At 55.2% G+C, this 69,114-nt stretch overlaps 3 protein-coding genes across 3 annotated transcripts; all 3 read left to right on the top strand.

Moving 5' to 3' along the window:
* Nucleotides 1–9,857: 9,857 nt before the first annotated feature.
* MYADM (myeloid associated differentiation marker) lies at nt 9,858–14,683 on the top strand. The gene is made up of 3 exons (XM_056135797.1): nt 9,858–9,881; nt 11,110–11,169; nt 12,262–14,683. Exon 3 carries the CDS (start codon nt 12,264–12,266, stop codon nt 13,230–13,232), a length of 969 nt encoding a protein of 322 aa, XP_055991772.1. The 5' UTR covers nt 9,858–9,881; nt 11,110–11,169; nt 12,262–12,263; the 3' UTR covers nt 13,233–14,683.
* A 2,332-nt stretch (nt 14,684–17,015) lies between these two features.
* PRKCG (protein kinase C gamma) lies at nt 17,016–37,982 on the top strand. The gene is made up of 18 exons (XM_056135772.1): nt 17,016–17,513; nt 17,971–18,002; nt 19,013–19,095; nt 22,729–22,840; nt 22,975–23,106; nt 24,296–24,452; nt 25,481–25,615; nt 25,761–25,848; nt 26,108–26,137; nt 30,808–30,957; nt 31,215–31,403; nt 32,799–32,890; nt 32,972–33,034; nt 33,176–33,314; nt 34,459–34,539; nt 35,927–36,034; nt 37,152–37,292; nt 37,415–37,982. Exons 1-18 carry the CDS (start codon nt 17,344–17,346, stop codon nt 37,601–37,603), a joined length of 2,091 nt encoding a protein of 696 aa, XP_055991747.1. The 5' UTR covers nt 17,016–17,343; the 3' UTR covers nt 37,604–37,982.
* A 1,659-nt stretch (nt 37,983–39,641) lies between these two features.
* Nucleotides 39,642–59,286, top strand: CACNG7 (calcium voltage-gated channel auxiliary subunit gamma 7). Its single transcript, XM_056135801.1, has 6 exons — nt 39,642–39,787; nt 42,901–43,125; nt 43,901–43,987; nt 44,337–44,477; nt 58,454–58,599; nt 58,834–59,286. The coding sequence occupies exons 2-6, from the start codon at nt 42,930–42,932 to the stop codon at nt 59,089–59,091; spliced, it is 828 nt and encodes a 275-aa protein (XP_055991776.1). The 5' UTR covers nt 39,642–39,787; nt 42,901–42,929; the 3' UTR covers nt 59,092–59,286.
* The last annotated feature ends 9,828 nt before the right edge of the window (nt 59,287–69,114 follow it).

The following is a 69,114-nucleotide window of genomic DNA, read 5'->3' as shown; positions in this document are numbered from 1 at the left end:
CCAGAGCCCACAACTTATAAACGGAGCGTGATCTGACTTGTTAATGCATTTGCCTGAGTAGAGGATTCAGAAATAAACACTTTTAAAGAGGGATGAAAAACAAGTGTGCACGACCCCCCATCCCCTCACTTTTCTTTGTTTTTTGGGCTACACCCAGTGATGCTCAGGGGTTGCTCCTGGCGCTGCACTCAGGGGTCACTCCTGGGGTTGCTGGGGGCTATATAGGATGCCAGGGATCCAACCCGGGTCAACTGCATGCAAAGCAAACTCCCTTCTTGTTGTTCTACCTCTTCACCCCAGACCCACTTCTTACTGCTGCCTTCTCTTCCCCGCCAGTCTGGACCCAGTGACCCAGTTCTTCTGTATCTTTCCAGAACTTTTTTTTTTTTTTTTTTTTTTTTTTACTTTTTGGGTCACACCCAGTGATGCTCAGGGTTACTTCTGGCTCCCTGCACTCAGGAATTACACCTGGCAGTGCACAGTGGACCTTATGGGATGCCAAGGATTGAACCCAGGCTGACTGTGTGCAAGGCAAACACCTTACCCATTGTGCTATCATGCCGCCTCTCTTTCCAGAACTTTCCATGGCATATCTTATAGTATATATGTATTTTATATATATATATAAATATAATTGACAATGTGGAGGAGGTATTGTTCTGAGTCCCTGACGTGCCCTGAGTCATTCTGCCTATGTATAGATACAATTTTCTATAAGGAGCACTTTCATGTGCTTACATTAAGAGAAACAGCATACCTAGACTTCAGGAAATCACATTCACAACAATCACATTCCACTGTTTGCCCTCTGGGAAAGGTCACCCCTGTTATGGATTCTGGGGTGCCTTTTCCAGTTGTTTAAGCAAAGCAAGTGAAGTTTCTATTGAACAAAAGTTATTTTGAAAGAGGTGAGCGGAGAGAAAGAGAGGAAGTATGTGTTCAAGAGAGAATGGGCTGGAGCAACAGTACAACAGGGAGGGTGCTTGCTCATACAGCCCTGGAGTCCACCAGGAGTGATCACTGAGCACCACCAAGTGACCCCCCTCCCCCCCCCAAAAAAATAAGAGAACAGAGGCTCCTCCGAAAGGAAAAAGCAAAAGACTATAGACAAGCAAGCCATGTGTGTTCAAGGGAAAACACCGGCTTGAAGAGCAAGTGTGCGTGCAGTTTTTGAGTCAATAAAATGTAAATAAAATTTCCTCTGCCTTCCATTCCAGATAGTTTCTGCATCTTGTTTAACTTAAGACCGTACTTGAAACATTTCAGTAAAACTTTTCCCATGTCAGTCAATAGCTTTCCTGATCTTTATTGTTATTATTATTAAAGTCTTGGTCCACACCTGGCGGTGCTCAGGACTAATTCCTGGCACTGTGCTTGGGAATCACTCCTGGTGGGGCTCAGGGCTCTAAAGGAGTGCCCGGGCAGAACCAAGGTGAGCTGCATGCAAGGCAAACCCCTGTCCCTCTGTCTCTTTCTCCTGCCCGCTATAATTCTTTCAAGGATGTTCACATTATTTAGAGGTACCATTGTTTACTTAATCAGGATCATTGTTTACTTAATCATTGTTTACTGATAATGGAGACCCCCCTCTTTCTTCTTCAATCTGCTAAGCACATTACAGATGCAATAGATTTCCTTCCTCACCCCCATCCCCCCAGATACAGCCCACGTCTTCCAATTCAGTCTATTTTACTTAAGGGTGATGAAAGTCACCATCTGTGAATTCAATCTGCATTAAAAGGAAAAGGAAGCGCTTCTGGGCGAGCGTCAAAGCTCCTCTCGGTGGAGCGGGCTGCGGGGGCGGCGGGGGGATCCCGGGGGCCCGGCTCGCTGCGGGGGTTGGGCAGCCTCCCTTCCACCGCACGGCTTATCTGGGAGGGAGCTGAGGGGACGGACCCTGAGTGCATCACACAAGGCTGGACAAGCGGGCTGCGAACCACCAATAGAAGCAGAAAGAATGACCCTGACGTGGTGCCGCCAGGGCGCACCGAGCGCTCACTGCGGAGTCCCAGCCCCGGGCCTCACCCGCCCACTCCCTCGCCTCTTTCCTGCTGCGTCCAAATCCTAGGGAGCGGCACTGCATCACAGAACACAGCCTTGCAGACCGTGAGGAGGAAGACGGATCTGTCCGCATCCCCCACGCGCGCGCGCTCACAAACACACACGCTCACGCACGCACACGCATACGCGCGCACAAATGTGTATGCACACACACACCATGCACGGACACATAAATGTACGTGCACAGATACACACGCGCATGTGCGCACCAGGCCCAGCTCCTGCACCGCTGCCAGACCGCCGGGCCCCCTGGCCCCGCCCAGTTCTGTTGTGGGTTCAGGGACTGGGAACGCCCCTCGAATACCATTATATTTGAATACGCTGACTTCCAGCAAAAAGCCTTGGGGCTCTGGGTGGAACCGTACCTGTGTTCCTAGAGCTTAGGCGGGATCCCTCGATTCCTACTTTTCAAAAAATGTTCTTAGGCCAGGGGCTGGAGCCATAGTCTAGCTTGCCTTGCACAAAGCTGACCTGGGTCCCATCCTGGCACCCCAGATGACTCAGGGAATCCACCAGAAGTGATCATGCAGAACCAGGAGAAAACCCTGAGCACCTTCAGGTGTGGCCCCCAAACAAAACCAAAACCCCAAAACAAGAGCTGGAGCGGGGAGGGCGTTTGTCTTGCACGGGCTGACCCGGGTTTAATTTTCGGCATCCCATAGGTACCCCGAGCACTGCCAGGAGTAATTCCTGAGCGCAGAGTCAGAAGTAAGCACTGAGCATTGCTGGGTGTGACCCCAAAAAGCCAACAAACTAAAAACAAAACAAAACCCCAAAAACTCAGATAAGAGCCATAGTAAAATACAGCAGATGTGCTGACCCAGGAAAGTTTCAACACTGCATAGGGTCAAGTCCCCTAAGGCCTGCCGGGAGTGATCCCTGAGCACAGAGCCTGAAGGGAGCCCTAAGCACTGCTAGGTGTGGCCCTCAAACCAAAAATAAATAAAAGTAAAGACAGGCCAAGTCCTCATCTCTGGAACCTACAATGTACCTTATATGAAGAACAACCGAAAAAGCAGCCTTTCCCAATCTGAGCATGTTTTATTGGGAAGAGGAGGTCCCTAAAACAGAAAAACACCCAGAAAGGGAGAGAGGCGGTTTTGAGTCCAGCCTGTGAGGGACCAAGATGAGGGACAAACCAGTTGGAGGATGCTGAAGGAGGCAGGAACTCCTTGCCCCAAGCACTTGGACAGGGGCCACCCTGCTTTCTTCATGTTCAGCCTTGGCTGTCAGTGCATGAAGTGGAGCTTAGCTGATACAGAGGGGACGCACCAGGAAATGAATCAGAACCTGACCTTACTTATGAGTTTCATGAATTCACTTCCCCAAACTGGTTCTGCAGGAAACAGAATCTTTCCAGATCCCAGGAATCCATCTGGACAATTATTAATTCTGTCAGGCTGTCTGGGGCTGGAGGAGTACCTGGGAGACAGCTTAGCGGGCTAGAGCATAGGCCTTGCATGTGTGCAGGACGCCCAGGTTCCATCCCCAGCACCGGATGGTCCAACCTCCCCACCTTGGCACAGAGCCAGGAGCCATTCAAATAAAAGAGCAGGGGCCCAGAGCAATAACAGTGGAAGGGGCCTCATGTTTGCCTGCACAAAGCTGACCCAGTTTCAATCCCCGTCACCCCACAGGGTCCCCCAACAGCCAGAAATAATCCCTGGACACAGCCAGGTGTGGCCCTAAGAACCAAAAAACAAAACAAAACAAAAAGCCCACCAAAAAACAAAAACAGCAAAAAGCTTAGAGATCACATTGTTTTTTGGGGTCACACTTGGCAGTGCTCAGGTGTGTAAATACAAAAGGGGGCAGCAGTGCTCTATCTCTCCCGCAGCCCACTTTAGAGTATTCTCAGGTCCTCTTCCCCCACCCCGAGGAGGTCAATGGCGTTGGGCAGATGATGGAAGGAATGGAACGAGGGCTAGGCTGGTTTGTCTCAATTGCCATTTATTCCAATCTCCTTCTCATTTGCTTCTCTCTGTCTCCTCCTGCTTCATTCCCCCCCCCCCCCCACACACACACCTTCCCACTTGGTTAAATCCCCCTCATGAGGATTTGAGGTAACAATTACACATAGGTATCAACATACAATCAGCAGATATAGGTCCTTCTCTCAGGGGAAGCTACTTCTAGGACAGATTCTTATCCAGCAAGACTACTGGTCTAAAGGCAAATATGGGTGTGTTTCTCCTCTTTTTAGTCCAACAAACATATAAACATTCATAATATTAATCATTTTGTATGGACACAATAAAAGATACATTAAGCTTATAGAATCGCTCTCCTGGGGTCATCCTGATCTCAGACTATAGTGCTCAGGCCAGATTAGTCTTTTCTATCCCTAGCAGGGTCCTAATCTCGTCGTTACTTTTGGATCATGACAGCATTTGTCCATGATCAAGCTCTTAATTTATAGTGCTTTGGCCTGGCCCATTTCGATGCCAGGGTAGCTCACAGCTTGCCCTGGGTCCATTCAGTCCCTAGTGGGAACCCTGCTTTTGGGGTGCTAGGAACTAAGGGCAACTGAGGCCTAAGTCGAGAAAGCAAATGCCCAGGAGTGAATAATATTTGAAGCCAATTAAATCCTAAGTTACAAAAGCATAATATTAACTGTCTTCCTGTGTTTATACAAAAAGGGCATTGTTTTTTACCCCCCCAGCGCCATCTTACAGCTCACAGCAACAAAGAAGAAAACCGGCTGGAGGGCCCCACAGCTCCCGGAGAATGCTCCAGGCCCCAAACAGAGCTGATATCACTGGGAGGTACCAGATGGGGTAGGTGCTGTCTCCCCGCCTTCTCCAGATGGAATCCTCATGACCATGAGCTTCTACAAGCATGGCTCTGGCATGTGGGTACCAGGACATTTTTCCCAAATCACGTGGCCACATAAGCAGCCACGCGACATTTCCTTATATGCAAAGTGATCAATGGAAATTAAATCATCCAGCATTTCTCCCTGAAAATCAGGCTTGAAAGGTAGTGGGAAAATCTGAGCAAAAGATAATGCCCAACCAAAACGCATCTGGACTGTATTTAACTATGGTGCTATGCCACCCTGGGAGGGGAAGGGTGTCTGTCCCTCCGCCTGTCCCCCTTTGCTGTGGCGACATGGTGGCCTGCATCTTTTAGAGCCTAATGAACAGCCAGGTATGAGACTGCATTGACGAGGCATGTGGGGCTTCATGGGACGGGGGATGGAATCGGCCCTGCTCCTCACCATGACAATGCTCTGGGTTGGTTGCCACCCTCAAATGCCTCCTCCAGCTTCTGACTGACCATGAACCCAGCGGCGGCACACATACTAATCTCGAAACCCAGGGGCTTAATCCCTCTAGGTTTATTACCAAAATATTAGAATTCCAAATTCGCGTGGCCCCTATTGTGTGCACACAACATCATATGCTCTTCATAATCGACATTAGAAAACAAAATTTTCTAATGATGTCTTTGTGGCAGGTCTGAATGTTGGGGAAAATTCCAAATAACAATGATGGGTCTTTTGTCGTAATATTGAATGTGATCAATGGAGAGAGAGAGAGAGAGAGAGAGAGAGAGTAAAGTGGAAATCTGCCACACGGGTGGGAGGTGGGGGGGTATACTGGGGTTCTTGGTGGTAGAAAATGTGCACTGCACTGGTGAAGGGACAGGTGTTTGATCATTGTATGACCGACCGAGACTTGAACTGAAAGGCTTTGTTACTGTTCTCACAGTGATTCAACAAATAAATACAAAATATATTAGAAAAAAAAGGGCATTGTTTTAAAGTAAACTATTCAAACGACATAAGGAGAAGAGAAAGGCAATATTTTACTCATACATATAAAATCATAGATTTCTGAGGAATCTGACTTTACAAGTTAACAGAGTCTGATTAGGGGAAAAAGCTGATTAACTGGTTGGGGAAGAGAGCATACGGAAGAGTTTACAGATAAACACAATGGGATGGAAGTGCCTCAGGAGCACTGTGATAAACCTGAGTTCCTTGTGGCAAGGGAAACAGGACATACCAATAAAAGGTAAAAAAGGTAAAGGCCCTCCCGTCGATCATCGATTTTCTTGAGCGGGCCCAGTAACGTCTCCATTGGAGACTTTGTTGTTACTGTGTCTGGCATATCGAATACGTCACGGGGAGCTTGCCAGGCTCTGCCGTGCGGGCGAGATCCTTTCGGTAGCTTGCCGGACTCTCCGAGAGGGGCGGAGGAATCGAACTCGGGTCGGCCATGTTGGCTGCGTGCAAGGCAAACGCCCTACCACTGTGCTATCGCTCCAGCCAATATCATCCTAAAATGTTTAGAGCCACATTCCAATAAACACAGAGGAATGGAGGTGCTTCAGGAGCACTGTGATGGGTATCACCCAAAAAACCTAAGCTCTCTGTAGCAAGGGAGAAAGGACAACCACTGAACACTTATGGTAGGGCTCAGGGGACCTAATGCAGAGCTGGAACCATTGGAAATGTTGGACCATATGCAAGACAAGCACCTTCCCTGCTGTACTCTCTTTCTGGCCCTGACTTACAATACTCTTGATGATAGTTGCCTGAACATACTTTTACAACTGTGCTTCTAGGGGTTGGAGGTATAATACAGTGGGTAGGGCACTTGCCTTGCACATGGCTGACCCAGATTCAATTCCCATATGGTCTCGAGACCAAGCAGAACCAGGAGTAACCCCTGAGCATCACCAGATGTGGTCCAAAAAATGAAAAATCTAAACCAACACTGCATCTAGCTGCAGAGTGCCTGCTGCCCTCCACCAATATCTCAAAACCCTCTCCAATAAATACCACCCCCCCCCGAAAAAAAACAAACACCCAGCTCAGCTCTGTGGACCAACTCTGTCACCTCTGTCCATTTGTTGCTCCCTTACTGTGTATCTTTATAGCCCACATGGACAGAGTCAATTCTCCCTCTCCTTTTAGTTTTTTTATTTTTTATTTTATTTATTTATTTTTTTTTTGCGGACTACATCTGGCTGTGCTCAGGGATTACTCCTGGTAGGATTACTCCTGGGACTTTATGGGATCATACCCTAGTTGGAAGGAAGCGTCCTGCCCACTGTACTCTCACTCCAGCCGGGCCCTCTCCTGATTGACTTCACTCAGATGATAGACTCTAGTGTCCTGCACAGAGCTAATGTCCTGCTTCCATCTTTTTTTTTTTTATGGCTGTATGGTATTCCATGGCACTGCTACACTATAAACCTCTAGATCCATTTGTGGACAGCAGCTCTTTTTTGTGGCTGTTCCTGAATCTCATCCTTTACCTGAAATCGGTCAGGCTAGGTAAACCCCTTTCCAGCGTCTATGAGCCACTTCGGTTAATCCCAGAAGCTCAGGGAGGAGGGGATCCTTGATTTGCTGCCAATGGCTCAGTGGTGTGACAGGCAGCTGAAGTGAGTGTGTGGGGGTGGTGAGCCTGTGGGGTTTAGCTCTGAATCTGGAGAGATCACTCTACACACTCAGAAACAACTCAGGGTCAGACAGGTTAGACACTTGCTTTGTATATGCCTCCCCCCACCCCAGCATGAGCCCAGATACCACATATGGTTCCTGCAGGCACTGGGGATGTAGCCCAACCCCTTCCTCAAAAAAAAAAAAAAAAGAAAAGAAAAAAAAAACAACCCCACAGTCATCTTTGGGGGCTGGGGAAGAATTGGCTGCTGATGTGAAAGAAGAGGGCCTGGTCTGGAGAGCATGCCTAATGCATCAGGCTCAGAGTCCATCCCCCCCATAAAATACCCTTGCATTGGTTGTCAGAAATTCAGAGGCAAATGCCAGGAGAAATCTCCCTCCCCCAAACCTCTCCAACAAAATGGCAGGACAAATTCCTGGGAACACTCTGGACCCTTTCTCCCCCTTTTCCAGGCTTATTCATGCTTGTCACCCCCTAGAGTCCCCAGCGTGGGTGGATCCAAAGCTGCTCAGGGAGGCCAGCTCAAGGGTCACTCAGGTTCCACTACCTGGAATAAAGGCTGGGCTCTGTCTTCCTCTGCAGGGCCTCTGGCAAGATATTGAATGGCCCATTCACCTGGGCGCCCCAGCCACATCCCAATTGCTTCTGATCTAGTAACTGGGTTTCTGAGGGCCTCAGTAGGGGTGGAGGACAGCCTTAGCCCCAAAGCCAGGAGGAACAGAGTGGGCTTGTTCTCAGGGTGGGGGCACAGACGGGGTAAGCACCACCCTGGTGCAGCAGGCATGGTGCCCGAGGCCTGGGCCAGCAGCCCTGAGGGCACTTGCCAGCTGCGGGGGCGGGGGTGTGTGTGTCCTGACTCACTCAGTAAATTCAGGCTTCCGGTAGCCGCTCTCTGACCTGCGGTGCCACCGGTAGCTGCTCTCTGACCCGCGGTGCCACCACAGAATTCAGCAAAGGGAGAGTTGTGGGGCCCACACACGGTGGGCAGTCCAGGACAGACAGTAGGGTGGGGTGTTAGGTGCCTTGCTTCCTACCAAGCTCGGTTACATCCCTGCCACCACAAGGTCCCTGGTGGGGAGACCCCATGACCGCGGGGTGTGGCCTAACACCCCAAAAAATTAGAGAAAGGAAAAACAGAATGTTTCCAATAATAGTCAGGGCAAGAGGGGGAGGGGAGAGGCGCGAAGGGGTCCTCGCGACCCGCCCCCCGTGCCCTGGCAAGGCGGAATGTGGGGTCCTGGGGTATGCACGGCACGAGCCCCCGCTCCAGGCCGGGCGCTAACGGGGACACGAAAGCCACATCCCAGATGTCCTAGCCTTTCCCATCCCCCACTTCTGCAGAGCGCAGGCGCCAGGTGCCCCCCCAGTCCTGCCCTGCCACTTCCTAGGAACGCGGGCGGTGGACGGAGCCCGGGACCCCAGGCCCTGCCGCCGCTGCCCCGGGACCCCGCAACGAGCGCGCCGGCCCGGGTGGCCGCAGGTCCAGGCTCTGTCTCGCGACTCGGGCGGCACCAGACCCACAGCGTAGCGGTGAGTGAGCGCAGCTGGGGAGGAACCCGGGCGTCCCCGCGCCCCGCCCCGCGGCCCTCCCCGCGGGGCCCGAACGCCCAAGCAAGGGCCCCTCTTCCCGGGAGCGGGTAGGGCGCGGACCGGAAAGCACCGCCAGACCGCGGAGCGCGTCTGCACCGGGCGCCGGTCTAAAGCCCTGGGCTTCGCGCGCCAAGGCCCCAGGCAGCCCGGGAACCTGCGACCCAGCCAGGGCGGGGCGCGGGGGACGCGGGGAACCCGGGAATACTTCGCGTTACCCCGCCCCAGCCCCTACACCCGGGGGCCTCGGGGACGCTCTGTGGGGCCTCCGTGCACCCCTCTGATCCTTTAAACACGGCCTGTTGTTGGAGGGGGCTCGGGCACTGCCCCCTGTCCGGCACCCTCGAGGCCCCTGCGGGTCCCCTTAACCCGCTGCGATCCAGATGTTCCGATTTCATCCACCGGAAGGGAGCAGGGCTGCAGGCGACGCGCAGGGAGGCGGCTCGGGTGGGGGGACCCCAGGCTGGGGGCTGCGTCCCAAACAAATTCTAAACAGTCGGTTGCCGTGGCAACGGCCCGGGGCGGCCTCTGCAGATGGGGCCGGGTCTGGGAGCGCAGCCTCCTGGAGCTCCCACCGGTCGACTGTTGTGTCTTCCTGTTTAGTCGCCGTGGTAACGGCGACCACAGCCCCGGGGGTAAGGGGCGTGGCATCACCTGGGCTCCGCCCACGGGGCGGGGCGGGTCCCGGGCCGGGGGTGTCCCTTGGAGTAGGATTTTCGGGCCCCGCCCTGTCCCTCCGGCCCCACCCAGGCTGCAGACCCTTGCAGTTCGCAGCTGTTTCCCTCACCTCTGCCGCAGACGCCCCGAGCTCGTGAGGTGAGGCTGTGGGGACCACGAGGGTGGGAGCAGCGGTTTGCAAGTCCTGGGTTCATGCGGGAGTCCTGGCAGGGGAACCAGGGCGTCCCTAGAAAGACGAGGGCTGGGCCAGCAGTCTGGACAGGAGAGGGATGGAGACGTGGACTCGAAAGGATCATACATCGGATGGTGGAGGCCTGGTGCCACAGGGTCTGAGGGAAGAGGGGCTGGGGTCTGGACCCTGGATCAGAGGGAGGAGGGGCCGAGGGACACTCCCAGGTCTGAGAGAGGGCTGCGGTCTGGGTCCCTGGGTCTTGAGGGAGGAGCCTGGGACTCTGTCTGGAGGTTGTGAGGTTGGGGTTCCCCGGGTGTCTGCGGGAGAATGGGGTTCAGAACCACTGAACCTCCTTCCCATCCTGGAGATAGAATTCATTCTCGCACGCTGAGGCGGGAGGTGCTGGCCCGGGTTCAAGGAGAGCGGGCGCGAGTAGGCAGAGGCGATGGGTGTGCCCAGCACGGCGGGGCGGGGTGGGGGGGAAGGGGGCCTCCACTTCCGGAGCCAGGCGCGTGCATTCCTGCGCTCTGACCTCAGGGCTAGCCGGGCCAGGGCAGAGGTGGACCCTCCGCGGGAGTGGGACAGCGGTTCCAGGTGTCCCCCGAGCCGCAGCCCTGGCGGGGACACCGACCTTTTGGGAGGTAGAGGGCGCTGGATCTGGGGTCCCCTGCACAGCGTCCGGCGTGCCAGGCGGGGAGTATCAAGCCTCGGGGATCGTGGCCACTCCGTCCTGTGAGACCCGGGCACGCGACTGTCCGGGCTCCCAGCGCATTCTCAGAGGCACCCCGAGCCCACATGGTTCAGTCGTAGAAGTCGGGCGCAGGGCCTCCCCGTCCGAGGAGCCGCGTTCCGGGATGTCCTCGCACCTCCTCCTTAGGAATCCCCGGTAGGGCGGGGGTCCAGGCGCCGCCTACGGGCCCCCCCCCCACCACATTCCACATGGCTCGGCAACTTCAGTCCTTATAAGGCCGTTGAGTCTCCGGCCGTCGCCCCGCGCCAGCCCCGCCCCTAGACCTCGCCAACCCCGCCCCTAGACCGCGCGGGGCCCCGCGCCCCGCGGGAAGGGGCGGGGACGCCCGTCACCGCCCAGTACCCGGGGGCGCAGCCAAGTCCAGGCTGTGGGAGGCCGCCGCTGGGCAGAGCCTCGGCTCCGCCGGACGCTGACGTTTCCTCGCCGCCCCGCGGCCTTTCCAGGTGTGCGACTCTTCTACGCCGGCCGGTTCCTCGTCTGTTGGTTCTAGACCCTCCCCGCAGGTATGTCTGGAGCCCGGGTCTGAGGGAGGAGGCTGGGGGCTGGGAGGAGGGGCTGGATCCTTGGTCTGGGGGAGGAGGGGCACCGGTTTTCTTTCTTGCGATGGAGGCGGGACCCAGGCCATCTTGTCGTGCACTCTGAGGACCAGGACCTGGTGCCCGGGTCGTCAGAGACCCCAGGTCCCCGCTCTTTGCCCTCTATGCCCGCACCCCTAGGAGTAAATTTGATTTGCTGTGGCTGCTCTGGGAGGCCTTCTGAGCTTTCTCTGGGAGTCAGGGAGGCTTGGAGGACAAGAAGGCCCCAGGGCGCAGCCTGGGCCCAGGTAGCTGAGATAGTGGGAGGAAGGCTGGATGGGGGTTTGGGGACTCAGCCCCCGAGGGTGGGGCGCAGATGCCCAGAGGGAGGAGGAAGCTGGGCTTTGGGGCCTAATTTCCTGTCTGAGTAAGCCTCATCTCTGAGGAGGGGGTACAGCTGCCAGGAAGCCCTGATGTAGACACTCCAGAAGTGAGGGGCAGCACTGAGTCGCTGGTCACATGTGGCGCCCAGCACATCCCAGCCACAGGGACAGCAGACTCGGGACCCTGTGGGACTTCAGGTGACCAGAATCCTTTTGGAGTCCCAAAAGGAACTGGGGTGCAGGGTCCGGCCTGCAGAGCCCAGGACACACGGGGGGGGAGGGGTTTCTGTTGGAATTGGAGGGAGGGGGACTGGAGAGGGGAAATAATTTGGGCCAGAGTTTGGAACGACAGGTGAGCTGAGTATTTTGGGGTTTGCTTTCTTTCTTGCGGCATCGGAGCTGACTCCTGGCTCTATGCCCAGGGATCCCTCTGGAGGGCTTGGGGAACCCTGTGTGGAACTGGGGATGGGACCCAGGACAGCTGCATGCAAAGGTCAGGGACTTTCCCACGGTCTGGTCCCTCAGGGCCTGGCTGAGTGCCTTAGGGGGCACAGAGAAGGGAAGAGGACTGACTATTCACGGAAGACAGGAGAGAGGTGGTCCTGCCCCCTCCTGAAGTTGTCACAGGTGGGAGTTTGGGGGTGCCAGGGGTGCTGCCCAGGCTCTCCTCTGAGGACACCCTCTTCCTCCCACCCAGCCATGCCGGTGACTGTGACACGCACCACCATCACGACCACCACGTCGTCGTCCTCTGGCCTGGGCTCCCCGACCATTGTGGGGTCCCCGAGGGCGCTGACCCAGCCCCTGGGCCTGCTGCGCCTGCTGCAGCTGCTGTCCACATGTGTGGCTTTCTCGCTGGTGGCCAGTGTGGGCGCCTGGACGGGGCACATGGGTAACTGGTGCATGTTCACCTGGTGCTTCTGCTTCGCCGTGACCCTCATCATCCTCTTCGTGGAACTGGCAGGGCTGCAGGCCCGCTTCCCACTGTCCTGGAACAACTTCCCCATCACCTACGCCTGCTACGCCGCCCTCTTCTGCCTCTCGGCCGCCATCATCTACCCCACGACCTACGTGCAGTTCATGTCCCATGGCCGCTCGCGCGACCACGCCATTGCCGCCACTGCCTTCTCCTGCATCGCCTGCGTGGCCTACGCCACGGAAGTGGCCTGGACCCGGGCGCGGCCCGGTGAGATCACAGGCTACATGGCCACCGTCCCAGGGCTGCTGAAGGTGCTGGAGACCTTCGTGGCCTGCATCATCTTCGCCTTCCTCAGTGATCCGTCCGTGTACCAGCAGCGCCCGGCGCTCGAGTGGTGCGTGGCCGTGTACGCCATCTGCTTCATCTTGGCGGCCGTGGCCATCCTGCTGAACCTGGGCGAGTGCACCAACGCGCTGCCTGTCCCCTTCCCCACCTTCCTCTCAGGGTTGGCCCTGCTCTCCGTGCTCTTGTATGCCACGGCACTGGTGCTCTGGCCCCTCTACCAGTTTGACGACAAGTATGGTGGCAAGCCGAGGCGCTCCTTGGACCCCTACTGTGCCCGGAGGCACAGTGACCATGTGTGCGACTGGGACCGCCGCCTTGCCGTGGCCATCCTCACAGCCATCAACTTGCTGGCATATGTGGCTGACCTGGTGCACTCTAGCCGCCTGGTCTTTGTGAGGGTCTGAGCCAGCCTCTTCCTCCTCCCGAGGGTGCTGCCTTCCCCTGCCCCCACTTGAGCCCCTCGTCACTCTCTTCTGCACCCAAGTCTCTGCTGGACCCTTCCCACTCTCTTCTCTCACCCTTTCACCCTTTTCTGACTTTCTCTGGAACCCTGCCACTTCCTCCTCCTCTCCCCTCCCCCCTGCCTGTTCCCCAGCTCCAAAGGTGCTGAACTCTACCCCCACATCCCTCTTCTTCGCCCAGTTCCATGCCCTCAGCCCCCCATGGGGGGCCTCATTGCCAAAGCATGCCTGCCCCACCCTGGCCGTGCCTTAGTCTGTGTATGTGAGTTTGGGGGTGGGGTGGGGTCTGTAGCTAGGGATTGGGCCCCATTTTTTTTCCAGAGGAGAAAGGACATACAGTATACTTTCCATTTAAAAAAAAAACGGGGGAGGGCAGAACAACAGTACAACAGAGCATTTGCCTTCCATGCGGCCAACCTGGATTTGATCCTCGGCATCCAATAGGGTCCTCCACGCACCGCCAGGAGTGATTCGTGAGTGCAGAGCCAGGAGTCAACCCTGAGCATCACCAGGTGTGAACCGGAAAGCCAAAAAAAAAAATTGGGGGGCGGGGAAGCAGCTGGATTCGACCCCCAGCAATGCAGGGATACCCCCGAGCACTGACCTGGGTGATTCCTGAAAGCACCGCCCCTGCAAACAGCTCTGAAGGTGCATCATTTCCAGGAGGTGGGAGACACCCAGCACAGACCAGGGCCCTGTCCACCACCCAGTGCACTGATCATCTGCAGGGGTTTTCATTCAACTTAAGGAACACCCTCCTCCCTGCGGCCCCCCCCCCCCCCCCCAGACTCTGGACCTCTGTGCTGGGCTCTCTTAGTAGTACCCAGAGTCATGGAAGGAGCTGGCCAGGAACCCGTTACCTTCCAGACAACTGCCGGAATATGAAGTATTTATGAGGGGTTACTAGGTGCCCCACCACCTCCTCAGTGTCCAAAATAGCAACAATAGCACTACCAGCTCCTCAAGAAGGAGAGGGAAGTGGCCACTGCCCGCCTTAAAGGCCATGTAGGCAGAGTCAGGAAAGGAGATTGACAAGGTGGCCCCCCCTCCCTTAAAGGGGAAGTCATTTTCTTTGCTTTTCCCTCCCTCTGGGATGGCTTGGGGTGGGAGGAATTGCCATAGAGGGAGGGTCGCATTGCTTGGCTGTGTTGCACATGCGTGTCTGTGAGAGCTGCTTCCTGCTGCTGCTTCTGCTTCCCCAGGACTCATGTATCATGTGATATATATAAATGTATAAATATATATTTTATTTTTTTTTAAGTTCCCAAGGCTTTCTGGCAGCTAGGGCTGTCAATCAGAGATGGAAACCAAGTTGTGTCCCTTCTCCCACGCCCACATCTAAAATGTTCAAAACATTTTTTTAAATCTCAATATAAAGTTGAAAGAAAGGCTAAGAGCTGGCTTTATTGTTTGGGGAGACGGCGTGACTCAGGGTTCAGGGGTTTGGGGCCACAGTAGAGGATGAGCACAGATACTCCCTGTTCTCTCAGACCCGGAGGGCAGGAATGAACACAGTACCACCCTCTGCGTGTGTGGGGAGGGGCAGGAGCACAGGGGATGTCTGGTGCCTCCCTCAAGCCAGTTTCTCTACCTTCCCACCGTGGTAGCAGCCTCTAACTCCAGTGGTCAGCCCCTGGTGGACTGGGCCTCCCTTTCCCGGTGCCCACCCCTCAGCTTTCACTGGATTTTGCCCCCCTCCCTCCCTCCCTTACTAGCCTCAGGCTCACAGCCTGTCTCCCGAAGCCCAAATTTTTCCCATCTCCCCTCCACATAATCTCAAACCCCTTCCCCCCCTACGGAGCCCGTAGGTACCCCTCTGCCCCCATCAGCTTTGTCATTTGTGGTTACACTGGACAGTATTCAGGGCTTACTCCTAGATTTGTGCTCAGGGGTTAGTCACTGCTGTGGTGCCTGGGGGACCATATGGGCTGACCATATGGGTTCATCCTGGCGCTACCTCCAGTCCCATTGGCTCGCTTACCTTTGGTTCTAAGCTCAGGTAGTGTCTTGATAAAGATGTTAAGATGAAATGAATTTCTCTCACCAGCCCATCACCCTAACTTGAGAACCACAAATACATTAATTTTGTGTCCGGGAAAATTCCAGAAACATGCAACACACGTCCCTATATTTTTGTGTGTGGGGGGGTGGGCCTGGAGGGCTACAACCGGCGGTGCTCAGGACTTAATTCCTGCTCTCAGGGCTCACCTCTGGAGGTGCTCAGAAGCCCCTCTGCGGTGGCCGGGGAGGCCCTTTGCAGGGTTTAATCCCCACACTGTCTCTAGCCGCATGCAACTCATTTCCTTGTATCAGCTTGCCAAAGCAGGAGTCCTGCAGAAGCCGGGTGAGTGCTAATCAGAACCCGGACACTTTTGAGAGGTCTTGGGACTTCTTTTGAACTCTCAGGGTCCTTTAAAAGAGCACCTCCCTCTTGCGCCATCTACACTCCCTCCTTCTGGAGGACCCAGAGGAGGGAAGCTCTGGAACCTGGCTGACATGCTGGCGTGGACAAAAGGCCACAGAACGCGGAATCGGAAGAAGGGCATCCCCCGCCTTCCTCTTCCCAGGGGACCTCAGTATGGGGGGGGGGGGGATTAGAAGAGGACTCGGATTCTCTCACCTCTCAAGACCTCGGAAAGCCAGACCCCACCTCCGAAAGTCCCAGGGAAGAAGTGGGCGGTGGCCGAGGTGCCCAGGCCCCGCCGCAGCGCCCCGCCCTGCCGTGCGGAGCACGCTGGGAAAAGAGGTTCTCGCCGGCCTCCCAGCCACGGGCGGTCCGCGGGCTCCGACTACATGTACCAGGATGCGTCGCGCTGGCGGTGGGCGGGCCTGGCTGCGTTGCCCTTGGCAACAGCCAGGGTCGGCCGGGAGCGGAGACCCGGAGAGAGAGCGCTGGAGCTCGAGGAGAGACGGCGACGCGGGCGGGGCAGGCGGCGGGTCCTGACAGGGGGGGGGGGCCAGTCCTCCCCGACAGACCCCACGGCGACGTCCAGAAATGTCGCAACCCACGGACGGAGGCTGACCTCTGAGATGTGGAGGGAGGAGAGATGCTCCGTGACAGAGAGCCGGGGGCCCGAGCGATAGCACAGCGGGAAAGGTGCTGGCCCTGCACCCAGCTGACTCGGGTTCGACCCTGGCATCCCCTAGGGTCCCCCCAGCACCACCAGAAGTCAGCCCTGAGCACTGCCGGGCGTGGTCCGAAAACCAAATAAATAAATGAAATAGAGAGCTGGGGAGAGGGAGACACACACGGGGGAAACGGGGAGACACGGATCAAATCGGACATTCAGACACCGCCCCCTCCCCGCCCCCAGGACGCAGGGATCGATAAGCAGAGAGCGTGGGTCCGAGAGAGAAGAGACAGAGGCAGCGTTCTGAGAAGCAGCGGGAGAGACACAAGGGGAGACTCAGAGACAAAGTAAAGTATTTGCAGAGGATGAGCACTGCAGAGATGGAGCACTGAGAGAAAGAGCACTGTGAGAGCAGGGCGATAGCTAGAGGAAAGGACAGGAGAGCAGAGACAGAGACAGAGACGGCTGGAGAGACAGCGGGGGGCGGGGAGAGAACGCCCTCGCCCCCACCCCGCGCCGGGCTGCCGGAAGACCCCGAGGGGGAGCCCAGAGACCGGGAAGAAGCCCCGGGCTGGCGGGGGCGGGGCGCGGGGCAGACCCGGCACAGGTGGCATCGCCCCAGGGGGGCGCGCCCGCTCCCCAGCCCCGCGCCCCGCGAGTCGCGTGAGCCGCGGCCTGGGGTGCGGGGCCGCCGGCCCGCGCTGTCCCCTCCCTCCAGCCAGCCCCCGGAGCGGGGTGCGCACGTGTGTTGGGGGGCGGCCATTGGTCCCGCGCCTGCCGCCGGAACCGCCCCCCCCGTCGTCCTGGCAACGCTCCCCCCGCCCGGCTCCCACTTTCCAGCAGGTGCCCCAGCCCGAGCGGGTGCGGCGGCTCGCGGCGCCCCCCGCGCGCTCCCTGCGCCCGAGCACCCCGCGCCCGCCGCGCACCCCGGCCGGCTCGGCTCCGCGCCGGCGCGCCCCTTTCTCCGCTCCGCTCCCGAGGCCATGGCGGGCCTGGGCCCCGGCGGGGGCGACTGCGAAGGGGGGCCCCGGCCCCTGTTTTGCAGAAAAGGGGCGCTGAGGCAGAAGGTGGTCCACGAAGTCAAGAGCCACAAGTTCACGGCCCGCTTCTTCAAGCAGCCCACCTTCTGCAGCCACTGCACCGACTTCATCTGGTGAGCACGGGACGCCTGAGTCCCAGCTGGGAGGCTTGGGGGGTCGAGATCCTGGATCTGAGGGAGGAGGTGGGTCTGGACCCAAAGGGCTGAGGGAGGAGGGCCTGAGGAGCTGCACTCCAGGTCTGAGGGAGGAGGTGGGGTGGGGGAGTCAGGATTGGAGGGCTGGGGGCGGTCTGAGGGAGGAGGGGAGGAATGTCTGGACCCTAGAGTCTGAGGGAGGAGGGGTTGGGAGTCTGGGTTTCTGGTCTGCTGGAGGAGACTGTGGCCTGGTCTGGGGGAGGAGGGAGTTGGACCTCAGGGTCCGAGGGAGGAGGGGGCTGGACCCCAGCTGGGGTCTGAGGGAGGAGGACCTGGGCTGAGTGTTAGGACTGTGGAGAGAAGGGGAGAGTGGGGCTAAGACCCGGGTGGCTTGGGATGCAGGGGAGGAGAGGTGAGAGGTCACTGACTCTTGCAGGGGCATCGGGAAGCAGGGTCTGCAGTGCCAAGGTAAGCGCTCGGGGGAGGGTGGAGGCTGGCACACGTGTCCCTGGTCCCCAGAGAGGCGTGGGGGAGCCCTGGGCGGGGGGTGTGGCAGAGACAGTGCGGCAGTTGGGGGCGCTCTGACGGAGGGGCCACCGCGGAGGTGGTGCCGGCCCCTCCCTCGGCCGGCTCCAGGTGGGGACAGATATTTGGAGAATCTGTTGCCATGGGAACAGGGAGATTTGGAAAAGGGGAGCTTGAAGGGGGGGGGGGCTGGAGATGCCAAGTCAGACCCCCCCACCCGCCAGCACCATGACAACAGGAGCTGTCCTGGCAGGGACAGGCGGGGTGGGGTCACCCATGGGCGGGGTGGGGGCCGGGTGGGGCCAGCAGTTATGGGGGGCGGGAGAGGGGGGTGAGTCCTCAGGCACCAGCTGCCACTGCTAAGAACAGAGTGAGTCAGGGAGGGGGGCGGGCCGGGCGGTTGTGGTGCCCCCAGACTCACTCCTGCCCCAGTGGCTGCTGGGCTGTGAGCTACTAGAGCTGGTTAGGCTCATCCCATCCGCCTCGCCTGAGTTTTTCCCTTCTGACCATCATTCCAGCCTCCCCTCCTGTCCCCTTCTCCCATCTCTGTCTCTCCCTGTCTCTCTCCAGGCTGTGCCCACACTCTGCTCTGCGTGTCTCTGTCTGCCTTTGACTCCGTCTCTTGCTGGAGTCATCTCTGATTCTGTCTGTCTGCTGAGAGCTCTCTTGGCATCCTCTTTCCCGTGCACACACCAGTGGGGCCTCTCTGTCTCTCTGATTCTGTCTCTCTGTCTCTGTCTCTGTGTTTCGCTCTCTCTCTGTCTCTCTCTTTGTACCTCCCTATGTCTCTCTTTCTCCCTCCTTTATGCTGGGGGCTTTCTCCCACTGATCTCTGGCCCTTGGGGTCTCTGTCTGTGTGTGTGTGTGTGTGTCTCCCTTCTGCTGGGGCTCCTCTCCCTCTGATTCCTGGCCCTCGGGGTCCCTCTCTGTCTGTCTGTGATTCTCACCCTCAGTCTGCAGTTTTGTGGTTCACCGACGATGCCACGAATTTGTGACCTTCGAGTGTCCAGGCGCCGGGAAGGGCCCCCAGACGGACGTGAGTGCCCGGACACCTGGTTCTTCCTCCCTGGGCCTCGCCCCGCCCTCACCCCCTCGGCGTCCGTCCCAATTTCTCCTGCTATTTTTATGGCTGGGCTGGGAGGGGGCCTGGAGAGAGGGGGGAGCTTGTCTGGCCCAGATTCCCTGCCCTTGGCCTGGAAAGGGGGGATGAGAGGGGATGGAAGACAGGCTGGGGACACAGGTGGGGACAGAGAGTGAGTGGGGTGTGGAGACCAAGAATTGACTAAGGTGCATGTCGGGGGAGGCTGAGATCCAGGGAAGAGAGAGAGAGAGAGAGAGAGAGAGAGAGAGAGAGAGAGAGAGAGAGAGAGAGAGAGAGATAGAGAGATTTGAGACTTTGAGACCCCAGGGTAAGACAGAGAGGATATTAGAGACACAGTAAGTGGGAGAGACCAGCGGAGAGATTGAGGGAAGAGAGAGATAGGAGAGAATGGGAGAGAGAAGAAACACAGGAGGGGTGGGGGGTGCGGAGACAGAAACATTCGGAAAGACACGTGGAGAGCAGGAGCAGCCCTGGACAGGGCTTAGGGGTGCTGGGACAGTGCCTGGAGCCATTAGGTAGCACATACATGTGCACATACAGAGTATGCAGGCATGCACACACATAAACATGAACACGGATATGCATGCATGTGAAAACATGTGAACACACAAATGTGCACACACACAATATAAGTATATGTGCATACACATGAAAAAAGTGGACATGCAAGAATGTGGGCAGTACGTACACATGCAAGTACATGAACACCCACGCACACACATCTCTCTGTCCCCATCAAAGACTTGCCACCAGGTCAGCCCTGCATCTGCTCCTGTTCCCTCCCTCCGAAAGCCCAGTGTCCATGGCTGGGGTGCTCACCACTGCAGCTACCACTCAGGGACAGGAACTGACCGGGACTGACATCTTCCAAGCCTGGACAGGCTCCAAGTAACTCCTTGCCCCAATCTAAAGACTGGTATTGTTGGGGCCCCAAGTGAGATCTGACACAGGCTGGGGGATGGTCTTCGGGGAGGGAGAGGCCCAGCAGAATGAGGGGAGGGGAGTGATGTTCCCAGAGAGCAGATACTCTGAGCCCGTGTCCCTGCCTCCTGCACCCCCAATTCTGTTTGCAGTGCTAGTTGCATGCACTTCCTGGCCTGTTTGCGTCGACCTTGATAGCACGGTTCCATTACGCTTTCTTACCAGCTCCCCAAACTAATGACTGGCTCAGTTACACCCCCAAATTCACTGACCTCCTGCAACTCCTGGGTTTCTCTTCTCTACAGTGCTAGGGAGGGGGCCAGAGAGATAAGACAGCGGGGAAGGCACTTGCCCTACATGTGCCCTGACCTGGGTTTGATACCCGGCACCCCACATGGTCCCCTGAGCCCTGCCAGGAGTGATCCCTGAACACAGAGCCAGGCATAAGCCCTGAGCACCTCCAGGAGTGATCCCTGAACACAGAACCAGGCATGAACCCTGAGCATCTCCAGGAGTGATCCCTGAGCACAGCCAGGTGCAAGGCCTGAGCACCGCCAGGAGTCATCCCTGAGCACAGACCCAGGAGTCAGCCCTGAGTACCCCTGGGTGTGGCCCAAATACCCCTACCCCCAAAACAATACTTGAGCCCTATTGGACAAGTCACAAGAGACTGACATGGATGATACTTATGGCTGAAGTCATCACTATTGCCAGTGTCACTGGTGAAGTGACTGTCTTTCCTGAATAACTCCGACTTTTTTATTCTGATTACTGAGATGGAGCTGACTGAACAGGCTGCATCTTGCCCTCCAAGACCTCCCTCAGGAGACCAGAGATGCAGCTCAGAGGTTAAGGCACTGCATGCTGCCATGGGTGCAACAATGGTTTGAACCCCAGCGTTGCATATGATCCCCCAAGCACTATTCCTGACCCCTGAGCACAGTCAGGAATGGCTCCCCCACCAAAAAAAAAATGTAAGATTAAAAAAATAAAAGAGAGTAAGGCACTGCTCTTTGAAGTATAGAGTATGGGAAGGAGCCATGAATGACCTTGGCCTAGGGAGTCGCAGTCCTGGTGGGTCCTGAGTCCTTCCTGAAGGGGTCATCACCGTAAGATGAACCATACCTGCAACATCTAACTTGGGTTGGCCAAAGAAGGCCTTTGAGTGCCAGAATCTTTTGTTTGGGGGCACACTCGGCAGAGCTCAGGGATCTGTCCTGACCTGACCCTGTGCTCAGGGATGACTCCTGGCAGGGCTTGGGAGACCATACACACTCCTGAGGATCAAACCCCGGTAGCCGTGTATAAGGAAAAAGCCTTAACCACTGGTCCTCTCTCTGGCCCCGAGAGACTTGCAAGAGATATTTGGACCATCAGCACCCTCCACCTGCCCATGGAAAATTCAAAGAAAACCACTAAATTAAACAGAAGTCCTGAATTTGTCCCTCCAACCACACTTTCTGGGCATGTTTGACAAAAAGGCAAACTGCAGATCCTTGCTCCCTTGGTCACTGCCGGGAACAGAGGACTGAAGACCTTAGTTGTGTCCGAAATTCATGCTGAATTAGACTGGACACAGAGGCCGCCTTCAGGAGAGAGTTGGTTGATGGATTTCCACAGAATGGAGGAGGGCACTGAGGCTTGGAAGTGGAAATGAAGCTTCCAAAATCACAGGCCTGGGAAATAACCCAGCCCTTAATGAAGCCAGGCTAGGTGCACACATCAAGTCACTAAGAATAACCTGCCAGGCCACAGCGATAGTACAGAGGGGAGGGCATTTGCTTTGCTGTGCACACAGCCAACCTAGGTTCAATCCCTAGCATCCTCTATGGTCCTCCGAGCACCATCGGGGTAATTCCTGAGTGGGTTTCTCTTCTCTACAGTGACTTGTCCAATAGGGCTCAAGTATTGTTTTGGGGGTAAGGGGTATTTGGGCCACACCCAGGGGTACTCAGGGCTGACTCCTGAGTCTGTGCTCAGGGATCACCAGGAATAACCCCTGAACCTCGCTGGGAGTGATCCCACCCCCACCCTTGACCCCTCCCCCAAAATATCCTGCAAGGGGGTTCCTGAGCCAGCTCTGCTCTGTGAGTCACTGCTTAAACTTTCACTTAGGGGATCATGAAGGCAGATCTGGGGCCTGGGGACCCCCACAAAGTCTTAGAGGAGTTACCTGTGGGAGGTGGGGACCTGTAGGGAAGGCGGGCTATTGGACATCCCCACCTCTTTCTTTTCTTCCCAGCGCCACCTGGCGGTGAGCTCAGCTCTGCGAATCTCACCCCCTTCCAGGCCGCTGCTGCCTCGCCCCCCTTCACTCTTCTCCAGAGCGCCCATCAGCGCGCCTCATACTATATATTTTATTTCCTGACCTCACACTATATATCTTATTTATTTCATGACCTCATACTATATCTTTTATTTCGTCATCTTCATCCTTCCTCCACTGCAAAGTCAAAAGTTCCTGCAGATAGGAATCTGCTTTGCTCTAGCCAGGAACAGTCAGTCTGGCGCACAGCAGTGGCGGGGAAAAGTGGCTGGCAAGGGAGTGAGTGTCGAGCGGGCTCTGGCCGCAGGGGGCAGGCGCCAAGGGCTCTAGGACACGCCCCGGCCCACTGGCCCCGGTGTTGGACTGCCCTCTGCCCGCAGGACCCTCGGAACAAGCACAAGTTCCGTCTGCACAGCTACAGCAGCCCCACCTTCTGCGACCACTGCGGCTCGCTCCTCTACGGGCTCGTGCACCAGGGCATGAAGTGCTCCTGTGAGTCAGCGCTTCGGGGCACGTCTGGGATCGGGTGGAGGCCTGCAGTGGGGTGGGGTGGAGGAGCGGGGCGCGGGCGGGATCTGCGGGGCCACCTCAGGCTTGTCGCTCCGTCCATTCTCCCCCACCTCAAGGCTGCGAGATGAACGTGCACCGGCGCTGTGTGCGCAGCGTGCCCTCTCTGTGCGGCGTGGACCACACCGAGCGCAGGGGCCGCCTGCAGCTGGAAATCCGGGCTCCCACGGCCGAGGAGATTCACATCACGGGTGAGGCCCGCCCCAGAGACCTTGCCCACACCATGACCACGCCCAGACCCGCCCATCAGAGACCCCGCCCACACGGTGACCCCGCCCCGGCAGCCGAGTGCCTGGCTAAGCCCCTTTCCTCTGCCTCTGGGATTTCCACGCCCTCACTTTTAAAGCCTGTGAGGGCTTTCAGTCAAGGCAGTTTTTCTGGGGCTAATATCTGTCTGGGGGTAAGCGTCCTAGGGAGATAGGTACTGGTAATATGGTAAAAGTCCTGATTCCAGATTCTTAAGAAAAAAAAAAAGGCTTCTTTTCTTTTTGCTTTTAGTTTCACACCCAGCGATGCTCAGGGGTTTACTCCTGGCTTTGCACTCAGGAATTACTCGGGGTTTACTCCTGGCTTTGCACTCAGGAATTACTCCTGGTGTTGCTTGGAAGACCATATGGGACAAGGGGGATGGAACGCGGGTGCACCGTGTGGGAAGCAAATGCCCTTTCCTCTGGACTATCTCTTCCGCTCCCCAGAAAAGGGCTCCTTTATAGGGAACTTGGGGTTAAATTTATTTATTTATTTATTTTGCTTTTGGGGCCACACCCGGCCATGCACAGAGGTTACTCCAGGCTCCGCACTCAGGAGTTACTCCTGGCGGTGCTCAGGGTACCATATGGGATGCTAAGAATCGAACCCAGGTCGGCCGCGTGCAAGGCAAACGCCCTAACCGCTGTGCTCTCTCCAGCCCCTAAATTTATCTTTTTTTAGGTCATACTTGACAGTGCTGAGTGATCACTCCTGGTGGGGATCAGGGGACCATATGGGGTGCCCAGGATCAAACCCAGGTTGGCTGTGTGCCATGCAGTGCCCTGCCCGCTGTACTACTGCTCCAGTCCTGCGGTCTGGTTTTTATGTTCAAGCCCTAAGAGATCAGAGCTAGAGAGATAGGACAGTGGGTAGGGCTCTTGTCTCACATGCAGCCACCTGGGTTCCATCCCAGGCACTTCATATGTTTCCCTGAGCCCCAGGAGTGATTCCTGAACACAGAGCCAGGAGTCAGGCCTGTGCACCACTGGGTGTGACTCCAAAAAGCCAAAACCAAAGAAGAGGTAAGAGAGCAAAGAAAACTGGATCAGGATGAAGGAGACGGTGGTGTGGCTCCAGGTCACTCACTGGGGGGCTGCTTACCGTATCGGCTGTCCTTCACTTTCCCCATAGTGGGCGAGGCCCGGAACCTCATCCCCATGGATCCCAATGGCCTGTCTGACCCTTATGTGAAACTGAAGCTCATCCCGGATCCCCGGAATTTGACAAAGCAAAAGACCCGGACGGTGAAGGCCACCCTCAACCCCGTGTGGAACGAGACCTTTGTGTTGTGAGTCTGGGTATATAGGGGAGGCAGTGGGGGCCGAGAGAGAATTATACGGGGGCCCCAGGCCTCAGAAAGCAGCTGGTGGAAAATGTTAGGATGGAGGACACTTCCGGCCCCCCTTGTCAGCACCCCCCCCAAATACGAAGGACAGCAAAAGTGGGTAGGAGAAGTAAATGAAGTGACTGAGGGAGGGAGGAAGGAGCTATAGAAACTGATACAATCAGCGCCAGCTTTAGAGGGGATCAGAGATGCAGAGGAGAGGAGTGAGGACAGGGGAAAGAGGAGAGAGTGAGCTCAGAAGAGGAGCAGGGAACCGAGACAGATGGGATAGAGAGCTGTGGGCAGGGGTGCTGGGGACAGTGGGTGGGTGGGTAGGCAGAGGGAGAAAGAGAAAACAACTGACAGGAAGGCAGAGGAACAGCGACCCCGAGGGAGCAGGGGGCCTGAAGAGGAAAAACAGACAAAGGCCAGGGACCTGGGAGACAGAGAGGGGAGGGAGAAGACGGAGTTCTCCAGGGGTATTGAAGGGGCGCCTTTTTGGAATATAGAGGTGGGGGACACTTTACTGAGTGAGAAACAGGCCCTGAGGGGCCAGAGCCATAGTGCATTGGGAGGGCATTTGCCTTGCAAGTGGCCAACCTGGGTTCGATCCCTGGCATCCCATAGGGTCCCTGGAGCACCACCAGGAGAGATTCCTGAGTGCAGAGCCAAGGTTAACTCCTGAACACTGCCGGGTGTGGTCCCCAAACCAAAAACAAACAACAAAAAGACCAGAGGGCCCAAGAGACAGGAAGGTGCTGGCTTTGCATGTGGCTGGCCTGGCTTTGGTCCCAGAGCCACACAGGGTCCCCTAAACCCCAGCAGGAGTGATCCCCACACACAGAGCGAAGAGTAATCCCTGAACACTGCTGGGTGTGCCCCCCCCAAAAAAAAGTGTAGAACCAACCCCAGCCCTCTGGGTCCACCTTCACTGGAACCCACAAGTTGGGTCCCAGACGCTGCCCCACCCCCCACCCTACTGCCTCTCGCAGCAACCTGAAACCTGGAGATGTGGAGCGTAGGCTGAGCGTGGAGGTGTGGGACTGGGACCGGACCTCCCGCAACGACTTCATGGGCGCCATGTCCTTCGGGGTGTCAGAGCTGCTCAAGGCACCCGTGGATGGCTGGTGAGTGGGGAGGTGGCCTGGCTCGATCTGTGTGTGGGCTCGTCCTTGATGCTCTCTGTCTCTCTTTAGCTCACTGTCTCTCTCCATCTCTGTCTCTCCATGTCTCGGCCTCTCCCTTGGGTGCCCCTCCCCATCTGCACTTAAGGTACAAGTTACTGAACCAGGAGGAGGGAGAATATTACAACGTGCCGGTGGCTGATGCTGACAACTGCAGCCTCCTCCAGAAGTTTGAGGTACCCAGACCCCGGGTGCCTATGAGGAGCCCAGTTCAGCCTCTCACAGTTCAGAGCTGGCCGGGTCCTGCACCCCTGGCTGCCCACTGGCCCTGGGACTACCATTCCCAGAAGACACTGGAACTGCCATGCTCTGCTTTTCTAGTGGCCTCCTTCCCAGGCTCTCATGGGAATTGTAGTTCCTGTTAATCCCTTGGCTGGGGTAGGGGCAATCTCCAACCTCTCTTGGGACTCTGACTCTCATTTTCTTCTCCCCCAGGCCTGTAACTACCCCCTGGAACTGTATGAGGTGAGTAGAGCCAGATTGACTTGAAGATAACTTCATCCAATAGGTGCCCCTCGCTTCCCATGCAGGGGGGTGAGTACTTCCTCTGCAGGAAGGAGCTGTGAAAGTCAGAGAAAATTTTGTTCTGTTTGTTTGGGTTTGGGCTTGGAGGCCATGCCCAGCGGTGCTCAGGGCTGACTCTTGGCTCTGCACTCAGGAATCACTCCTGCAGTGATCAGGGGATCCTATGGGAAGCCGGGGATTGAACCCCAGTCAGTCTAGTGCCAGGCAAGTGTTCTCCCTGTTGCACTATCGCTCCAGCTCCAGGGAGAGGTTGACAGGCTGGGAGTCGAGTATTGTAGAAGGCACGAGGTGGGAGGGTGGGGGGAGAAGAAAGGGCCCTGGGCAGAGGGGGAGGCCCAGTTTCCAGGTCAGAGGGAGGAGCCCTGTGGCTCCCGCCTTCTGCACAGCATGCAGTTCCCTCGCTGGAGAGCTAGCAGAGAAGACAGAAAATAAAAAACAGAAAGAAATCCCTCCCAGTATAAGCAGTATCATCAAGTAAGAGAAGTGACAGCACAAGGTCCTGTGTCCAAGTGACAACTGAGTTTCTGGCATGCACTTGGGCAGCCATGTGTGCAGTGCCACAGACAAAGTGACCTGTCACTGCCCCCCACAGCCCCAGGACCCCACCTTTAGGTTGGAACCAAACCTTTGTTTAGTGGTTCAGCAATGCATGACTGTTACAAAGTGACAGGGGTAAAGTAAGTAAAGTAAAGGCCCTCCCGTTGATCATCCATTTGCTCGAGGGGGCCCAGTGACTTCTCCATTGGAGACTTTGTTGTTACTGTGTCTGGCATATGAATACTCTCTGTAGCTTGCCGGGCTCTCAGAGAGGGACGGAGGAATCGAACTCGGGTCGGCCATGTTGGCTGCGTGCAAGGCAGACGCCCTACCCGCTGTGCTATCGCTCCAGCCCAGGGGACATGGGACATGGGACATGGGACAAAGTGACAGGGGACATGGGTCAAAATGATAGCACATTGGGGAGGGCGCTTGCACACAGCCAACACAGTTCTATCCCTGGCTTCCCAAATGGTCCCCTGAGCCCGACCAGGAGTGATTCCTGAGTGCAGAGCCAGGAGTAACCCCTGAGCATCACTGGGTGTGGCCCAAAAACCAGAAAAAGAAAAAGTGACAAGGGACATGTCCTTGGAACATGAAGCCAGGGAGAAGAGCCAGTTATTATTTTTTTAATTGGATTTTTTTAATTGAATCACAGTAAGATACACAGTTACAAAGTTGTTCATGATTCAGTTTCAGTCATATAATGTTCCAACACCCGTCCCTTCACCAGTGCACATTTCCCACCACCAATGTCCCCAGTTAGGCAACTATTGGGGGAGACTAAAAAGGGGGTGAACCCCAAAGGGGCAGGGTGTTAATCCTTAGAAAATCTCTGGCTTTGCATCAAGTGTGTTGGGACGGGCTGGAAAGGTGTTCAGCACAAGATGATGGGAGTGCGGGGAGAGTGGAGCAGAGAACAAGATGCAGGCTGGGGGGCACTGCAGGACCTTGCCTGGCCCAGAGCAGACAGCCCCAGCCGGTGCATGCTGCATGCAGTTCCCGAGATCTGCATCCCAGGGCCTCATGCTGAGCCCTGGGTTCCAGTAAGGTGGCTGCGGGGACATATCAGGAGCCAGGATGTGCACTCTCGGATGTGATAGTACTCCAGGTTTGCAGGACAGATTCTCTGGGGCACTGTGGGCACACGGGAGTCTGCAGCTCCCAGCTCGGTGCTTGCCACAAGGCTGACCGAAGGCCTGAGAGACAGGAGGCTCAGAATGTGGGGTTCAGCAGGTGACACAGGGAAAACTCTATTTTGAAGCCTTTCTGCAGAGCTGCTTGCTAGGGATCCCAGGCATGACTGGAATTTGGCATTTCAGCCAAATTCTTTGGGAGCTTCTTCTGCATCTTTGAGAAGGGACTGTATAGAGAGGGAAGGCATGAGGGAGGAAAGTCACGCTCAGAGGCTGCACCATGGGACACCCCGTCCCTCGGCAGCGTTTCTGTGCATTGAATCAAAGGCACTTAGTCAAAGGGGACCAGTCAGGTGGTGCACACGGAGTAGGGGGTGCAGGGGGACACAAGAGTGAGGGTGGCACTTTAGGTGATTGGATGTGTCTGAAGGAGCCGAAGGCTTGTGAGGAATGGTGGAGACAGGCGGCTGCTGGCGGCAAATCCTGGAACATACAAAATAGAGCAGCCCAGTTCTAGTCTTGCTTCCTTAGCATGTTGGGGTGAAGTGGACCCCTTGGGGAGTCGGGGGTTCCATGTAGAGGAAAACAAGGCAGAGAAAAGGAAATCTCCACATGAGGTCCTTGGGACCCCTTTGGCTCTGTCTCACGGGTGGGTCCTCCGTCTGTGGGGATTTGCGATGGGCCAGGATGGCATGAGGTGCCTGAATTTGAGCTCTCAGTAGGCACCTGGACATGAGCCTGGTGTTGGGTGTGTGATAAGGAGAGGCCAGCGCAATGGGGCTGGACACTGCCTTTGGCACTGCATTTGTGTGTAAATTGCTTTAATTCACATAAGGTCCCTTGTGTGACTGGGATGTGCCATTTTCCCAGCTTTGTTTTTTGTTTTTGTTTTTGTTTTTGGTGTTTGTGCCATACCCAACAGTGTTCAGGGATTACTCCCAGTTCTATACTCAGGAATTATTCCTGGCGGTGCCCAGGTGTCGAATCTGAGTCAGCCTCATGCAAGGCAAACACTCTCCCAACTGTGCTCAGGCCCTATCCCAGCTTTGTTGATGATAATTTGGGAATCCCATCCCCAGCTCTGCCCCAGCAAGTCGCAGGGCTGAGGTCTGCATCTCCGCTGCCCTGCTGTTCTGCTACACATGGTGACGCTGTTCAGTGCATGCTAGGGGGTGGGGTGGGGAGCAGACCCCACCTCAGGGAGCTCAGGCTTAAGCTGACCTCTGGGATGACTAGTGGGCCCTCAAGAGCTCTTCATGTTGCTGCCCGAGAGCCAAGCAGCCTCCCTGCTGGAGGAAGACTTCTGTGTGTTTTGGTTTTTGGGCCACACCTGGCGGTGCTCAGGGCTGACTCCTGGCTGTGCTCAGGAACCTCTCCTGGTGGTACTCAGTGGGACCATATGGGGTCCTGATCAAAACTTGTTCAGCCATGTGAAGGACAAATGCCCTCCCCCACTGGGGTCTCTTGGCCCCAGGAGGACTTTTGAAGCAAGGTCTGAGTCATGGTCTCTAGTAGGACTTGGGGGGCAACTGGGGGTTTCAGGAACCTCTAGGCAGAAGGAGCTGCTCCTCCAGAGGTCTTGTGGTGGGAAATGCTCTCCCAAGAGCCTCCTTCCTGGCATTGCAATCCCCTAGAGTTCAACCTTAAGTACAAGGAGAGGTGGTTGGAGTTTAAAGACACAGGGAACATAGAACCTGGTTCATTTAGTTTTAGATTGATCCCTATGCCCACCGAGAGGGGACTACGTTAGATAGCGACATTGATTTTAAACCTTGGTTTTGTTTGTGTTTTTTGGGGTCACACTCAGCAGTGTTCAGCACTCCTGGTGATGCTCAGGAGACCGAGTGATGGCAGAGATTGATTCTCAGGCTCCAGGCAGTGAGCAGCCTCCTTGGTCCAAGTTTTCAAACATTTTCTGGGGTTGTTTTTTGTGTTTGTGCTATACCCAACGATGCTGGCTCTGCACGCAGGGAATCACTCCTGGAAGTGTTCAGGGAACCTTAAAGATGCCAGGAATTGAACCCGGACCAGCTACATACCAGACAAGTGCCCTACCTGTACTATCTCTCTGGCTCATTCAAAGCATTAAAAAATTTTTTTTTGGCTTTTTGGGTCACACCCGGCAATGCTCAAGGGGTACTCCTAGCTCTGCACTCAGGAATACGCCTGGCAGTGCTTGGGAGACCATATGGGATGCTGGGGATCAAACCCAGGTCATCACATGCAAGGCAAGTGCCCTGCTTGCTATACTATCACTTCGATCCCAGCCTTGGGTTTTTAATTTACATTTTTCCCCTTCGTGTAACTCTGGGCAAGGTCAACATGGTATTCTCTGATCCACTTTTGTCTTCTTTAAAAGTGAGGGGTGGAAAAAAGTGAGGGCTGGGGGGCTGGAGCGATAGCACAGTAGGTAGGGCATTTGCCTTGCACATGGCCGACCCAGGTTCTATTCCCAGCATCCCATATGGTCCCCCGAGTACCACCAGGAGTAATTCCTGAGTGCATGAGCCAGGAGCAATCCCTGTGGATACACCGGGTGTGACCCCCCACCCAAAGCAATAAATAAATAAATAAAAGTGGGCTGGAGCAATAGTACAGTGGGTAGGGCGTTTGCCTTGCACTCGGCCATCCCAGGTTCAATTCCCAGCATCCCATATGGTCCCCTGTTCATTGCCGGGTGTGACCCAAAAAGCAAATTAAATAAATAAATAAAAGTGAGGGGTGGGTTTTCCAGAGGTAAGCTAGTGACCAGCTAGTTAGGTGGATCCTTCCTGACTCTGGAAGGTTCTCAAAGCAAGGAGCTTGGGGGGCAGGGGAAAGATGTTAATTCCCTTCTCCACCCCCAGTCTAGCATACTTGGGTGCTGTCTCTCTGTGGGTGCCTCTGTTTGCAGGCCTGGGGTCTGCTGACTGCCTCACCTCTGTCCCTCTCTCACAGCGGGTACGGATGGGTCCCTCCTCTCCCATCCCCTCCCCGTCCCCCAGTCCCACTGATCCCAAACGCTGCTTCTTTGGGGCGAGCCCTGGACGCCTACACATGTCAGACTTCAGCTTCCTCATGGTCCTCGGAAAAGGCAGCTTTGGGAAGGTAGGATCCGGAGCCCTGGGGGGCGGAGAGGAGGTCTGGGGGCTGGGGGGTCTGATTTCTGGGAAGGGACACTCGGTGGGTTCCTGAGTTCCCCGGGTGTAGAGGAGAGGTATAAAGAAGCAGACACTGTTCAGGGAATGGTGAGCAAAGTCAGAGGTCCCGGTACCATGGAGAGGAGGGGGTGAGGGGGGAGGGTGGAGCAGGGAAGGACTTGGGTTTCCCAAGACGAACTGGGCCTTTGGAACCTCTGTGTGTAGGTGATGCTGGCCGAGCGCAGGGGCTCAGATGAGCTCTATGCCATCAAGATCCTGAAGAAAGACGTGATCGTCCAGGATGACGACGTGGACTGCACGCTGGTGGAGAAACGCGTGCTGGCGCTGGGTGGCCGAGGCCCCGGCGGCCGGCCCCACTTTCTCACTCAGCTCCACTCCACCTTCCAGACCCCGGTATGGAAGCGGGCAGGCTGGATCCGGAGCCCAGCCTTGTGCCTCCTGCATGAACCTAGCACCTGATTCTTGTGGATTCTGAGTTTTCCAAGGCTGGAGAATCTTCTTTGCCACCCTGGAGAGAGCATGAACAGGAGTCTGAGCCTTGGTGGGCGTGGTGATGAAAAGCTGGGGGCGTGTCTAGAAGGTGGTTTGCCCCGCCCCGTGAGCGTGACCGGAAAGCCAATCAGAAAGCTGGGGTCCTGAGTGGGTGTGGCATCGCTAATTAGCATTTGAGTGGTCTTTTTGACCCCAGTGATGCTCAAACCTTAGTCCTGTCTCTGTGCTCAGGGATCACTCACTCCTGGCAGAATTATATGGCATGTCGGAGATCAAATCTGGTCAGTCTTGTGCAAAGCAAGCCCCTTCCCTTCGTGCTATCTCTCTTGCTCCTTGAGTGTTTTATGAGCAACGGATTTTTAGAGAGTTTTTCGGGCTATGCCCTGGTGTTCTCAGAAGCCATTTATTCCTGGTTCCGTCCGTGCTCCAGAGTGACCTGGCCTTGGTCTGGAAACCAGATGTGGTACTGGGGTTCGAACTGAGATTGGCTGCACATAAGTATGTTCCTTAGTCTCTCTTTCCCCACTGCCCCTCCACAGGAAGCAAAGGTTTTTGACTGGAAAGATGCATTGGGAATGTGCTCTGATTGGGTGGGTACAGCTGGACTTTGTCACAAAGTCATTGTCCCTTGGATTCTGAGGGTAGGAGTTGTTAGAAACAGGGTGTTTCTCCAAAACTGTGGAATAAGATAAGGAAGTTGAGAGGTTGTGTCTCTACTTCCAAGAGCCCTGAGTAGATGTGAGTATGTATGTATATAATATACCACAGGTGAGGCCTGAATAGTGGTGACTCCTAATGGGGGGACAGAATTGAATATGGATGTGAGTGAGGTGGGAAGAACTTGTATCCCCAGGATTTCCAACAAATGAGGAGACTGATCTTCAATTTTGAGAGGGCTGATCAGAATAGCTAGTAGCTCAGAGCAACAGGAGTTGGGTAGATGGAGATTTCTGGGTGACCAGGTTAGAATGGCTGGAGCTCCTGGTGGACATGGCCAGTTATATGGAGTCCCTAATTAGGAGTCTCCAGTTGTGTCCAGAGTGGGCAAAAAAGTGCATTTCCTGGGACTGGAGCAATAGTATAACGGTAGGGCAATTTTCTTCCATTTGGCCGAACCAGGATTGATCCCTGGCTTCCCATATGGTCCCCTGAGCATTGCCAGGAGTGATTCCTGAGTGCAGAGCCAGGAGTGATCCCTGAGCATAGCCAGGTGTAGCCCCACACATCCATTAATACAGACATTTTCTGCTCTGGTGGGTCTTGCTTTTAAGCTCCACCTACCATCCTGCCCCTCAGGACCGCTTGTATTTTGTGATGGAGTATGTCACCGGGGGCGATCTGATGTACCACATCCAGCAGCTGGGCAAGTTCAAGGAGCCTCATGCAGCGTGAGTCCCAGCTGAGGGGGCAGGAATCTGAGATGGAGGTTGGGGTCTACTCTGGCCTGACTCCCTGTGCCCTTCCTCCAGGTTCTATGCGGCAGAAATTGCCATCGGCCTCTTCTTCCTCCACAACCAGGGGATCATTTACCGGTGGGTGGCCCCAGCCTTTCTGTGGCCAGAAGCCAGGTCCTGGGACTGGGGGGAGGGGATCCCAACTCAGGGCCGTAGGCGGGCACACCCAACCCTAGACCCTACCCAACTCCCCCTCCCCCACCCCCGCCTGACTCCCAGAGACCTGAAACTGGATAATGTGATGCTGGACGCCGAGGGACACATCAAAATCACTGACTTTGGCATGTGCAAGGAGAATGTCTTCCCGGGTACCACCACCCGCACCTTCTGCGGAACCCCAGACTACATAGCTCCCGAGGTAACCCCCGCTCTGCCCCTCCCAGCGCTCTCTGATGTTTTCTGGGCTGGTGGGACTTAGGGGTGCGGGGCTGGCCTTGGGGGTGTCTTCCTATGAACTGTGTGTCCGTGTGATCCGGCACTGAGCAAGCAGCCAGGAAAGGCAGGAGCCCCCCCCCCCCCACTCTCAGGTGGGAGCTGGGTCTGGAAATAGGCAGAGTGGGCGGGGCCAGCTCAGGGGGCGGTGCTGAGGAGAAGCGTGGGTCACCGGACTGTTCTGTAGATGTGAATAGTGAAGATGGTTGTAAATGTACTCTGAGGGGGCGGGCCGCCTCCCACCAGCCCCCCCCCCCAACTAAACGAGTGTAGGCTGGTTCCTGAGTGTTGCCAGCGGGTGTGGGGTGCTGTGCCATTGTTACGGGGGTAGGGCTAATGATCGAGTGTAGGGGTAGAGAGTGTGCTCCAACTTTCCTCAGTCGGAGAGTGGGGTGTTGGGGCGGCATCCTTCAGTTTTCCAGACGATTTAATCCTATTGATGCCAGCGTTTCCAAAACTTGACTGTTAATCAGAACCGCCTGGAGATCTTTGGCAAACCACACACCTGTATTTCTGCCTCTGCCTCTGGCCCCTGGCACAGGAATTCTTCAGAACCGGGAGCATCTTCTCTTTAACTAGCTTTGTGGAAATGTGTCCAGATTTCAGGGTCTCTGGTATTTAGCCCTCTGCCCCCATCTTGAATTAGATAGATCTAATTACTGAAATCTGGGTGCAATTTGTAGGTTGGCGCTTGGAAAGTCTTTCCATTTGTTTGTGTGGCTTGTTTCTTAGGCCCTACTGGCAGTGCTCAGGGCTGACTTCTGGCTCTGTGCTCAATGATCACTTCTGGTGGGCTATGAGGTGCTGGGGATCAAAACCCAGTCAACCCTTCACAGGGTGAATGCCCTACCCACTGTACTGTCTCTCCACCCCCAAAGTCTTTCTGTTTGGAACTCAAGGGATGCTCTAAAGAAATACAGGTTTCCCCCTGACTTTTCCAAAGAATGGAGCTCTGGCCAAAGTACTTGGAGTGGCAGAGTTTATACTGCAAACATCTGAAGTGGGCAGAGGGTGCTCAGAACGTGGGCTGGGATTTCCTAAGGACAATATTGATTCCTGGCCTCCCCCAGATCATCGCCTACCAGCCCTATGGGAAGTCTGTCGATTGGTGGTCCTTTGGGGTTCTCCTGTATGAGATGCTAGCAGGGCAGGTAAGGAAGCTGTGGGGAAGCTGCCTGTTTATTTTTTATCTTATGTCTTGTGTTGTTGTGTTTGGGGCCACAATGGGTGGTGCAGGACTTACTCCTGGCTCTGAATTCAATGATCACTTATGGTGGGGCTTGGGGGACCATATGGGAAACGGGGCATCAAACCTGGTCACCTGCGTGCAAGACAAATGCCCTATCCATTGTACTATCGCTCTGGTCTAATGAATCTGCCCGTTAAAAAACATCACTGCAGTGGCAGGCGGTACTCTGGTATTTCTCTGGGCAGAAGGAACCGCTCTGGCCATTGGAGCTGTCCGTGGTCCTGAAGGAGTGTCTCCCCTGCCGGTTTGCTTCAGGGAGTGAGCAGAGCAATTTGATGCCCCCCACAGACTTCACATCTTCTGATAAATGTTGTTAGTACATGAAATGAAAATTTTTTATGTTTTTGGGCCACACTGGGTGGTGCTCAGGGATTCCGCCTGGCTCTGAGCTCAGGGAACACTCCTGGTGGGGCTTAGGGGATCATATCGGGAACCAGGATTTGAACCAGGTCAACCATGTGCAAGACCCTACCTGCTACACTACTACATTATCCCTCTGACCCCCAAACAAAGAATTAAAAATCCAATAATTTTAAAATATGTTAAAGATCTCAAAAATTTAATGGAATCTAATCTAGCCAATGAAGCAAGTTTTAATTGTATACAATTGTCAAAATCTTAAACATTGGAGTTCCCGATATGATCCCCTAAGCCCCAGTAATGAATCCCATAATAGAACCTTTGGATAACAGGAAGTACTAGGAAGTTCTGTTGGTAATTTTGAAGTTGCAATGATGGATATTTTGAGATATTTTCAACTCTGATGTGATAAAGTGCCTGTGACTTTTACTGGTGGTGAAGTCACAGGTATGGCTATTTGCTGCCTACATTTGTCATGGAAAACAACGGGAAAGAGTTATTTTTTTTTAATTAATAAAAGTCATCCCCCATGTTTGTGAACTCTCTCAACGGTAGACACAGACTCCCTGGACAGTCCCTGTCCTGGCACTTTACCTAACCTTGGAAGCCTTAATTCTTCATGCACCCAGAAGAATGTTTTCCTGAATTCTATCCTGTCTCCTATTGAAGTGACATATTGCCTAATTAACACCCCTGTCTGCTGCAATTTACATGGCAGATGAGCTAGCCCCACTCACTCTCAAGGACAGCAGAGTGCTGCAGAGCTGCGGCTTGGAAGGAGAGGGCTGGACAGGAAGAAAGACAGAGCCTGGTGGCTTGGGAAAAATCTTCCCTGGCATTTGTGTGTGTGTTTGTGTGTGTCCATGGTGCGTGATATGGGTGTGGAGAGGTTTGTAAATCTCTGTTGCTTCCCTCCCTCCCCTGCACAGCCTCCCTTTGACGGGGAGGATGAAGAGGAGCTGTTCCAGGCCATCATGGAGCAAACTGTTACCTACCCTAAATCGCTCTCCCGGGAAGCTGTGGCCATCTGCAAGGGGGTGAGAGCTCCTGACCCCTGAGTCTCTGGGCTCATAGCCCATGGCATGCCGTCTGGGCCACTCAGGCTGCCCGTGTGGTCTGTGGTGTGCTCCAAGGAAAGGGATGCCTCTTCTTCCACCTGCAGCAGCTGGGGCTGGCCTGAGGTTTTGCCTGGATAGTCCTTTACTGACTCTTAGTCCAAGAATGGCCCCATCCCCCACACCCCCCATTCCCACCAGCACAGCACAGGAAGTGCCAGGATGCCGGGCCCCTGCTGCTTTGGGTCTGGGCCCGGATGCTGCCGCTTTTCCTGTGGTGGGACCTTGGGCAAGGCCCTGCAATCTGGGAGCCTTGGAGTGCTGCAGGGCATCAGCATGGGTGAGGGAACGAGCTGGGTGTCTGACTGCGGACTTGGCCACGGCTCCGTCCCATGTCTCACTGACTCTTTCCCTGTGGCTTTCTGTCTCGTGCTTATGCTGGGACTCTCTGTTACTCCTTTCAACTCTCTGCCCCCACGCTCTGGATCTCTCTCCTCTCCTTTCTGAGTCCCTGCCTTGTGCGGCATCTTTATTCCTCTCTCTGGCATGTGTGTGCATACATGTATGCAAATGTGTATGTTCATATGCCTGTGTGTGCATCTGTGTGTTTGTGTGCATGTATGTCTGCATGCATGCATGCATGACTTTTTATGTGTCCGTGCATGTGTATGCATTTGTGCACATGTGCATTTGTGTGTGCACATGCATGTTCTTGTGTCCATGTGTCCCTGTGCCTGTGCTACCCTGGCTTGGCTCTCTGCCTCTTCCCACCTCCTCCCTATTTTCCTCACCTCTGTCCTCCCTCCCACCTCATGACCTCCTTTACTCTCCCTGCACCCCTTATGCTGTGTCGGGGTCTCCTCTGCCCTGCCACCCCCATGCCCTCATCTGCCTTTTCCTTTGGGTCCCTCGATCTCTGGGTTTTGCTTCGATCTCCCCCCTCTCCTTTACTCTCCACCTTCCTCTTCTCCCTCTGTCCCCGCTGTCTTTTGCCTTTTCCTGCCTCCATTTCTCCATCTTTGCCTTTCTTGGGCATCCTCTGGGCCGCGCTGTCTGGGACTCTGTCTGTCTGTCTGTCTGTGCCTCTTGTCCCTCACAGTTCCTAACCAAGCACCCGGCCAAGCGCCTGGGCTCAGGGCCGGACGGGGAGGCCACCATCCGCGCCCACGGCTTCTTCCGCTGGACAGACTGGGAGAGGTTGGAGCGCCTGGAGATCCCGCCGCCCTTCCGGCCGCGCCCGGTCAGTCCCGACCTGGCCCTGAGTTCCCGTCCCGGTGGGCGCGGGGCGGGGGTGGAGGGCAGCACCCGGGACACAGTAGTCCTGGAACTTCAAACGCCTCCTTCCCCGCGTCCCCTCTGCAGTGTGGCCGCAGCGGCGAGAACTTCGACAAGTTCTTCACGCGAGCGGCGCCCGCGCTGACCCCCCCAGACCGCCTGGTCCTGGCCAGCATCGACCAGTCCGATTTCCAAGGCTTCACCTACGTGAATCCGGATTTCGTGCACCCGGACGCCCGCAGCCCCGTCAGCCCGGTGCCCGTGCCCGTTCTGTGATCGCGCCTGCTGCCACGAGGTGTCGCTGCTGCCCCCGCCGTCGCGCCGGCCCTCCCTCATGCCCCCAGACCCCCGCCCGTCACCCCCCCCTCCCCGCCCCGTTTCGCTCCCGAGCATTCTGGCTTCTCCCCCGCGGGGGTTGCGCGCCCCTGCCACGCCCTCCCGGCACGCTGCACTCGGCCCAGTCTCACCGGGGTCTGGATTCTGCTGAATGGGCTCGCTCATCTCAAGGGGACTGGACTGCGACTCCCGGGGGCCTGAATCTACAGCCCCGCCGGGTTCTAGACTCCGTTTTGCTAGATTCTCTCTCTCTCTCTCTCTCTCTCTCTCTCTCCCTCTCTTTCTCCCTCCCTCCCTCTCTCTCTCTCTCTTTCCCTCTCCCCCCTCTCTCTTTCTCCATCCCTGGGGTGGGTTGGCCCAGAACCATTCCCCCACCCTCCCGCCTCCACTCCGTTCCAGAGTAAGTGGGTGGCTGTGCCCCCTGCACTCTGCACGCCTCTTCTACATCCTAGGATGTACAAAGGATTCTTTCCCGACTTATAAATCAGCTTTTGTCCTGGACCCTCCACCACCCTCGGCACTGTCCCCTCCCAAGCTTGCCTGCCAGGTGCATGGCCCCAGTTTCTCCTGCTCGGATCCCCACTCCACGCCCAATGCCTGCCACTACTCTGGGGACTCCCCCCCGTCCCCACCCCCGTCCTCTTTGCATCACTGGCCGGCCACAGCTGCTGGAGAATAAATTTGGGATGCCTTCGCTGAAGTGTTTAGATGTTTTCCTCTGAGCTTGGAGAGTGAAGGAGGTGCGGAGGTGGGGAATGACTGCACATGTAGAAACAAACAGAGACGGATGGACAGACAGGATGAACAGACACAGCCCCAGACCAGGGACGGAGTGGACACGCCCCCGGGGGGGTGGTCCACAAGCAGGTCCTGGAGGGCTTCTCAGAGGCACAGAGACACACTAGGAAGGCGAGGCAAGGCCAGACCCCCCAGAGACCAGGGTCCGAGGGAGAGACCCAAGATAGGAACCACCGCCAGCAGCACTCGGGAGCCGACGCCCGCGGACGCAATCCGACCGCTCTTCCTAGACCCTCTTGAGAGTGGAAGCAGCGGTGAGGGCAGTCCGCAGGGACTACGCTTCCCAGCAGGCACTGCGGCGGACCCTTCCCCTCGAGGGCGGCCCTCCCCGTAAGGGGCTGATGGGAAATGCAGTTCCCTGGACGGAGACCGGCCCGTCAAATGGTGCGCCTCTATGTCAGTGTTAGGAAGGGACTGCACCCCAAAGCTTCGCAGGCTCCCTCGTGGGTTGTGCGTGTGTGTGTGTGTGCTGGGGCGGCGATTCTCTGCTCCTGCAGGCTCCTGGGTTTCCGAGGAGCTGGTGCTGGCGCTCCCCCGCGTTTCGCCCTGCATCACCGCGGGACCCCTCCCCCCGTGCCCGCGGCCCGCAGCCCCCCGCTCCGACCCTCGGCGGGCGGCCTGCCCCTTTAAGAGTGGCCCCGCTGACATCACGGCGGGAGGGGGGGCTGGCCCGGCTCCCGGCTCCGCGGCGGCTGCAGGACCCGGCTCCGCTCTGCGCCCGCCCGCTGCTGGGGGACCCCGGCCCGGGACGCCCCCTCCCTCCTCCGGCCGCCCGGACTCCAGCTCCGCCGCCGCCGGGCCAGAGCCCCAATCCTCCTGAGGGGACCCCAGCGATAGCCCGTGCTGCCTCTCCTTCTCGGGGTCCTCTCCCCCCACCCCGTTCTCTCTCCCCGCTCAAGGTCTCTGGGTCTCGGCGTCTCTCCACCCAGGGCCTCGGAGCGTCTCCCCGGCTCCCTCGGCCGCTGCACGCTCTGGGTCTCCGGGCTGCGAGTCCGGGAGGAGGGGGGCTCGCCCGCGTCTGCTCCCCACTGCGGCCCCGCGCGCCCCCATTCCCCAGGCCCGGCTCCGGGCGCCCCTCCCCTCGGCCGCGGCAGCCAATGAGCGCCCGCCGGCCCCAGCGCCCGGCTCCGACCGCTGAGTGAGGCCGCGGCGCGGGGGGCGGGGGGCGGCGGCCGGGAGGGGCCGGGACGCCGGGCTCCGGGGCGGGGGCGGGGGGCACGGGCACCGGCGACCCCGGCGGCGGCGGCGGCGGCCGGGCCGAGCCGCGGGGCCGGTCATGCGGCTGCGGGGCCCGCGGCCCGGAGCGTGCGCCCAGCCCTGAGCGAGGTGAGCGCGAAGGAGGGTCCCGCGGCCGAGGAGGCGCTTCGGGAGGAGGCCGGGCTGGTGGGCTCGCGGGACCCCGAGGGGCTGCGGCCGTGCGGCTGCGGCGGCCCGAGCTCCAGAGCTCGGGGCCGCACGGAGGGGTGGAGGGCATTTGGGCCTAAGGAGTCGGGGTGCGGGGGATCGCTCTGGGGGGCCCGCGAGCGAGGCAACTCAGGTCCGGAGCCCCGGGACTGGGCGCTGAGGGTGGGGCCGGCGGAAGGCGGACCCGGGCGCGGGATGTGGGTCCCCAGGAACTAGGAGCGCGTCTTCCGCGAGGTGGGAGAGGGATGAAGTTTGCATCTGGGACTTGGAAGGTGGGACACCCCCCGCCCCCCGCCGCGGTCCAAGAGCCTGGATTGAAGGGGCCGAAGGGCGCTCCAGGCCTGGCGTGGAGGGTGGGGGCGCAGGGGGACGTCCCAGAGGAAGAAATGCTGGAGGGGAAAGATCCGGGCGGGCGAACTCGGTTCCAAAGGGGACGCGACGAGGGTGGCAACGGGCCAGGCACCGCAGGGGTCCGAGGAGCTACTGAGGGGAGCTGAGGTCAGCGTCGGGGTGCCGGCCGGGAGCTTTGTCAGCGTCGGGATACGGGGCCGGGCCGGGAGCTTTGTCAGCGTCGAGATACGGGGTCGGGCCGGGAGCTGCGGTCAGCTTCGGGGTGCCAGGCTGGGCCGGGAGCTGCGGTCATCGTCGGGATGCCGGGCCGGGCGGGAGCTGCGGTCAGCGCCGGGGTGCCGGGCCAGATGGGAGCTGCGGTCAGCCTAGGGGTACCGGGCCGGTCGGGTGGAGAGCGGAGCTTCAGGAGCACCTGGCTGCAGCTGGTGGGGACTGGGGCAAAGCGGTCGGAGTCAGAGTCCGCGGCCTGGATCCCGAGTCCTGCGAGTCCTGCGGGGGTTGGGGGGTGGAGGGCAGGACTGCACCCCCCCCCCCCCCAGTGCTAATGAAGGCTGTTTCAGGGCACCCCAGTTGCTTCGGGTAGGATAGTTTCAAGACAACGAAGATTCTTTTCAACAGAAAAGTTGGGGGGGTGTCTCTTTGTTTTTTTTTTTTTCTTTTTTGGGTGGTGGGAGGAGAGGCACACTGGATGGTGAGGCTTTCTCCTGACTCAGTGCTCAGGGATCCCTCCTGGTGATGTGTCAGGCTCCAGGATTGGATCTGGAGTTGGTGGTATGCAAGGCAAGCGCCTTCCCCTTCCCCAGTACTGTATCTTGGGGGGGGGGGTCTTGAGACTTGGCTGCATTGTTGGGAGTGTACTGGGACAGGGGGAGTCAGAATTCCTGGGTTAGATCAAAGGGGGATCCCAAATTCACGCTTTCCTCCTTCCTCTTCCCCCCAATCCCTGGGATTTTGTGGCTTGAGGAGGGATGAGGTTATGGTTCAGGAATCAAGAGTTTTTTCCTTTAGAATCTCCAGATTCCTGATGGGGTGTGGGGGAATCCACAGCTCTGAACTGGGAACTTGCCTATTCTGAGGTTCAGTGGTGGACGGGATCAAGACACCAGGTGGGGTGTTTGAGGGGGTCTTGTCATTGCACGTGTTAGCTCGGGGCACCAGGACCTGGAATCAACTTTTGTGGAGCTCAGGGTCCAAGCCCTGACAGTCTGAGGAGCTCACTAGACTAGTGGTGATGCTGACCGGCAGATTGAGGTCACCTAGTTCCAGGGTCAGGACCCCACAGCCTGGGATAGAGCCCAGGGAGCTGAACTGGGGGTGGGGCAGTTGGGACTTGGTTATGGGTGTTCCAGGTTTGATCAAATAGAGATCAAGGGTCGGGAGCAGATTTTGATGGTCAGAGACCCAGGCTATGGGTATTAGCTGCATTTAGGGACAAGGAGAAGAGCCTAAGGGTTTGAATTTAGCGGCATGAAGACTCCTCACATGCTTTGGGGTTTCTGGGATCAGGGTCTGATACCTGGGTGTGACACTTAGAGATTCTTGCTTACTGACCCACTCTGGAATTCCTCGGGGACTAAAAGAAAGATGGGTCCAGGATTGTGGGGTCTAGGAAGAGTGTCAAGGCTCCCACTATCCCTCAGCCCCACATACTAGGCACAGCAGGCAGGACTTGACTTAGAGCGGAGGTGAACTGGTGCTTGCTGGCAGTCTGATATTCAAGGCTAGAGACCCAGATGAGGGTGCACATTTGGGGGGGCAGTGCCTGGTCAGAATGTTGAGGTCACAGGTGAGCATAACTGTTTGGAAATGCCCCAGGGCCAGGCTAAAGTGAGGGACTCAGATTCTCAGGAACATCAGAACAGGTTGGATGTCTGGGTCCTACTTTTTATTTTGTGTGTGTGTGTGTGTGTGTGTGTGTGTGTGTGTTTTCTTTTTGGGTCGCACCCGGCGATGCACAGGGGTTTTTCCTGGCTCATGCACTCAGGAATTACTCCTGGCGGTGCTCGGGGGACCATATGGGATGCTGGGAATCGAACTGGAGTCGGTCGCATGCAAGGCAAATACCCTATCCACTGTGCTAACACTCCAGAACCATGTTTGTTTTTTGTTTCTGTGCTCAGAGCTTACTCTTGGCTCTGTTCTCAGGGCTCACTCCCAGTTCTGCTCAGAGAAACACATATAGTGCTGGGGATCAAATCCAGGTTGGCCACACTTCCGGTCTTTCCCACTGTACTACCTCTCCAGCCCCAGGAGGGCCAGTTCCTGGGACTGAAAATTTGAAAGTTGAGTTTTCACTCTGTGGTGTAGAATTAGGGACCTGATCCCAATACGTGGTGTGGAGTCAAGTTTTGGCATCTGGATCTGGGCAGAAGGTGATGGTTGGAAATCTTGTCTTGGGGCAGCTAATCTGGTGTAGCATTTCTGGTCAGATGCCAGTGTTGGAGCCATGCTTGGGAAACCAGTACTGGGGCTCAGGGTTGATTGTCGCTGGTGTCATTGGTTTCATCCAATCTAGGCACTGAAGGAGAAAGGGGGATGGCATGGGTCAGATCACAGGTCATAATTTGAGAGGTCTCTGCTTGGGACTACTGTCTCTGCCTGGGCCCAGCGTTCTTGGGGTTGGCTGGAGGTGGCTGGGGTCGAGACTTGGTCTAGTGTGGTGACTTTCCTCAATGGCTTCCTAGGCCCCGCAGGGCGACCCCCGCCAATAAGGATGAGTCACTGCAGCAGCCGAGCTTTGACCCTGCTGAGTAGCGTGTTCGGAGCGTGTGGCCTGCTGCTTGTGGGCATCGCGGTCAGCACGGACTACTGGCTCTACATGGAGGAGGGCACGGTGCTGCCTCAGAATCAGACCACCGAAGTGAAGATGGCCCTGCACGCCGGCCTCTGGAGGGTCTGCTTCTTTGCAGGTACAGCCCTCACCATGCCCGTCCCCACCCCCGTGCACCCATCCTGCCCCTTCACCCCAGTACTGGGCATGCAGCACCTGCTCGTTGGCACACTCAGAATCCAGCGGGGCTCCAGTGTCCGACTCTTTGTTCTATGCACTGAGGAGCCCCAGTTTGAAGGGGTGGGCTCAGCAGATGCTCTGCCTGAGGCCCTAGGTTTAATCTCCAGCACCTAAGATATTGCTCAATAAAATAAAACAGGAGCCCAATTCTCACACTTGCTCTGGGCCCCAGAGGGGCTGTGTCTAGCCTCAGAACTTGGCCCTGGACAGCTCCAGAGCTGGAATGGGCAGCGTGCCAACCCAGGCCTCCAAAGGACCATGGGGGTTGGGGGTGGTCAGAGAGGGGGACTGTGGGGACAGCTCAGCAGAAGAGCACTCGCCTTGCATGTGTGAGAGCCTGGATCCAGGCCCTGGCACGGCTAATTAAAAACCTTTTCTTTTCCTCAAAGAATCCCCTCTGTCTCCCGCTTAATTTCACTTAGGAATTCCGAAGTCAGGCCCACAGCCCCCCTCATTTGGTCCCCTCCATCCATGGTTGCTGGGGCAGTTCTGCTGGAGAAATTCCAAGGCCCACTGCCCCCTCCTTCCCTGCCCCCTCCTCTAGACTAGGACAGCACATAGCCCTTGGACTGTCCTCACCAGTCCGGGACTCCGCTCTGTCCCGGCCAAGCCTCGCGGGAGTTTAGAGCCTCTTACCAGCTCTGCTTTCTATCTTCTCTCCCCCTCCCCCCCAGGACGGGAGAAGGGTCGCTGCGTGGCCTCGGAATATTTCCTTGAGCCGGAGATCAACTTGGTTACGGAAAACACAGAGAACATTCTGAGTGAGGGGAAACTGGGGCCTTGGAAACTGGGGGCCCGCATAGATGAGACGAGGGTGGGGGGGAGGGTAGAAGCTTCGGAGGGGAGGTGGCATGCCTGGGGGCCAGCCAAACAAGGGCAGGGTCAGCAAGATGGTGGGGGACTAAAGAGCGGGGCCAGAGCGAGGGAAGGGCCAGGAAGCTGGAGCAGGGACCCCCCAAGGGGTGGAGTCAGAGTGATGGGCAGGGCCAAGAAGGGAGGGGTTGTGAGAAGGGACTGGTCTGTCCCAGGAGGTGTAGCCTGGGCAGGCATGGGATGGGGTGCCCGTGAAGGTCCCCCCTCACCCCCCTCTCTCTCCCCCTCCCTGGGCAGAGACCGTGCGCACAGCCACCCCCTTCCCCATGGTCAGTCTCTTCCTCGTGTTCACCGCCTTCGTCATAAGCAACATCGGCCACATCCGCCCGCAGAGGACTATCCTGGCCTTTGTGTCTGGCATCTTCTTCATCCTGTCTGGTGAGCCTCAGGGAAAACCTCCAGGCCAGGGAGGGTGTGTGGTGCTGCTTCCGGGCCAAGGTGGTCAAGGTTGCGCTTCAGCTCTGAAAATTCTTTTCATGCTGTGTGATTTCAGAGGAGTGTTGAAACCTCTCTGGGCTCATCTGCTCCTCTGGGGAGTGGAAGCAGCCATGTCCCCAGCCCCAAACCAACTGTGAGTGCTGATCTGGGTGCTAAATAGGTACCAGGCTGGCTTCTGACGCTGCTGGCCTGTGCCATAAAAGCCCATTTTACAGACAGAAGCAGGCCTGGAGCTCAAGGCTAGCCCCGAGCCCAAGAGCCATCGAGACATGGGGGGTACGGCTCCCGCACACCTCGCCCACAGAGGAGGTATTTTTAACCCTCCTGGTTTACTAGCCGTGAACAGCTTACAGAGCTCTTTATTTTCTGGGCCACATTTTAATCTCAAAAAATGTTCAAACAAGCAGGAAGATCAGAATTTTGGAGTGAGCACTCCTTTGAGTTAATGATTAGCATGTTAGTAGGCTTGCTCCGTCTGTCTCTGTAATACACATGTCTGAGTATGTTGCGAGAGTTAAACCCAGTTTTCACACACACGCACGTGCACGCGCACACACACAAGTTGCTGTTGGTTTATATTTCCAACCATCTTTTGCCCCATAAGTGTCGTTCAGAGCAAGTGCAGGCATCCTGTGCCTTCCCTTAATCCTTAATTGCGTGTCTCATTTAATATGTGTTTACTGCTCTTTCTTCTCTGAGACTTGGGGCTCTTTTGCATGCGTGATCTCACATCCTCTTCACGATGTCTCTGTTGGCGGATTATTAGTACCACTTCCTTGAGGGAACCAGGACTGTGGCCCTGGGCTGTGCAGGGAGCAGCCCATGATACCAGTGCAAATGGGTGCCTAGGTGCTCTCAGGGGACATGTGTGCCAGTTGCCTCTTAGCGTCACCCTCCTGCAAATCTTAGTACAGGCCCAACCAAACCAAGACAGCTCTGCCCCACTCAGCCCAGAACAATTCAGTGCTCACATTTAAGAGTGAAGTGGGGACCAGAGCGATAGTATAGGGGGGAGGTTGCTTGCCTTGCATGTGGCCAACCAGGGTTTATCCTCAGCATCCCATATGGTCTCCCGACCACCACCAGGAGTAGTTTCTGAGTTGCTGAGCCAAGAGTAGCCCCTGAGCATTGTCAGGCATGACCCAAAGTCAAAAAAAAATTTTTTTTTTCTTTTTGGGTCACACCTGGCGATGCACAGGCGTTACTCCTGGCTCTGCACTCGGAGTTACTCCTAGCGGTGCTCAGGAGACCATATGGGATGCTGGGAATGGAATTTGAGTTGGCCGCGTGCAAGGCAAACGCCCTACCCGCTGTGCTATCTCTCCAGCCCCCCAATTTTTTTTAAATAATAAAACCAACAAAGCAAAAATTAATACAGGTCCTTTGAAGTCACTTTTGTTTTGTTTTGTTTTGTTTTGTATTTTTGGGCCACACTTGGAAGTGCTCAGGGATACCTCTTGGCTTTGTGGTCAGGAATCATGGCAGGGCTCAGGGGACCCTATGTGGCAGAAGGGATTGAACCAGGTTGGCTGTATGAAAGGCAAACATCTTCACCCCTGAATTATCTCTCTGGCCTGTCAGTTGGTAGTTTTTGGACAGCCCCACTCTGTCTCCTTTCTATCCTGTCCCCAGTTGGGGAGTGTGGGGACAGGGTGCTGCAGATACTTGAAGCTGGAGCCCTGACATCCCCCGCAGACTGCCAGGGGCTCCTCCCCCAGCCTGTCTAGAGCAAACCTCCCTGTGCCTGCAGCGACCCTGAGAAGATGTTTCTTCCAGGGAAACCAGGGTGCAAGCTCCGAGTACCATGAATCATGGCCTGGGAGCCAGACACTGAGCTAAAATAAGACATGCAGAATAGCATGATCCTGAGTGTCACAGCTGAAAGGGCGCATCGTTTTTCAGGTGGAAAAATAGTGGCCTAGAGAAAGAGCGAGAGGGAGAAAGTGGGACAGTCTAGGGAGGAAGGAGTGAGCAGCTCACTGAGAACAGGACAGTCCTGCTGCCCGTGGTGCCTGTCAGGCAACAGAAGAGGTGACATTGCTGCCGGGGACCAGCTGGGCTCAGAATCCAGGGGTTTCTGTCCCAGACCCTTGCTGGTATCTGACCTCGAAAGGTCAGAGCCGGACACAGGCACCCCCGGGCTGCAAGCAGGTGGCGGGAAAGAGACCAGGGTTCGGGCATTGCATGTGGCCTGCCCAGGTGGGAGCCCCAGCACCATTGGGAGCACCCCCTGAGCACAGAGCCAGGAGTAGCCCTGAAGCCCCAGGCATGGCCTGAGTCTGGCCTGGGAGGGGACAATGAAGCTCCACATAGGAGCACCCCCTTATTCCAGCCAGTTCGCTGCTCTGCCCTCACTACCCAGTCAAGTTCTTTGAGGTTCCCAGGCCCAAAAGCACAGGAGTGGGTTCAAACCCATTACTCACTGCACAGATGGTAACTTTCCTTTGCGGACTTGCTGATGGGACAGATCTTGGTAGGAGATCAGAAATGTTTCCTGCTCCAAGACAGGAGCGTGACTTCCCAGCAGCCCTGCTGGTCTGCTTCGTCTTTGATTTATTTTTGAGATTTCAGAAGAGGGTTTGGGCTACATTTTGTAGTGCTCAGGGCTTACTCCTGGCTCAGTACTCAAGGCTTACTTCTGGCTCAGTGCTCAGGGTTTACTCCTGGCTCAGTGCTCAGGGCTTGAGCTCAGGTGGACCACATGTGAGGCCACGTTCTGACCCATCTCTGGGTGCACTCTGCCATGTGTGACTCACAATCCTTTAACACTGAATTCCATGTATCATTCTCACATCACAAAATGCTCCATTTTTTTTCTTCTTTGCTTCCTTCCATCATTAAGAAGTATAGAAAACACTTGTAGCTGGCAAATAGTACGAGTCCAAGAGCAGAGCCAGCCATTTTCTAGGCAGATAATGTGGCAGGGACAGGCCCTTGCACTAGGCCACCAGCCGGTAGTGGGGGGATCTCACAGAAGCCAGTGCCCAGGTACAGATCACTGAGGCACAGCTGCCGGAACAGGAAACACTCAGCTGAGTGCCGTGGGTTGCCCAAGTTCTAAGTGCTTTGCACAAATTGGGGTTTCCCCCTTCTTCTTTGCCTTGTAAGGACATTATTTATTATTTATGTATTGGTTTGGGGGCCACACCTGGTGGTATTCAGGGATCTTTTCTGGTGATGCTTGGGAAGCCATTTGCTATGCCTGGAATTGAATGGGGCTGGCTATGTGCAGAGCAATGGCCTTTGCCACGTCCCCTCTCTGGCCCCAGCATTATTAAGATGGTTTTCTTTTTTTTCTGTGGTTTTTTTTTTTTGCTTTTTTGGGTCACACCTGGTGATGCACAGGGGTTACTCCTGGTTCTGCACTCAGGAATCACCCCTGGACGTGCTCAGGGGACCATATGGGATGCTGGGAATCAAACCTGGGTCGGCTGCATGGAAGGCAAACTCCCTACTCGCTGTGCTATTGCTCCAGCCCCAAGATGCTTTTCTAGAAGACTGAAGGGCTAAGAGATTTCTCTGAGTGGAAGCAGGTTTTTAACCCCAGCTGCCCCGCCACAGTGTGGAATCACAGAAAGGAAAGAGTCCGGGGGAGAGGAAGGCTGGAGCAGCTCTCATCCCTTTGACCATGAACTTGGACATTCCTGTCAAACCACCTTATATTCCTGATCAGAAAAACAAGATTCAAAAGGAGTGGGACAGGGCTGGAGTAATACCACAGTGAGGAGGGTGTTTTCCTTGCATTCGCTGACCCAGGTTCTCTCCCCAGCATGCCATATGCCCCCCCCCCCACCCCAAACACCACCAGGAGTCATTCCTGACTGCACAGCCAGGAGTAACCCCTGAGCATCGCCTGTTGTAGCCCAGTAAACAAAAATAAGTATAGAAGGAGAGGGATAGAAGTTATCCAAAGACTGAGTTGGCACCGAATTCTGGAAAGCTGGGGCAGGAGAGGGACTGGATCATTCCTGGGTGTCACATGCTGCAGGGACTCACCATGAGGATGGATGAAAGGGAAAGAGATCAGAACACAACCGGCGGGTGAGGGTCTGTGGCTGAGTGGTCAGGCAAGAGCAGGAAAGCTTTGCTCAGGGGCAGGGGTGGGAGGGCAAAGACAGCTGGGTTGCTTGGAGACAGGAAATCAACAAAAGAAGTGTCCAACCAATTGAGTGACTGGACAGTGCTGGAGAGAGAATGGGAGGGTGGTATGGGAGCAGATTGGGCAGACATTGATTTTCTTATTATTCAGGTCAAAACACATGCGTCCCATACATTGCCCACAGTAACTATCTGGCACTCCTCAGATGTCGTGTCTGTATCTTCTTTTTCATTCACTCATCAAACATTTTTTTTTGGGTCACACCTGGTGATGCACAAGGGTTACTCCTGGCTCTGCACTCAGGAATTACTCCTGGTAGTGCTCAGAGGACCATATGGGATGCTGGGAATAGAACCCGGGTTTGCCGCGTGCAAGGCAAATGCCCTACCCGCTGTGCTGTTGCTCCAGCCCCAAACATTTACAGGCGCATCCTGCAAGCCAGCCCCTGTGTGGTGCTCTAGCAGCATGGCCGAACCCTCCATGAGTGCCTGCTTTGGGCCATTCACAAACAGCTTCCAGGGAGACACCTGTGCAAGGTCGCCACGCACCTGCTTCGGCTCCCCCAGGGTTCCGGGAATTCCCACTGTGCTCCCGATTCATCCCATCCGCTTGCTCCCGTGTCCCCCATGACTCTCGCATCAGCTCAGATCTCTGACCTCATTTCCTAACCCACTAACACTCTGTCCACTGCTCTGAGCGCCAGTCACGCTGAGACAAAAAAACAAAACGCCCCAGCTCAAGCCTGTCGCATCAACCCTCTCTGCTTGGATGCCTCTTCCTCCTGACCCTCCGAGGGCCCCAGGTTTCCCTTGTGAGTGCCTGTCTCTGCCTGTCGTATAATGTTGCCACCCCACGGTCCCATCATGTGCCCAATTTTACATTTGTTCCATAACTCATGTTGGTTGTTTGCTTGTCTTTTGGGCCGTACTCCTCTGTGCTCAGGACTTAACTCCTTGCTCTGTGCTCAGGAATCACTCCTGGCAGTGGTTAAGGGGCCCTTTGGGGTGCCGGGGGTTGAACTAGGGTTGGATTCTGCCAGGCTAGTGTCTTCACCTCTCACTATCTCCACAGCCCCCATAACACACATTTCTATTGGCACCTTATGTTTTCTCTGGCTCCTTCTAGCAACTGTGAGCTTCAGAAGACAGAGGCCTGTCCCAAAGTTCTCTCCTTGGCATTGGCAGAGCCTCGATGAGTCGCTGGCACATGAGAGTTGGAGAATCCGTGGCAGGGCAGGAAGGCGCAGAGAATCCTGGGGCAGAGAAGCTGAGTTGGGAGCATCTTTTTCTCTTTCCTTTTGGTTTTCGGGCCACAACTAGCTCAGGGCTCACTCGGGCTTGGCATTCAGGGATCACTCATGGTGGGGCTTAGTGGACCCCCTGCAGTACCGAGGATCAAATATAGTCACCTGCATGTAAGGCGGCGCTCAACCTGCTACGCTATTTCTCTAGCCCCTGAGAGCCATGGTGAGGAGAGCGGGCAGGCGAGCGGTAGGAGCAGAGAAAGCGCCCAAGAGGAGGGCACATTGGAGCTGGTGAGGGGAAGTTGAAGAGCGAGAGGGGAATTTTTCAAGTGAAGGAAGGCAAGCGCCGTGTACAACACAGATGGCGTCTTCAGCACCTTTTCACTCCCGAGAAAACAGAATACAAAGGCCCCGCATGCCGCTCTCCGTGGTCCTGAACCCTTTTGTTCTGTTCCTTGGTGGTTTCTTTTCAGCGCCAATGTGGGTGGTTGCTGCCTGCTGTCCCCTAGAACTCTGGAGCAGATGTGGTGATGGTGGGGGGGGGGCGTTGGGGCAGGGAGTCGGATGGGGAGAAAGAAACGGGGAAGGGAAGGGGAGAACAGGGAAGGAGTGTTTTTTTTTGGAGACGCAGAGCCGCTGTGAAATGCCAAGAGAGAGAAAGGGAAGAGCACCTTTCCTCTGATGGTGTGTCAAGATGACGATCAAACTGTTAAAAACACAAGCAAAAACAAAGCCCCTCAGTACCTTTCCTCTTTGGGGACATTTGTTTCCTCCACACCACCCTCCGCTTCGTCTTTCCTTCCCAAGTCCCCATGCAGTTCAGAACTGCTGCGGGACTCCAGGTGAGGCCAAAGCACCAAGCAGGCACTGGATCCCTGAGGGCCCAGGGGTGCCCTGCAGGAGTGTGACCATATCCTCCTGTGGGTCAGGAGAGCGTGGGGCCAGTTACCAAAGAATAGGCACAACCAGAAGGAATAAGGTGAACAGGGTCCGAGCCTCTGGGGGTTGGGTGTGTTTGCTTGGTGGTGATGCCTAGCAGTGCTCAGGGCTGACTCCTGATTCTGTGCTCAAAGACCCCTCCCAGAAATGCTCTGGGGGTAAGGCTAGAGTGACAGTACAGTGGGGAGGGCATTTGCCTTGCACGTGGCCGACCTGGGTTCGACTCCCAGCATCCCATATGGACCCCCCGAGCACCACCAGGAGTAATTACTGGGTACAGAGCCAAGAGTAACCCCTGTGCATTGCTGGTGTGGCCCAAAAAGCAAAAATAAAATAAACTTTCTTAAAAAAAAAGAAAGAAATGCTTGGGGGGCCCTAGGAGACTCAGAAATCAACCCGATTTGACTGATGGATGAGGGACATCCCTGTGTTTGACAGGGTGTTTGAGTGAGCAGGAGGGGAGGTGGGATTTATGGAGGACTAGGAGATGGGGCTGCTCTGGAGGGCAGAGGTTCATTCTCAGAGAATGTAGAGCATGGAAAGGTTCGTTCTCAAGAACGCAGAGAAAAGAGATCAGAGTGGATCATGAAGGGGAAAGTGGAGGTGCAGTCCTCAGTTCTCCAGAGGGCGTCCTGAGCCCACCAGGAGTGGTCCCTGAGTATACAGCAGTAGTACCACCAGGTGTGGCCCCCCAATAATTATTATTCTGAGAAGATGAAAGCAACTAACAAGATTTTCTAGAGGTTCCAGTCACGTGAGACCCATCCCTCGGACTGGTATTTATTCCGCACCGGGTCCGGGCTGCAGGCTGGGAAGGCAAGCATGCCGACAAGGATCCAAGCATTTGCACTGTACTGCGGTGGGCGGGGGGTGGGGGGGAGAAAAATGACAAGTAAATGGAGTGTCTGCAGGTGTGAGTGTTACAGAGCAAAGCAAAGGTGTTGAAATGGAAGGAGCAGGAGTTATCTCTTTATCTCTTCTAATCATTCCAGCTAGTGTTTTGTTGTTGTTGTCTTTGGGGTCACTCCCGGCAGTGCTCAGGACTTACTCCTAACTGTGCAGAGGGAATTACTCCTGGCGGGTCTCAGCGGGTGAGATGTAGCACCAGGGATGGAAGCAGGCCAGCTACATGAAAGGCAAATGCCCCACCTCACTGGCCCAGTCATTGCAGTTATTTTATGGAAACGTTGGAGTCCAGCAGAAATTGAGAAAATGCTGGTAGCTTCCTCCACTTAGAATCACCTGGATTCTGTAGCTTGCTTATGTTTTACCATTATCTCTTCTCTCTCTCTCTCTCTCTCTCTCTCTCTCTCTCTCTCTCTCAGGTTTTGCCATTTGAAAATAAATGGCAGGATCACGAGAGCTCACCTCTAATCATATTAGATTATGCATGCATCTTTTAAGAGTGAGGACATTTTGCTGCTTAACTACAGCACCATTATCTCACCTAGAAATTTCGCAATAATTCCCTGATGTAATTTATTCTGTGTTCAAACTGTCCCAGTTGTTGCAGAGATGCTTTTTACAGCTTTTTCCCCGAACCAGGATTCAGCCTGTGCTTCTGCAGAGTATTTAATTTGGTTAACATCTCTTTTAGTCTAGACTAGTACCCCCACTAGTTTTTTTTAACAACACTTTAAAAATATATTTCATTATAAAAATATAGAGAGACAAGTGTAATGAAATCTCATTTCATCTTTTGCATTCTGTTTCAATGATCTTCAACATCTGGCGCATCTTTTTTTAGTTCTGCCACTCCATCTCTCTTCTACACTCTCAGACATTAAGTCGTTTCATCCACAAATATTCCAGGGTAGTTCTAAGATATTATTATTTGATATAGCCACAGTGCCAGAGTCAGGCACATGCAATTAGCAAGAGTTACTTGGCATCTATCTTTTTGTCTGTTTATTTTTATTTTGGGGGCCACACCAAGCAATCATCAGGGGTTGCTCCTGACTCTATGCTCAGGGATCATTCCTGGTGGGCTTGGGGGATGCCAAGGATCAAACCTGGATCAGCTACATGCAAGACAAGTGTGCCCTACCTGCTCTACTATCTCTCTGGCCCTTTTTTTTCTGGTGGGGGCACACCAGGGAGTGTTCAACGGTCTCACCTGGCAGTGCTCAGGGGTCCATGAGCGGTGCTGTGAACTGAACCATAGCAGCAGGCAAGGCCAGGGCCTTAACCTCTGTCCTTGCTCTCTGCTCCTTCCTTTGCCAGGGGAGGTCATATCTGACAATGCTCAGGGACTACCTCTGGGTCAGTGTTACGGGGTCACTCCTAGTAGGATTTGCAAGCCCATCCTATGCTGAGGATTGAATTTGGGTCTTGTGCATGCAAAGCATGTGCTTCAGTCCATTGAGTGATCTTTCTGGCACCCTTCTTTAAGAATTAGAAAGCAGGGTTGGAGAGATAGGACAGTAAGGAGGGTGCTTGCTTTGCATGTGGCCAACCTAGGTTTGATCCCTGGCATCCTAGATGGTTCCCCAGCACCACTAGGGGTGATCCCTGAGTGCAGAGCCAGGATCAAGCCCTGAGCATCACTGGTGGGGTTCCAAAACCAGAATAGTTTAAAAATTTTAAAAAATAAAAATGAAAATTAAGATACATTAGGATGGGGCATTAGGAGTCAGGAGCGGCAGTCCCTCAGCACTCGGGAATGCACTGGCTGGTTGGTCAGGGCCCACCATCACAGATACATTTGTTGGCAGCCAGTTAAAAATCTTTACTCTTCGGCCTTAAACTTGGTGGGGCTCTCTTTCCTTGGGGGTAAGCCCTGCTGGGCACCCCTACCCCAGCCTCAGGGTCATGCCCGTTGCCCTGCAGTTTGGCGCAGACACACATGATGACTTTGCCCACATGGACTCTGGACACATCCCTGGCGCTTTCCAAACACACCCCCTCAGTCCCTGTCCTTGGACACTGTGGAGCTAAGATCAGGGACAGTGTGTATGCAGATGTGAACGTCCCCTGGAAAGGCTGTCTTGGTGGTCCCAGGATAACTGCAGCAGCCGTAGGCTGGCTTGACACCAAGACGCACGGTGGACAGCTACCCGGGGGTGTGGGTTGCAGTTTACCCTGTGGCCAGTGTCTTCTTTCTCTTTTGTGAGCGAAGTAGGAAAACCTGGGGAATTGAACAGGGATGCGGTGTGTGCAACAACGCTGTCACAGTCGAAGGACACCTCATCCGTCATTTTTCCTCTTTGTTTGAGGCCCACTGGTGCTCAGGGGCTATTCCTGGATCTGTGCTCAGGAGTGACCCCTGGTGGTGCTGGGGGGACTCTATGGTGTCACATTCCCGGATGCGGATGAGAGGAGAGCTCCAACCTCCCTAATCCGTCTTCTCTAATCTCTCACCCAGGTTCTGTTTATTTGAGCTCTGTTGTCCCAATTTTCCTTGCCCTTGTCCCTCCCCTGTCCTGGCTTTGCTTTCGCTCCTCTTCCTTTTGTTTTGTTACTCTTCAACCGTTCTTCACCACACAGTGACTGGTGCATGGAGCCAGGGGCCTGGCCCAGTGCCCCAGCACGGTCAACCAGGGGCCCGTCATCAGGGAAACGCTACGGAGTGAGGTTCCCTGGCCCCACTTCGGGTCAGGTCTGCTCCCCACGCTTGAAGCTGTCGCTGTGGCCAGCTCCTTTCGGACAGAATTTGTTTCTCACCTCTGTAATGAATTTGCATTCCATGGGGAGATTTGCTCATCCAGCAATGTCTCAGCCAGCTCGTGCCGGGTTCTTTGTCTCTACTGAATTTACACCAGGCTGTTTTCCTCTAACTCTTCTTCCAGCCACATACTTACCCATTTAGAGGAGGGAGTTTTCCCTTTTCTTACCTTTAAAATAAACAAACAAACAAACAAACATTTGTATGGCACCAGAGAGCTGGAGCAGTAGACTAAGTGCAGGCTAGGCATGTGGGAGACCCAAGTTTGACAACTGGTACCATATGGTTCCCTGAGTACTGCCCAGAGCAGCCCCCAGCGAGCCAGGAGTAGACTCTGACCACCACTGCGGGGAGAGGGAGGGAGGGAGGGAAGGAGAGACAGAGACAGAGACAGAGAGAGAATGAAATAAAAATTTATCAGTATTGAGCTTGAACTCAGTCCTGAGCACTGCCAGGTGTGGCCCCCAAAATTTATGAGTCTGGACTTACTTTTTTTTTTCTTTTTGGGTCACACCTGGCGATGCACAGGGATTACTCCTGGCTCTGCACTTCGAAAATTACTCTCGGAGGTACTCAGTGGACTATATGGGATGCTGGGAATCGAACCCAGGTTGGCTGCGTGCAAGGCAAATGCCCTACCCGTTATGCTATCGCTCCAGCCCTTGGACTCACTTTTTCCAAGGTTCAGGGTACTGCTGAATGTCATTACTTCCCCCCCATGTTCTTGTGGTGAACTGAGGTCATACCTGGTGATGCTCAGGGCTGACTCCTGGCTCTGTGCTGAAGGATCACTCCTGCTGGGGCTTAGGGGACCCTGTGCAGTGCCAGGAATCAAACCAGGGTCAGCTACATGCAAGGCAAGCACCTCACCTCTACACTATTCCTCTACCTCCAACCCTTAGAGCTCAGGGCTTACTCCTGACTCTGCGCTCAGGGATCACTCCTGGTGGGGCTCAGGGTCCATGTGAGGTGCTGGGGATCCAACTCTCACACCCTCTAGCATTGCTCTTAGCTCTCCCTCCCTCTGTCTCCATCTGTCCCTGTGTATCTCTGTCTCTCTCTCTCTTATGTAGGACCAGTCTCTTGTTCGTTTATTATTGGGGCCCACCCTGTAGTGTTCAGGGCTCACTCCAGGCTCTGTGCTCAGGGGTCACACCCAGTGGGTCTCCGGAGATCCTGTGTAGTACTGGGGATGCAACTGGGTTCAATCATGTGCAAAGCATATGCCTTTCACGCCACCCCCCGACCCCCCCACAGGGGTCTGTCTAATGAAGGGTCTGAGTCCTGATGGCCTCAGCCTGTACGCCAGCCCCTCCCAGGCCAGCACAGGTCCTCCCCGCCTGCTTTTTTTTTTTTCCTTTTGCTGATTACTGTTCCTGTGGCCACTCTACCTGCCATCCCGTCTAGTCCTGTGGGATTGTTGGGCTGCTTCACTCCCAGGGTGTAAGGGACCCGCGCTCTCCATGCTCAGGCATGAGCATCTGCTCCCAGTGACTCGGAGTCGCTGGTCACGTGCTGTTCAAGCCTTACGAGCAGGAGGAACTGCCAAGGGGAGCGCCTGCACTATTTGTATGCATTCCTTTCTATTTTGTTTCAGCCATTGCGTGATGTCAAAGCCACTTTTAGCGCAGCGGCTGCCCCACGGCAGCGGGTGGGCTGGCTGGAGCCCACGTGCTGGCCCCTGGCGTGGGCAGTGGGACGAAGTGAGACTTCTTTTCTAGGCGTGCTGGGCACACGTCTACTGGCGGGGTGCCGTGGGGATCCCTTGGGCCCGTTCCTGGCAGGGCGGGCGGGAGTCCCCCTTAGTCCACTCTGGTCTCAGTTGCTGCAATTCTGGAGGGGAGGCCCATGTCTGGAGGTGTTAGGGGGCTACTCCTTGCTCTGTGGAGGTGGAAGGGGCCGGGGGGGGGTCTTCTGCCAGCCTTGCTCAGGGACCAGGTTTCAGGTCCTCACGTTGCAGAGCACCTGCCTGAACTCTAGAGCTGTCCCACCAGCCCAGCTGCGGTTTAAAGTTTCCATCTGAGAGTGACAGTGCAGCAGGAGGGCATTTGTGTTATGCACAGCCAACCCCAGTTGGATCTCCAGCATCCCATATGGTCCCCTGAACGCCAGGAGTGATCCCTGAGTGCAGGGCCAGGAGTAACTCCTCAGCATCAACAGGTGTGACACCCTCTCCCCCAGCCAAACATTTTTTTTTAAATGTAAGAAAAAAACCCACATACTAAGTCTCCATTTGGATAGGCAGGACAGCAGGGGAGGCTCTTGCTTTGCAGCTACAGACTCTGGTTTGCCTCCTGGCACACGTGGGGTCACCAAAGTTCCTTCAGGACTGACATCTGAACACAGTCAGGCGTCAGCCCTGAGTCAGGGCCCCCAAACCACCACCACCACCCAAAAAAGAAAAGAAAAAAAGATAGTTCCAAATAGTTCTTTGTTTATTTGTTTCTGGGCCACACCTAGCAGTGTTCAGGGCTTACTCCTGGCCCTGCACTCAGGATTCATTCCTGGTGGTAGAACCATATGGATGTTAGAGATTGAACCCAGGTTGACGGTGTGCACGCAAAGTGCCCTCCTTGCTGTATTACACCTCTGGCCCCAGTTCCAGATAGTTCTCCTTAAGGAAGTGGTATTGTCTCAGTCTGCCTTCCCTCTCCTCCTGCCTCTAGCGCCCGACCTGTAAATGGGAGAGAAAAGTGGTGATGCGTTACTGCACGAGGCAGCGCCGTTTGCTCCTGTGTGATCACAGTGACTTATCTCTGCACACTGTCCCTACAGATGACTGTCTGTGTTCCTCGCCTGCAGTCTCTCTGCTTATTTCCACTTCCCCTCGCCTCCCTTCCCTGTATGGCAGCTATGGTGGCAGAGGATGGCCCCGAGGGGTCTAGGGTCAAGCGAGCTCCACAGACACTGATCCCTGAGGTTCACCTCCAGCCCTATGTCATCCCAGCGCCATGAGCCCAGACAGTCTCCCACCTACTCTGGCCTGTCCTTCCTCTGTGCCATTGTCCAGCCTCCTGACACTCTTGGCATCGACACTGTGCCTCTCCCTGTCACCTAGTCTGGCCTGGTTTGGGGGCATCCCCCCAGCAGTGCTTGGGGCTTAATTCTGGCTCTGTGCTCAGGGGCCATTCCTGGCTGGGACCTGGGAACCATCTGCAGTGCTGGGGATTATTTTTTTTAACATAATTAATTTTTATTTTTTTCCTTTTATTTATTTATTTTTTTATAGACTTATAAATTTTTGTGCTTGGGTTTCAGTTATACAATGATTAAGTACCCATCCCTCCACCAGTGCCCATCCTCCCCCACACGGGTCCCAGCATCCCTCCCACCCCCCATCTCCCCCCGTCCCACCTTGCCGCTGTGGCAGGGCATTCCCCCTTGTTCTCTCTCTCTTCTTTTGGGTACTGTGTTTTGCAAGAGAGGCATTGAGTGGCAATCATGTTTGGTCTATAGACTACTTTTAGCATGTCTCTCCCACCCTGGGAAGGTCTACACAACACCCTTTATTTGGTGCTCTCTTCTCTATCTGAGCATCCTTTTCACCTAAGTGCTGGGGATTAAACCCCTGCGGGCCACATGCAAGACCACTGTGCCTGCTCCTGTGCTGACCCTGACCTGGCCTCACTGGGGCTCACAGATGGGCGGCACAGCACCGCCTGCCTCCTCCTTGAGAAGGCCACATGGTTCCCTTGCTCCTGAAGTGGTTTAATGAGGGCAGGTGGGGGGCTGCCCTGAGCCCCATCGTGAAGGAGCCGGACAAGACCATTTTTCCAGGAAACTTTCCTGGGCTTCCCCTCCCTGCCCCACAGCACTTGTCACTGTGGAAGGGACCCTGGGGTCTCATTGGAAACCCTCCCAGAGGCTGTTGGTTCTGGGAGCTCCTGGGGTCTGGGTGGGGAGGCCCCAGGGAGGCCCACGGGATGGGCTGGGCTCCCTTCCCATGCTGACCAGGGCACCCCTCTACCCAGGGCTCTCACTGGTGGTGGGCCTGGTCCTGTACATCTCCAGCATCAACGATGAAGTCATGAACAGACCCAGCAGCTCCGAGCAGTATTTCCACTATCGCTATGGCTGGTCCTTCGCCTTCGCTGCTTCCTCCTTCCTGCTCAAAGAGGTGATGTGTGCATGGGGCCCGACTCCAGGGTCTAAGGCTGACAGAAGGGTCTGGGGCAAAGGGAAAGAGGATGGTAGGGTTCTAGTATCAGGGTCTGAGGGTCGAGGGGCTGGGGGCCTGGAGGAGAGGCTGAGGTTGGATCTGAGGGAAGGTGGCAATCCCAGAGTTGGAGGTCTGCAGGGAAAGGATGGGGCTTGTGGCCAGCGCCCTGGCCCTGACCCTGCCTGGCCACAGGGGGCGGGCGTGATGTCCGTGTACCTGTTCACCAAGCGCTACGCGGAGGAGGAGATGTACCGCCCGCACCCCGCCTTCTACCGCCCGCGGCTCAGCGACTGCTCCGACTACTCCGGCCAGTTCCTGCAGCCCGAGGCCTGGCGCCGCGGCCGCAGCCCCTCGGACATCTCTAGCGACGTGTCCATCCAGATGACTCAGAACTACCCTCCTGCCATCAAGTACCCCGACCACCTGCACATCTCCACCTCCCCGTGCTGAGCCCCGCGCCCCGCCGCGGCCGGGACTTAACTCGGGACCCCGCGCGCCCGCCCGAGGAGGCGGCCCTGGCTCCGGGCCCCGCCCCTCGCCGCAGCGCCGTCTCATTGGCTCTGACCTCGGTGGCTCCGCCTCCTCACGGTCGCATCTCATTGGCCTCTGACCTCGGTGGCTCCGCCTCCTTACCGTTGCATCTCATTGGCCTCTGACCTCGGTGGTTCCGCCCCCGCACGCCTTTCCCCGCCCCTCTCCGGGTTCTCGCGGCGCCCCGACCTGCTCCCTTACTGCAGGGGCGCAGGGCTGGAGGTGCGGGTTCCGGTATCCCCCAGGAATGTCAGCCGACCTCTCCCCTTGACCTGACTTCTCCCTTTCTCGCCCAGGCCCCCCTTCACTTCGGATGCGGGGCACAGTTCTGGGGGCGCCTGGCTCCTCACGCAGCGCCGGGCCCGGGGGTCCCTCCAGCCTTGCCCTCCTGCACCCCGTCCTTTCTCTGTGCCCCCTGGGAGAGCGCCATCTGGGGCATCTCCCCGCTGTCCAGGCTGCCTTCGGCTCCCCTCCCCTGCTGCTCCGGTCCACCGCACCAAGCACCGCCTGGGGACCCCCGCGACGGGCCCTCGGCTGGAGGAGGTTCCTCTCGCCACATCCACACCTGTGCCAGCCTCTTCCCCCTCGGCCAGTCGGGGGAGGGAGAGGCAGTAGCGGGGGGGGGCACTGCCCCCCCCACCTCGAAGTCTTCCATTTTCTGGCACTCCCCTCATTGAAGCCCCCCCTTCCCAACTCTGGCCTCTGTCAAGGGTCCGTCCATGCCCTTGGGCAAATTCGGAGGTGGAGGGGGATCCCCAGAAACTCGCCAGCACCCCCTCTTGTTAGGGGAGTGGGCGAGGTAGCACAGTCGTACACACGGAACCAGAGGGCCCCGGGGAGGGGGGAGGGGGCGGGGGGGGCTTTTAGTTCGCATCTCTGGGCGGGAGGGGGTGGGGGAAGCGCCTCAGTTAACCTGTCTTCATGCAGCGATTTTTAACGAAGCTGAGGGGAGGGGGCGGGGGGCCTGGCTCTGTTATTTACCGTGTATCATATGTAAATACCGACAGAAACTTCAATAAACTTTATTTCAAACACAAACGTCTCTGCATGCCCCGGAGAGGGGATCGAACACCCAGGGCCTTGATCTCCGTCCCTAGAACCTAAAAGGGTTAGGCATATCTATTGCTTTGGGGGCCACACCCTGCAGTGCTTGGGGATCACCCCTAACCGGTTTGGGGTCCCTGTAAATGCTGGAGATTCAACACGGGTCAGTGCAGGCTAGGCCAGCACCCTCTGCCATTCTCTTGCTCCTACGTGTCCTCAGCATTTCAGCAAGTGGGAGGGCAAATGTCACCATCTGGGATTCCCACAGCTTGTCAACTCGGGTCTCGCCTGAGCCCTGAAGTGCTTTCCCTTCCTCCCCTTCCGCCGCAGTCACAGCATCCGCAGCAGAGACGACTTCCTGCTGCAGCCAGAGCAGGACTGAGTCAGTGCTCGCAGGCTGCAGATCTGTCCAAGGAAGTGAGGGTGACTCCTGGAAAATTTGGTGGCACCAGGGGCAGAAGCTGGGTGCACAGGGCGTCCAGACAACAGCTCCGGTATAATGTACAGCTGCTGGGAATTGCTTGACTCCCAAGGCATTCCCAGCTGTCCTGAACAGAGGAACAATGTGCAGTACACTCATATGCACTCGCATGCACGCTCAAGCATGAACGTATGCACACTTGCACATATGAGCATGCCTATACACACACATGCACAGGAATGTGCACACGTATGAGCATGCACACATGTGCACATGCACTCATACGCACAAATGCACGTGTGGCACCAGCTCGGTGGGGGTTTGCAGTGCCTGATTTCTCTTACCACTCCACTGGGGATTGAAAGCAACCAACAAGTTTGATAAACGGATCATTGAACTGCTTTGTCTGGGCAACAAACTGTGTTCAAAGGGTTTGTGCAGGTGGTTTGCGTGCAGGAAGCCGTACATGGATCCCCAGCAATGATACACCACACCACCAAATCCCAGCTGGAAGAAGGAAGCGGGAGAGAGAGAGAGAATGGGGGAGAGAGAGAGAGAGAGAGAGAGAGAGAGAGAGAGAGAGAGAGAGAGAGAGAGAAAGAGAGAGAGCGAGAGCGAGCGAGCGAGCGAGCGAGAGAGAGAGAGAGAGAGACAGAGACAGAGACAGGGTGGGAGGGAGAGAGAGGAATTAATTGCAACGGAAGCAGCTAGTTTTTCGGTTCTTTGCCTGATCTAGATTTAGCTTCTTGGAGGCCAATCAGATCTTCCTAAGCACCACAACATTGATCAAGCTCGCCCAAGGTGCCAGACCCTCTGCTGAACCAGTTTTTTATTCGGATGATCATTGAATACTCACAACTAGTTTCAAATTAGCTCATTCTAATGAGTCCCGTTTTCGAGAGGGAGAAACTGAGGCTTTGGGTACAAAGTCACCCTAAAGGGAGAAACTGAGGCATTGGGGACAAGGTTGCTCAGCTGACCAGATGCCAGCAGTTGCTGACATTGATTCTCTCCTGATGCTGGCATGTCACTACCGAAAACTGAATGCAAACTCATTCTGCGACCTTGAGTCAGTGTTTTTAGCTCTAAGACTTCAGTTTCCCTTCCTGTAAAAACAAAACAACAGAGAAATGGGGAGTTTGGGCCAGACTGACTCCCAATCTCTGCGGAGCTCAGCCAAACAGGAGCTGAGCGAGTGACCTAGGTGGGGGAGCAGGAAAGAATTCAGATTCAGCAGTCACATCCACCAGGGGAATGTTCTGAGTCTTTTCCAACCATTTCAGGAGTTTCTGGAGGTCATGCTTGAGATTTGGGGTAACAAACGGGCTTGTGCTTCAGTCGAGCGTGATTCTGAGAGGATGGAAGGAGGCTGCCAGGCTGCTGGGGTGGGGGGGCCCCAGGGGGCTGCCATCCACTCAGTGGAAAGGGCTATCCGGATTGATTGGTGCTGCCTGAAACCTGTTCTACTGCTGCCGCCTGTCTGTAGGCTGCTGCTTCCTTTGTGGCATGGGCTTGGATAGTTGCTTTTCGGCTTTTGTTTGTTTGTTTGGTGGCCATACCTGGCAGGGGACTTTATGAGGTTCCAGATATCAAACCTGGTTAGCCCTCCCTGCTATACTATGGCCCCCTCCCCCTTTATTTTTCTTTTTGGTCACACACAAGGGTGCTCAAGGGTTACTCCTGGCTCTGCACTGAGGAATTACTTGTGGCAGGCCTCAGAGGACCATATGGGATGCCGGGGATCAAACCCAGGTCAGCCGCATGCAAGGTAAGCGCCCTCCCCGCTGTAGGGGGGGCACACCCAGCAGTGCTCAGGGACTCACTCCTGGATCTGTGCTCAGGGATCACTTCTGGCGGGGCTTAGAAGATCATATAGGGTGCCGGGGATCAAACCCTGGGTCTGTCAATTGCAAAGCAAGTGCCTTACCAAATGTACTATTGCTCCGACCTCCTTTTTTCTTCCTTTTCATTTAAAAGGAATGTTGTAGGATCAGAGTAAGAGTCAAGTGGGGAGGACGCTTACGTTGCACATGCCTGACTTGGTTTAGTTCCCTGGCACCCTGTACAGTCCCCTGAGCGCCACCAGGGGTGACTCCTGGGTTCAGATCCAGCAATAAGCCCTGAGCATCACCAGGCGTGACCTAAAAACAAAACAAAACAAAACAAAACAAAGGGGATGTTGTAGAAAGTCATCTCTGCTCTGATCTCCTGTCCCTCAGAAACCCCTCCCCCCCAACATGCTATGGTGTCTGGGTTCAAGAATCCTATGTGCTGGCCCAACAGATAGGGACAGGGCTTAAGGCACTGACCTTGCATGTGGCTGACACTGCTTGGATTCCCAGAACTGCGTGGTCCCCCAAGTTTGAGTATCACCAGGAGGGACAGTGCCAGGGGTGGCCTTCACTCTGGTGTGTCCCAAACTTTCCCATACCCCACCTGTGCTTTGTGTATGTTTGAGCAATGCTGCAGAGGTTGAATCTCCCTCCTTGCCACCCCCACATACACACACACACACACACACACGCATACACAGATACAACTATGCACATATAGACACATACACAGGCACACACAGAAACACACAGAAACACGCACACAGACACACAGAGACACACAAACACATAGACACCAAGACACACATGGAGCACATCATGCTTATCAACACACGTTCATCATGGCTTCTGCACATTTTCTTGTCATCTCATGGGTCACAGTTGCAATCCATCTGTGGCACCACCGAAAAAGTCTTGCCCCCCTAGATCCCCAATTACAGCCACCCTTTAATGCTCGTTATATAAGACCAGGCTTTTTTCCAAGACTTTGCAATGATACTAGTTTGCATAAATTAATTGCCTAACCTATTGGGTGTTTTTTATGTGACATCTACTTTGTATTCAGTGACCCAAGGAATTGATGCGTTTTCACCCCAGTTTTATAGATCTCTCTCTCTCTCTCTCTCTCTCTCTCTCTCACACACACACACACACACACACATGCACACACACACATGCACACACACACATACACATGCACAGGGAAGTTAGTTAACTTTTCTAGTCGCACAAATAAGTGGTCAGGCTAGGATTTGAAACCTGAGTCTCCTGAACTGACCATGCTGCCATGCTGGATCTTTTGGTTCTGTCTAAAACTCCACATGTGTAGAAGCCTCAGAGATCCGCTGATTCTCCAGCACCCTTTCCCCACAGCGCACACGTTCATTTAGTTTACTGAAACAGTGCTTCACACCAGTGCTTCTCAAATTGTGACTTCAGGGTCCAGGGCAGTACCATGACCTGTTTGGAGATCCACAAGGTCAGAGAGGTCAGTTCCATTTTGCTCCCTCTCCCATTCATCCTCTCTCTATTTCTTTCTACTCTTTTTTCTCCCTCCCTCCCTCCCTTCCTTCCTTCCTTTCTTCCTTCCTTCCTTCCTTCCTTCCTTCCTTCCTTCCATCTTCTTTCCTATCTTCCTTTCTTCCTTCCTTCCTTCCTTCCTTAATTCCTTCCTTCCTTCCTATCTTCCTTTCTTCCTTCCTATCTTCCTTCCTTCCTTCCTTCCTTCCTTCCTTCCTTCCTTCCTTCCTTCCCTCCTCCCCCCCCCCCTTTCTTTCTTCCTCCAATGCAGCCTAGTTTATTTTTGTTCAATAATTTAGGCACACCAGAGAAATGGTACCAGGGTTAAGGCACCTACCTTATACACAGCTGTTATGGGTTGAATTCCTGGCACCACATACGGTCCCCTGGAGCCCCAGGAGTGATCTCTGAGAATGGAGCTGCGGGTAGTTTCTGAACACCACCCCCAACACCCGCTAGTGTTAGTGCTAGGGATGGGAGCCAGGGCCTTCTGCAAAACATGGTCTCCGTTGCTGCGCCTTGTGTCCGGCCCTGGGCAGCGTGTCTGCAAGTGCATTCAGGTGCCATTTCCTTTCTCTCCTGGAGTTAGCCCCCCCACACACACACTCGCTACCCGCCAGCCCTGGAGGGTCACAATAGGGACTCATGAGTGAACCTGAACATGGAGCAAACTTCCACAGACAGGGCTGCAGAGAGGGATAGGGACTCAGGGCAATTGAAGCGTGGTCCCTAAAACCATCCATGGCCCCTGAACCCACCAGAAGAAACCCCTGAGTGCAGAGCTAAGAGTAAGTTCAGAGAATCACCGTGTGTGTCTCCCCCTGAAAAAAAAAAAAACAAGCTGGTGTCACAATATTTTCTCATTTGGAAAACTAGATTTTTCCAGTAAAGGAGTTGGTTACATAAACTTGTAATGGGTTATGCCTCTTTTATGTAAATAAATGTATATTCTTCTTTTTTATATAAATGTATATTCCTTTTTTTCATTTTTTATAATTTTATTTATTGAATCACCATGAGAGCAGTTACAAAGCTTTCAGGTCTAGGTCTCGGTCATACAATGAAACACCCCTATCTTCACCAGTGCCCATTCTCCACCACCAAAAACCCCAGTATACCCCCGTCCCACACCCTCCCCCTACCTGTGGGGCAAATGATTTATTTCCACATTACTCTCTCTACTTTGATCACATTCAATATTTCGACACCAGACCCACAATTATTATTAGAGATTTTATCCCAACACTCAGATCTGCTGAAAAGGCAACAGTAGACAATTTGTGTTTTATTGCTGGTTATGAATAGCATACGATGTCACGTGGCTGCAGTGGGGCCATGTGATTTTGAAATTCCGAAATTTTAACACTTAAATCTGGAGGGACTTCTGCCAAAAGCCACTGGGTTTCGAGATTTGCTCCTGAGTCTCTGGGATCATGGCCATTGAGCAGCTTGATCAGGAGCCAGAGAGGCCGTTTGTGGGCGATGACTTGGGGTCTCGTTGGGATGGGGAGACCAGGACCGGCTCCACCCCCATCCTGTGAGGCCCAACAGGTTTCATCACTGCAGGCCCAGACCTGACTGTCCAATGGCCTCTGGAGGATGACGGCCACCGAGCCACCAAGGAGGAGCAAGCGGAGGGATAACACCCTTTCCCGTCTGGGGTGGCCCAGCGACAGTAACCCACTGCAGGGTCCGGACTCATTTCTGCCAAAAGCCGCTGGGTTTCGAGATTTGTTTCTGAGTCTCTGGGATCAAGGCTGTTAAGCAGCTTGATCAGGAGCCAGAGAGGCCGTTTGTGGGCGATGACTTGGGGTCTCCTTGGGGTGGGGAGGACAGGACCGGCTCCCCCCCCCCCCCGCATCCCGTGAGGTCCAACAAGTTTCGTCACTGTAGGCCCAAGCCTGACTGTCCAATGGCCTCTGGAGGATGACGGCCACCGAGCTGCCAAGATGGAGCAGGCGGAGTGACAACACCCTTTCCTCCCTGGGGTGGCCCGGCGACAGTAACGTACTGTGGGGTCCAGATGCATTTCTGCCAAAAGTCACTGGGTTTGGACATTGGTTTCTGAGTCTCTGGGATCATGGCCGTTAAGCAGCTTGATCAAGAGCCAGAGAGGCCGTTCGTGGGCAATGACTTGGGGTCTCGTTGGGGTGGGGAGGACAGGACTGGCTCCACCCTATCCCATGAGGCCCTGCATGTCTCGTCACTGTGGGCCCATACCTGACTGTCCAGTGGCCTCTGAAGGATGGCGGCCACTGGGCCGCCAGGGGGAACAGGCCAAGGCATGAAACCTATTCCCACCTGGGTTGGCCCAGCACCGGTAACCTACTGCAGGGACCAGACGCATTTCTGCCAAAAGCCGCTGGGTTTCGAGATTTGTTTCTGAGTCTCTGGGATCATGACCATTAAGCAGTTTGATCAGGAACCAGAGAGGCCATGCCTCCAATTATATAGCCGAGCCGAAGTGGTTTGTGGGTGTGTTTCCCACATACCTAACTTTTGGCTGTTTACTTTCTTGGTAAACTTTGCCCCAAGTTTTTTGGGTCTGGCCAAAGGCACAGCAGCAATTTTGGGGTATCTGAAAGTCTGACTGTGCCATCAGGCCGCTGATGCACTCACTTCACAGTTGCAGATTGACCTGCTGGCGGCACCATACCCCCTGTATATTCCTTTTTTAAAAATTTTATTTTCATAAGGTTGTTCACATTAATTGATTATATTCAATATTTCAACACAAATCCCACCACCATTACACCTTCCCACCACCATTATTATTTCAAAGTTTCCCACCACCATTCAAGCCTGCCTGCCAGGGGCAGATGCTAGATAATCGATTTTCTATTGCTTATTATGAATATCATGAAAGGTTACGAAGACACAAAAGCTGCTGTGAGCTTCTGGATTCTAAAATTGCAAATGGTTGGGGTCCAGAGACATCTTTGTGGGGAGCTAATCCATTTTGAGATTCATTTGGGAGTCTCTGGATCAAGGCTGTTGATGCACTCTGAGGGAGGAAGATCGTGGGTGTGACAACCAGGAACCCCAGCGAGCAGGGAGTCGGGAAGGGACGGCCTGTCTCTGTTGATTCCATGTGAGTTGGTGTCTTAGTCCTTGAACCCACGTACCTGGGTTTTGCTTTTGGAAGCTTGTGGCCACTGGGTTTTCATCTGGGGTTGGTGGAGAGAGCATAAATGTATATTCTTGAACTTACTTGATTTGGCTGCTGAAGCCTCTGAAGGAGAACAGACACCCAGACAGACCCTTCTTATACATAACAAAAGCTCTTGGTGGCTTCTCCATAAATTTTAAGTGCAGGAGGCAGCAGATCTAAGCTTGGCTGCTGTAAACCAGATGTGACAGATCAGATGCTGAGCAGGACCTCATTTTTAATTATATATATGTATATTTATTTATTAAAAGCACCATGATTTGGGGGCTAGAGGGATAACACATAGGGTAGGCTGTTTGCCTTGCATGCGACCAACCTGGGTTTGGTTCCCAGCATTCCATATGGTTCCCTGAGCACCACCAGGAGTAATTCCTGAGTGCAGAGCCAGGAGTAACCCCTGTGTATCGAAAGGTGTGACCCAAAAAGCAAAGCAAAACAAAACAAAACTGTGATTTGTGGCTGGATCGATAGTATAGCAGGTGGGGCATTTGCCTTGCACACGTCCGACCCAGGTTCGATTCCCAGCATCCCATATGGTCCCCTGAGCACCACCAGGAGTAATTCCTGAGTGCAGAGCCTGGAGTAACCTCTGTACATCGCCAGGTGTGACCCAAAAAGCAAAACAAAACAAAACAAGAACACCATGATTTACGAAGTTGTTCATTATACAGTTCTTTCAGGCTCTTAGTGCTTATCTTTAGGTTTTTTTTTTCTGGCCTCATTTTTTTTTTGTCTTTATTTTTTTGTCAGCATTCCTGATGATGTATTTCAACTGTAAACTCATCTTCATCACAAACCTGACGCCTTGCCAGGATCATCTAACACTGAAGCAGCAGCAAGGGCAGGAGGGAGGGAACTGGCTGGAGTTCTTCCTTTCTTCTGCTGCTCAGTTTGGTTCTGGAGGTAGAGCTGGGCAGTCACTGACCCCAACACGGCCAGGTGTGGGGAAGTTTTGGCCCTGGAGGCATGTGATGTCAGGGTGTGTGGTAGCTGGGGGGTCCACACTATGCAGGAGTCCAGGGTGTGCTCCTGTTACTGCCCTGCCACTCCAGGGAGACTGGAGTGCTCGCTCCATGTCCACTGGGGCTGCAACCAAGACGGCCACACACCAGGGCTCTGCCCAGCATTGCTTGGATGTGCACACAGTGCCAGGGATAGAACTTGGGGTCCTGCATATATGGCATGTAAGAACTATCTCCCTGGTGCCTCTTGCCTTTATTTTTATTTTGTTTTTTGGGGTCACATGGGCGGTGATCTGGGGTGACTCCTAGTGGTGGCCAGGGAACCACTTGTGGTGCGGGGGATCAAACTGGGCTGGTTGCCGATGCCATAGTACAGTGAGGAGAGCGCTTGCCTTGCACACAGCTGACCCAGGTTTGATCCCCCGCATCCTTATAGTCCCCCAAGCACCGCCAGGAGTAATTTCTGAATGCAAAGCCAGGAGTAACCCCTGAGCATCGCTGGGTGTGGTCCCCAAATTGCAACAACCAAAATGAGGCTGGTCACATACAAGGCAAGTGCCATAAACTCTAGACTATCTCCCTGCGTCCTAAAGTGATGCTCTTGTTTTTATTTGGGGGCTACACCAACAGTGCTTAGGACTTAACTCCTGGTTCTGCACTCAGGGATTGCTCCCGGAGGGGCTCGGGGAACCCTATGCAGTGCCGAGGATCAAATTGGCTCAGCCACATGCGAGGGAGGAGCTTTAACCCCTGCATTCTCTGTTCAGCCCCAAGAACACCCATTTTCACAGAATTTCACGAAGGGGCTTACAAGGGCTGGCAGGGCCCCAGGATTCTGGCTGTATCTCAGGACACTACGTTCAGAAGGAAATGAATAACTGAGTGCCCCTCTCCCCCAGCTCTCTCAAGGACTTCGAGAACCAGGGTCCCTGGGGGAGGCCAGAGGAGGGGACGTTAGCTCAGACCACGTGACTCTGCACTGGAATATTTCAG

This window comes from Sorex fumeus, unplaced genomic scaffold (assembly GCF_029834395.1).
Source record: "Sorex fumeus unplaced genomic scaffold, SorFum_2.1 ptg000122l, whole genome shotgun sequence".
NCBI lineage: Eukaryota > Metazoa > Chordata > Mammalia > Eulipotyphla > Soricidae > Sorex > Sorex fumeus.
This window is presented reverse-complemented; position numbering and strand designations above follow the sequence as displayed.

Excerpts from the sequence above, each read along its gene's own strand:
- MYADM (XM_056135797.1), top strand. The coding sequence starts at position 12,264 with ATGCCGGTGACTGTGACACGCACCACCATCACGACCACCACGTCGTCG.
- PRKCG (XM_056135772.1), top strand. The coding sequence starts at position 17,344 with ATGGCGGGCCTGGGCCCCGGCGGGGGCGACTGCGAAGGGGGGCCCCGG. Across the intron at positions 22,841-22,974 it reads CCAGGGCATGAAGTGCTCCT|GCTGCGAGATGAACGTGCAC; the intron begins GTGAGTCAGCGC and ends CCCCACCTCAAG. Across the intron at positions 33,315-34,458 it reads CAGACTACATAGCTCCCGAG|ATCATCGCCTACCAGCCCTA; the intron begins GTAACCCCCGCT and ends GGCCTCCCCCAG.
- CACNG7 (XM_056135801.1), top strand. The coding sequence starts at position 42,930 with ATGAGTCACTGCAGCAGCCGAGCTTTGACCCTGCTGAGTAGCGTGTTC. Across the intron at positions 43,988-44,336 it reads AAACACAGAGAACATTCTGA|AGACCGTGCGCACAGCCACC; the intron begins GTGAGGGGAAAC and ends CTCCCTGGGCAG. Across the intron at positions 44,478-58,453 it reads CATCTTCTTCATCCTGTCTG|GGCTCTCACTGGTGGTGGGC; the intron begins GTGAGCCTCAGG and ends CCCTCTACCCAG.